The sequence below is a fragment of the Arachis stenosperma genome, chromosome 7 (assembly GCF_014773155.1).
Source record: "Arachis stenosperma cultivar V10309 chromosome 7, arast.V10309.gnm1.PFL2, whole genome shotgun sequence".
NCBI lineage: Eukaryota > Viridiplantae > Streptophyta > Magnoliopsida > Fabales > Fabaceae > Arachis > Arachis stenosperma.
In genome coordinates this window covers 75,276,683-75,348,771 of record NC_080383.1, presented here as the reverse complement: position 1 = coordinate 75,348,771, position 72,089 = coordinate 75,276,683, and the positions used below count along the sequence as shown (strand labels likewise).

General features: G+C 35.3%; 1 protein-coding gene and 1 pseudogene across 2 annotated transcripts; both read left to right on the top strand.

Moving 5' to 3' along the window:
- Positions 1 to 1,558: 1,558 nt before the first annotated feature.
- On the top strand, positions 1,559 to 2,878 carry LOC130939946 (uncharacterized; annotated as a pseudogene).
- A 20,541-nt stretch (positions 2,879 to 23,419) lies between these two features.
- Positions 23,420 to 55,281, top strand: LOC130941725 (probable rhamnogalacturonate lyase B). Of its 2 annotated transcripts, XM_057870303.1 has the most exons (15): positions 23,420 to 23,651; positions 23,752 to 23,873; positions 24,044 to 24,103; positions 24,235 to 24,354; positions 24,447 to 24,566; positions 24,644 to 24,785; positions 26,421 to 26,603; positions 27,286 to 27,441; positions 30,618 to 30,724; positions 30,815 to 30,905; positions 30,998 to 31,139; positions 41,400 to 41,556; positions 41,873 to 41,989; positions 42,065 to 42,191; positions 54,938 to 55,281. In XM_057870303.1, the coding sequence occupies exons 1-15, from the start codon at positions 23,607 to 23,609 to the stop codon at positions 55,196 to 55,198; spliced, it is 1,950 nt and encodes a 649-aa protein (XP_057726286.1). In that variant the 5' UTR covers positions 23,420 to 23,606; the 3' UTR covers positions 55,199 to 55,281. The 2 variants fall into 2 exon arrangements, with proteins under 2 accessions (XP_057726286.1, XP_057726287.1); XM_057870304.1 differs by lacking the exon at positions 26,421 to 26,603.
- The last annotated feature ends 16,808 nt before the right edge of the window (positions 55,282 to 72,089 follow it).

Genomic DNA, 72,089 nt, shown 5'->3' with positions numbered 1-72,089 from the left:
CAAAATTCACAAACACCCCATTTTCCTTTTCATCCATATTAACCCCTCTATCGGAAATGTTACTCCAACTTCCTTGCCGATTCCAACTCAATTCAGTACATCAAGACATAACGCATCTGGGTTGGTGGCTCTTCTAACCCATCCTCTCAGACTCCTATACAATCTAGTCCAAATTCGCCATATTCTGATTTGCCAACCCTCGTGGATTAGATGCTACGACCTCAATGATGATGATATTGAAGATCGGAGGCAAGATAGTATTCAACACTGGCATTGGGAAGAGGATGAGATGTTGATCAGTGCGTGGTTAAATGTTTCAATTGACCCTGTAGTGGGTACCGATCAAAAGGGGGAAACATTTTGGAGTCGAATTCATAGCTACTGTGTAGAATTTTGCACCGACATGACAAGGGGGGTAGTTGCATGTAAGAAACGATGGTATAAGATCAACAAGGCTGTTGCACAATTTGCTGGTTGCTACGATCAAGCTAGTCGAAACATAAGGAGTGGTTCGAACGCTGATGATATAAAGGAGTTGGCTTATAAACTTTATTCAATAAATTATGGTCAAAAGTTCACTTTTGAGAGGCATTGGAACATGCTTCGGTTGGAGCAAAAATGGAGAAGCCAACTACCTACGTAGAGTGGCGGCTCAAAGAGAACCAAGGTTAGTGCAACTGGAGTATACTCATCCTCATCAAACCCAGAAACACCGTTGGCTGACGAACCCGGTGTGGACTCTCCCGTTCGCCCACAAGGATCAAAGAAGAGCAAGCGAAGAGGTAAGGGAAAAGCACAGATGTCTGAAGATTGTAGCGAAAGAAAATCATCGGTTGTCAAAAAATTATCTCTCATGGAAGATATTAAGAACGTTAGAGAAAAGGAACTAATGGAAAGGGAAAAAGAAAGAGAAGAGGAGAAGGAACATAGAGCAAAGATGATGGCAATCAAAGAGAAGGAGGTACAAATTCAAGCGGCAATGAAAGAACAAGAATTACAAACTCAGAGGTATATTAAAGAAATGGAGATAAAAGCAAAAGAAAGGGAAATGGATATGCAAATTCTTAATGCTGACACATCTACAATGAGTGAGAAACGACGAGCTCTTCATGAGATTGCATGTGAGAAAATAATGGCCAAGTGGTTTACTTAATGGTTCCTTGTATTCGTAGAGTTATGTAGTATGTTCTTATTTATTTATTGCGTATTACTGGTATGTGATGTAGTTTGTTTTATTTATTTCTGATGTAAGTTTTTAAATTAGTCAATATTATTGTGTCGTTATTGTTCATGAAAGTGACCATTGCAAAACTAGCCGTTAAGTAGCCGTTAAGTAGCTGTTAAGGAAAACTAGCCGTTAAGTAGCCGTTAAGGAAAACTAGCCGTTGCAAAACTAGCCGTTGCAAAAGTAGCCGTTGCAAAACTAGCCGTTACAAAACTAGCCGTTGCAATACTTATTGCAGACACACTTATAAATATCAACTATCAATGACTCCACAACTCCACTTCAACTCTTGTTTCTCGCCTCGACAGAGAACTAAAAATTACATTTCTCCATATGGCTAGAAATTTTGATGATATGTTCAATGAGGCTTTGTATGGCAAAAGAAGACGGCAAGATAACACACTCATAGATAATTGGATCGATGAGTATTTACTCGAAGATTCAGAAGAAGAAGATATCGATAGAAGCCCTATCCCAATTACTCGTAGATGGATCAACAGAGATCGAGAAGTAGGACATGATCGCCTTTTCCTAGATTACTTTGCAGATGAACCGGTGTATAATGCTGACATTTTCCGACGGAGATTTCGAATGAGAAGAGATGTGTTCCTTCGGATAGTACACGCTCTCTCAAATGTCTATCCGTATTTCCAACAGAGGGTTGATGCAACTGGAAGAAGAGGCTTGTCGCCACTTCAGAAATGTACCGCTGCGATACGGATGTTAGCATATGGCGTAGCAGCTGATGCTATTGATGATTATGTGCGCATAGGCGAGAGCACTACAATTGAATGCTTGGAAAAATTTGTTGAAGGTGTCATTTCCGTGTTCCAGGATGAATACTTGCGAAAACCCAATCCAAATGACGTACAACGCCTGCTACAAATGGCAGAGGGTCGTGGCTTCCCTGGCATGTTGGGTAGCATTGACTGCATGCATTGGCAATGGAAAAATTGTCAAAAGGCGTGGAAAGGTATGTACATGAGTGGTTATCGTGGGGTTGCAACCATAGTACTTGAGGTTGTAGCATCTTCAGACCTTTGGATATGACATGCGTTCTTTGGAGTTTCTGGTTCAAATAATGATATCAACGTGTTAGATCGTTCTCCAGTATTTGATGATATTCTAAATGACCGTGCTCCGGAGGTAAATTATACTATTAATGGTAATAATTATACAATGGGATACTATTTAGCAGATGGTATTTATCCTGAATGGGCCACATTTGTCAAATCAATCTCAAAGCCACAAGGTGAGAAACGCAAGTTATTTGCACAATATCAAGAAGGGCAAAGAAAAGATGTGGAACGAGCATTCGGAGTGTTGCAAGCACGCTTTGCAATTATACGTGGTCCAGCTCGTTTCTGGAAAAAGAAAAAGCTTGCCAACATAATGAGAGCTTGTATTATATTGCATAATATGATTGTTGAGGATGAAAGAGACAGTTATGCAGGAAATTTTGCTCAAGGCTTAGAGTATGATGATGTTGAAAATGGCTTATCACAACCTCAACTGGGAGAGGAAGATTTTGCACCATACCATCAATTTCTCTAAAGAAATGCCCAACTTCGAAATAGGCAGCAGCATAGACAATTGAAGGAGGACTTGATTGAACACATATGGCAATTTCATAATGCTTGTCGTCAACTATAGAGTTTAATTATGTTTTTCTTTGTATTAAGTAATTTTACAAATTAGTGTAACCCCGAATTATCTATTGTGTATTGTTGTTATATATGAATTTATTTAATATTAATATCTTTTAATAGTGAATTATTTTTAAATTTAAATATTTAAATTACATTATTAAAAAAAAAATTATTATATTAATTACAAGTATTTTAATTAATTAATTAAGTGGGACCACAATAGGGACTAAAGTTAGTTCCTCCTAATGGAGAAGAGAAGCATGCTTTGAGTTCCTATTTACTGTTTATGGTGCAAAAGCTGATGTGGAATAACTTTTTGTGACAGGTGGGCCATAAACAGGAATTGGGACGAGTTCCCTATTGGAGATGGTCTAATTCAAAAAATTAATTTATGTATATATAAATTAGGATAAATAAGTAATTTCATATTTGTGTGAATTTAACTGATTTCGTGGGCAAGTATCAATGTTCCCGCTCATTTCACGTGGCCAGATCCTCACTCGTGGAATTTCACGGGTCTCCATCTAGCCCCATATCTCAAGTAACTCATTTTCAGCTGTTTTTTTTATCATCCTTATTGCTAGCATTCTTTACTTCGTGACATGAAACTATTCTAATCACTCATTAAATTTTCAGATAACCAAAATTCAAGCTATATTATTCTCATAATGTCACATTATATATATATATATATATCACATATTATATCTTGTTTGACCTCTTTCTTTTTCGTCTCTCTTTCTCTCTTGTTCGTGCTCAATGACGACGGCGGCTTCCAACCCCACCGACGCCGTCCCTCCTTCCTTCCCTTCTTCTTATCACAACTCTCCTTCTCGTTTCTTTCTTTTTTGTTTGCATGGGTGTGTGTGAGGAGAAGTGAGAGTTGCAGTTGGGTGTAGTGATAGAGTTAAGACTCGGTCAAATTAAGGTTTATTTTGGGAACTAAATTAAAAATTAGTGAGATAAATATTTTTAATAAAATTAGGGGTAATATAGTAATTGAAAATCAAATTTAATTCAACAATAACTATCTATAAAATAAAAATATTATTTATTCATCAATTTACAAATTCTTATTTTTAGATATGTATTTTTAATTAAAAAATTGGAGATAATCAAATAACTTTTCTTTTATTCACAAAATAAATTGTAAAATCTCAATATTCAAATCAAATCATATAAAATTTTTATTATTTTTCAATTACTAAAATTTTAAATTATAAATAAAAAAATACTCCATTATTATAAAAATTATATGAGTTCTAATTAATTTTAAATCTCAAAACTTCGTAACTTTGCTTTAATTATTTTTTGTAAGATAATTTTTTTGACAATAAAATTATAAATAAATATCATAAATTTTAAATAATTCATAGTTTAATTTTTAAAAATTTGGTGTTTTATAAGACTCATCTCGACAATAATAAAACAGAAACATAATAGAAATAAAAGTAATTTCTGATAGTTAAATAGTGGTTTTTGAATTATCTCTAATTAAGTATGGTCATGATGATATTTGAACTCTAATAGAATAAAATGGTGAATGCACAAATTTATTTCTTAAAAACGACCTAATTATTATTTTGTCCAAATTTTTTTGTCTAAAATAAACTATTAAATTTTTGTGAAAAAATTAGGAATCTAATTTGGAGGTTTAATTATCACGTAAGAAGAGAAATTAAGAGAATAAAAAAAGATTTAATGCTTAAGTACTGATAAACAAAAAATATCTTTCGTAACATAAGATAAATTTATTTTTTTATAAATATATTTATTAACATTTTTATCCTTTATAAATACAGATGGATGTTTCCTCTTTTTTGGGAAGAGGCATCAGTAATCTTTTCTTGAGGATGGACACCGAATCCTTTGCCTACTTTCTAAGTAACAAGAAAAAGAAAGAAAAGCAAATCTCCCTAGCCAGGTCTTGTACATAACTTGATATTTTGGCAATATATGAATCGAAATGATTTCCGTTTTTTGTTTTTCATGATGTCAGGTCTTTTTTATAATAGAAATGTGCGACACAATTAATATGCGATCGATTAAGCTTAATCCTTTAAGGTGGTATGTAACTATATATTAGGTATTATATTAATCCTTTAGACAGAAACTTTTGGGAACGAAAATAGTATTAGACAACAATTTTTATCTATTTCATAAAATTTATGTAAGATTTTTATAAAATAATATTTAAATCGATTCTCAAAGAACCTCTAATAAATTTTTATTCACTATAAAATTTTGAGAATTGCTTTCATCAATCAAAACTATAAAATATATATTAGGCCCTAATAAATTTTATTATTATAGTACAAGGGTAATGTTATGGTAAAGAATAAAGTTTTAGTAAGACGTTAATATTATTTTTTAGTAAAAAAAATTATAAAAAAATTCATGTACAATTTCTTTTCTACCAATAAAAATTTTTATTTTTCGTCTAATTCTATTCTTCACCAAAATTTATTTATAAGAAAATTAGGTCTCAAAAATATCACTACAAGACAAATGGATTTCTTTTAATAACGACAAAGAGACTAATTTGTTAAACAGGAATAATTTTAAAAATTATTGGTTAGCAATAAATTTATTAGAGGCCAAAATATGGAAATTTTTTGAATAAATAAATTAAATATTTTATTTACATATCTATGTATATAATTTGTAGCTTATTTATTAATTTATATTTTTTTAATCATCTTATTTACACTGTAAACAAGATAATTCATGTTTGTCATTGCAGTATCATGTTTGTACACGTATTGTGAAACGAGACTTATCTCGTTTATAGTGTAAACAAAATATGTAAAAACTTATTCATTTACACTTAGCAAGGAATGCGCCTATATAAGAAAGTCGTTTATAGCGTGACTGTTGTCACTTTCAAACCATTTTTTACTTTCTTTCTCCCTCCTCGAATATTTTTGTTGATATTGTTGAGGTACTCGTGCATTATGGTGCGTGCAGATGCATGAGATAATGATATCAACCGCCTGAATGCGACGTGGCATATCGCTAGAGTGATCGACTTCTAGGTTAGTGTTGTTATTTTTCTGTTTTAGTTAAATAAGCATACAGTTATAGTTAGAATACTTTTATAGATTTAGTATCTATTAGGTGGTGGAATATATTCTTAGTAAATATTAATTTAATTTAATTTAATTTAATTTATTAGTTAATTTAATTTAGTTAGTAAATATTTATTACGTTTTTTATTTCTTTAATTCGAATGTTATATTTTTAATTTAAATTTTAAATATGCTAGATAACTTGTTTTATTGAATATTTGTTGCAATGTTGTTGGATAAACTTTTTAAATGTTTGATTTTTAAAGTTAATTATTCTAAATCCAACTAAATCGAAATGTGAAATAATTGTTTATTATAATTTTTATCTTTTTATTTCAAAATATAAAATTTTACTTTTGAAATAGATTTATTATTGAAATGTTTTATTTTTTAACAAAGGTCTCGCCTACTACTCCCTAGGTGAGTGAGCCACACTCTTACACCACTGGACGCCATTCTCCCTTACTTGAGAGAGGTTGGGTTTGGCCACACGGTGCAGCTCAGGGATTATATTTGACAACCCCTGACTACTGCATTCGTGGAGCGTTAGTATCCAGAGACCCACACTTTCTACCAAACTTGGCATGAGTACACCATCACCCTGCAAGATGTTGCATATCACTTTGGGTTATGCACGCACGAAGAGTCAGTGGGTGGGTGTTTGCGAGATTTTCAAATATGGTACTAGCATTTGACCTAGGAGTGGATAAAGGAGCTCCTCGGTGCTAGGCCTCCTCATACTCAGCAGCAGGAGGCACAGAGAAATGAGTTATTTTTCATTAAACTGACATGGCTTAGGGACTGAGTACGGCATATGCCAGCTACTGCAGATGCAGTCGCCTTCCGACAGTACATGAGGTGTTACATTATGTTGCTGATTGAGGGTTACTTGATGATAGACAAGTCAAATAGTCAGGTTCATATCAAGTGGTTGCCATCATTAGAGGACTTTGAGAGGTGTCGCGGTCTCTCTTAAGGATCCGTTGTGCTTGCATAGACGTATCACTCGTTATACTCTGCAGCACATCTATCTACCCCTAACATTGCTGGATGTACTCCACTACTAGCCTCGTGGATATACCATAAATTTTCTCAGTGGTTCCCATTTGATAGACAAATTTTGACGTTTTCCCTGGCCTTGACGTAACTGCTTTTATATATAGTTTTTGTCCTTTCTATTTATGTAATTTAACTCTTTCGTGCATAAATTGAGACAACATTATTGTTACATACGTCCACAAGTTAATAGGTATTGGCCAACAGAGTAAGGATTAGTTTGACTAGAGAGTCCTCCAATAGCGTCTTTCATTGAATCAGTTGCAATTGCATGAGGTACGCGACGTTGTTTTATCTAATTGTCTCTAAACGATTTATGGTTCTATTTAATAAGGTATATTACACTTTATTTTGCAGTTCTTGTGGACACTGTATGACAACCTAGCTTTGTAGGCCATCAGCCCAGACTGGTTGAGAGAGGAGGCAGAATCAGGACATGGATGACTGTAGTTCCCCTTGTCTATTTCATCATTGTTGGGTTTCACCATATTGATCGGGTGAAATTCCAATTCGATGGCTAGTAACCAGTGCCTGATGACCCTGTCAATGTTGACTGGTTCCTCACCACCACAAGACGAGGAAAGGATGTATGGTGGCCCATTCGTCATCAGGAATGGTATGATAGATGGAGCGCTCGATTTGAGGGAGGTCACATGATCTCCATACAGCCATTCACAAACTACCTGCCTACGCAGGAGTATTGGGCCTGGTACCAAAATGCTTGCCGCATTTGACATCTGTTTGGCCAGAACATGCTTAATGAACCTAAGCTATTGACTCTCTCAAATGATGTGTGCAGCCTATTGCCAGTCATCCTAAAAATGTGCTTGACCTTTCCCGGGATGTCCCTGATCATTGTAGGCATGCGAGGGAGGTTTGACCAGACACCCGGAGGCCGCCTAAGAGGGAGAAGGGTGCAAAGGACCATGGAGGAGCTACGGGGCCCCAGAAGGAGCGGGTCAAATCTCGCAGGGAGCGGTTAGATATTGAGTCTGAGGAAGAGGCAAAATATGCCCAACAGGAGAAGCACAGTGACATACCAGCTCGTAAGGAAGACACACCACCACCATTGCCAACCCGCCTCCACCGCCACTACCACTACCACCACCGGTAGTCTCACAGACATTGTATGTTTGGGACGATCCTTTTACGGCCCTAACTGGCTGGGTGGATCTTGGTACATCGACCAGTCATCATGAGGCCTCCATGTTCGACGAAATTCTGTTCAACGAGGCATTTGAAAATTGTACCATTGACTAGCAGAACATGTAGCATATTGTGGACCAATTTCACACAGTCAGTGAGAATCTGTTCCAATTTTTTATCACTGTTGACCCTGTAGGAGTGTAAGAGTGAGGGTCTTCTCTAGTCGGAGGCAACTGAAACACGTCCCTTACTCTCTCCGGACCAAACTCCAGGACCTTTGGGTCAGGGTTCACGCCCTTGACATGCTTGTAAGTCACCCAAGCATTGGCGTAGAACTCTTGGACCATCAGACGGCCCACTGAAGTCTCTGGGTTGCACAGAATTTCCAAACCCCTCCTCTGAATCTACTCCCGTATCTCCAGATACTCATCTGGCTATAAATCAAACTTCACTTACGGGATCACTTACTTCTTGCTCACAATCTCGTGAAAGTCATCCTTATGGGTCTTAGAGCTAAACCGGTTGTTATCAAAAGGACCGGTTGCGGGAGCCTTCTCCTTCCTCTTCCTAAAGGAGGACTCGCCAGTCTTGGGTAAAAATAGCGAAGCGCCCAACACTAAACTTGGGGAAAGGAAAAGAAAAATAGAGGGGAAAAGTAAAAAGATAGTGAAGAAGAAAGCTAAAGAAAATAATAACGGAGAAGATAGGTAGAGGGGGGGGAATAAGAAAAAGAAATTTGTGGTAAGTGGGCAAGGGTTGTGTGTGAAAAGAAAAGGGGAGTTGGAGATTGAATGGTAGAAAAGGGGAAGAGCAGGTAGGCTTTGTGTTGTAGTAAAAGGATAGGGTTAAAGGAGGTATTTATAAAAGTGAGGGAGGGGGGTTATGTTTGGTTTATGGAAGGGGGGTGAATGGAATTGAATGGGAATTGGTGGGTTGATGAGAGGGGAATGGGAAATTAAAAGAAATAAATAGGGGGTGGAATGGTTAGTTAACGGTAAAAGGAAGGGGTGGGGAAAAGAGAAACTAATGGGAGAGTGTAGGAGTAAAACCTACAAAATCTCATTTTCAAATTCAATGTCCCTTCCGTGCTGACCGTTCTGATGCTACTGGCGCTAGACACCAGCGTCGGCATTTAGCACCATAGCATTTTCAAAGTTTTTTTTGGGATGAGGGTTTGGTGTTAAATGCCCAGGTTTGCGTTTAGCACTGGAAAAAAATGTTTTTTGAAAATTGTGCCATCTTGGGCGCTAAATGCCTCTCCTGGCATTTAACGCCAAGCAAACAAAAGCAACTCCACTTTTTATGCCATTTCAACGCTGAACGTCTAGGTCCGCATTTAGCGCTAATGTCGACGTAAATGCTCCTCAAAATTTGTGCTCCTCGGTGCTAAAAGCCCAGCCTGGCGTTTAGCGCCACCCAAATTGAGAGGTTTTTAAACTTTGTGCCCTTCCTGGCCGAATGCCTAGCCTGCCATTTAGCGTAGGAGCACCCGAATGACCTCCTCTCTAAGGCATTCTGTTCTTCCTTCAGATTTCTCTTGTTCCTGCTTCAAACACTTTGTATGAATAAAAATTATAATAACTGAAAATTAAAATGAACATAAAATCAAAGGATGTTAGGGCTGGGTTGCCTCCCAACAAGCGCTTCTTTAACGTCAATAGCTTGACGTTCGGATCTTGTTAGGGTGAGGGTTGGTCATAGTACTTCAACTCCTCACCTCTCACTGTGAATCGTTTCCCTGTGTTTTCATGGATTAACTCAATATGCTCAAGAGAGAGGATCCTGTTCACCGTATGAGACAATACTGGGCTTCGAGTTAACACCACTTTCATTCCTGGTGAGAACTCTTCAGTGGGGATCTTCTTGTTTCTCCATTCCTTGGGCACTTTCTTCTTGGGAACTTTCTCTTTGGTGATGATGCACACCCAACACCAGACTTATATTTGATGTCGGGAAAAATTGTATTGATTTCCATTGAAGGAAGCTTAAGCTGCGAACTCTGTTTTACCCCATTAAAGGATTCTTGGAGACTTGGATTAGTGCACTCATTCTTCATGCAAGTGCCTTCTTCAATTGAATGATCTATGGGTTTAAAATCCTTGAAAATCAACTGCTCCTCATGCACCCTCAGCACCAATTTACATTCTTCCACATCAATCAGAGCTCTTCCTATGGCTAGGAATGACCTTCCTAGGATTATGGAGGCATTTTCATCCTCCCCCATGTCAATGATCACAAAATCTGCTGGGAGAAAGAATTTTTCCAATTTGACCAAGAGATTCTCCACTGTTCCATGTGCACGTTTTAGAGATTTTCTGCCATTTATAATGCTATCCTTGTTGGTTGTGCCTCTTTGATTTGTAACTTTATCATCATAGACAAGGGCATTAAATTAATTCTTGCAATAGATCACATAAGGCTTTGTCAAAGATCGTGCTCCCAATGGTACGCAGAATCTGAAAGCTCTCTGGATCCGGCATCTTCCTTGGCAGATTGCTCTAAATTATGGCACTACATTCCTTGGTCAGGACCACTATCTCATCCCCCTTTAAAGCCTTCTTCTTGGAAAGCAAATCCTTCATGAACTTGACATAGAGAGGCATTTGCTCCAAAACCTCAACAAAAGGAATATTGATTTGTAACTTTCTGAAGACTTCCAAGAACTTTCAAAATTGCTTGTCCTTGGTCTGATCTCTTTTTGAAGCTTTTGAGGATATGGTATTTCAGACTTGTACTCAGGTGACTTAGGCAATGCTAGATATTTTTCATGATCAACTAGAAAGGGATTATCCGGATGCCTTGGAGAACGTGTGTTACAGCATCCTCAGTCTTCCCTGGAGCTACTGTTTCAACCGATCCTTCAGTATTTTGTGCTTCCTTACCATTTACTGGTTCACTTACCAATGTGACTACCTTGCGCTCCTCTCTTGGCTTTGGAATTGTGTTGCTAGGAAGGGTATTGGTGGTCCTCTGATCAATCTCAGCAACCTTTGTGGCTATTTAGCCCATCTGAACCTCTAAGTTGCTTAGCGAAGCTCTAATTTTTTGCATGAAGCTAAGAGTACTCTTGGAGAGCTCTGTAACCATATATTTCAAGTTAGAGGACTTCTGGGAATTAGATGATGGGTTATTGTTGTTGAAACCACCCTAATTGAAACTATTCGAATGGCCCTGATTGTTATTGAAATTCTAGTTCCTCTGTGGTTGATTTTTCCATCTAAAATTTGGGTGATTCCTCCACCTCGGATTGTATGTCTTAGAGAAAGGATCATTATTAGGGGGTCTGGAGGAGTTGCCAACACAGTTAACTTGTTAAGAGGAAAATTGACCATAGTCATAAGGCTCACCTTGAGGGAATCCACCACTCATGTCATAGGAAGTATCTTAGGTATTAATAGCTGAAACTTATAGTCCACCCAAGTGTTGAGTAATGGCATTATTTGTTGAGACTTGGTCTTGTTCTGAGCAAGAATTATGTCCAAAGTGTCTAATTCCATAACTCTTTTCTTCACAAAGGTCCTCTCAGAAGAATACAAGTATTGATTGTTGGCAACCATCTCAATCAACTCATTAGCCTCTTCATGAGTCTTCTTCATGTGAAGGGATCCGCTGGCAGAATTATCTAGAGACATTTTGGCAATCTCAGAGACTCCATCATAGAAGATTTGTAGCTGAATCTAATTTGAGAACATATCAGGAGGACACTTCCTAAGCATCACCTTATATCTCTCCCAAGCTTCATAGAGAGACTCACTCTCTCTCTGCCTGAAAGTCTGATCATCCGTCCTCAGCTTGGTCAGCTTCTGAGGTGGAAGGAACTTGGTCAAGAACCTATTGACCACCTTATCCCAAGTATTCAAGCTCTTCTTGGGCTGTGTGTCAAGCCACTGCTTAGCTCTGTCTCGTACAGCAAATAGGAAGAGAAGCAACTTGTAGACATCAGAATGAACTCCACTGGTCTTCACAGTGTCACAAATCTGCAGAAAATTTGATATAAACAAGTTTAGGTCTTCCTATGGGAGTTCGTAAAACTTTCAGTTTTGTTGCACCAAAAAAATCAACTAAGGCTTCAGCTCAAAGTTGTTAGCAGCCACAGGGGGTACAACGATGCTATTTCCATAGAAATCAAGGCTAGGGGCAGTGTATGAGCTAAGTGTTCTCCTAGGTTGCTCAGGCACATTGGAAGGATTAACAATATTGGGATTAACCACATTGTTGTTATTGAGCTCCATAGCAATTCTTCAACTTCCTTCTCAAAGTTCTTGAAATTCTCAACAGCTTTATGAGCTCTAGCCTGATGTAAATGCCTTCTCAAGGTTCTCTAAATCTCAGAATCAAAGTCAAGAAGAGGTTCTTTGTTCCTCTTCCTACTAAAAAACAAACAGAAAACAAGAAAATGTGAGAATCTCTATGTCAGAGTAAAGAGAAATTCTAAAGAGGTATCTTGAGTAAATGAAATAGAACAAAGTAAACTAAATAACTAACCTAGAGTTTTTGAAAACTAATAAGAAAAAAAACTAAAAATTTTGAAAATAATGAGGAAAAATAAATAGGAAGAATAAAATAAAGAAACTACGGGGACATGAGACTTAAGTTTTGAAATATAAGAGCATTTTTAAATGAAATAAAGCTAATTTTTTTGAAAACTTAACGAAGAAAACCAAACAAAATTAAAGCAAGGACGTCTAATCTAAGCGATCAAACAACAAGTAGTTGTCAATCACAGTCAATCCCTGGCAATGGCGCCAAAAACCTAGTCGCAGAATTTACAATCCATAACTTACCGGCAAATGTACTGGGTCGTACCAAGTAATACCTTAGGTGAGTGAGGGTCGATCCCATGAGGATTGTTGGACTGAGCAACAATAGTCGAATGATTCACTTAGTCAGACAAGCAGAAAATGGTGTTTTGAGATTCAAAGTGCATTAAAGTGGATTCGGTGTGAAAAGTATGTGAGAGAATAGTTAAGGTTTCAGAGATGTTTATTTTTCCGGATTTATATTTCTTACCAACTATTTTAATCATGCAAGATTCATTTCATGGCAAATTGTAATTGACTAAACCCTAGTTCCTTAGAAATTTAGTCTTCTCTAACCTAATCAATCGCTAATTCCTTGCTCACTTAATATAGATTAAAGGGTTAGGTTCAATTCTGGTTTATTAGCCACAAAAATCCTAATTACCCAAATATAAGATGATTATATGTCATGTATCCCGTTAAGACCAGACAATTAGTGATTTAAGAGGAATTTACTTTGAAGCTAATATTCAAGTGAGATAACTTTTTCAAGAATTAACAAGAATTCAAGTAGAACAAATGTTATTTTCCAAAACACTCAGATTCATAGATTGAAAAACGAAAGTAATCCTTGAATTTAAATCAATATATTAATTAAAATAGAGTGGCAATAATATTAATCCATAGAATAAACAGAGCTCCTAATCTTAACCAAGGAGGTTTAGTTGCTCATAACTTGGAGAGAAAACTTGGGTTCAAAGGTGTTTGAAAACTAGAACGAGGTAGCGGAGAAGAGAGCCGCCGAAGGGCTAAATCTTTTTCCTTTTATATCTAATCTAATTTGATCTGAAAATAAAATAAACTAATAATTACTAAAGATAAAAAAGATTGTGTTTGGGAATAGAAATAACTAAAACAAAATAAAATACAATAATTATAATCCAAATCTAACTAATGAAGCCCCTTTGTTGAAGTTGGATCCGCGCTACTGGCGCTAATCGCCAGAATCGGTGTTTAGCGCCCCAGGTGGTAGAAAGCTTCCAAACCTTGCTGTCTTTCATCGGCGTTTAGCGCCCTTCGAGGCAGAGAGCTCGCACACGTTATAAGGCATCTGGCGCTAAATGCCTAGGTCCGCGTTTAGCGCCATCTTGACTGAATGGCTGCACGCAATCCAAAGTGTTTGGGCGCTAAATGCCAGATGCAGCGTTTAGCACCAACTCAACAAAATCAAAATTCTTCTCTTTTCTTCTACACAGTCTCTGTCAAACTGATCCAAACATCACCTAAAATAATCAAAACAATAGACGGCTCAAAGTAGCATCCAAATAGGCTTCAAAACACCAAAATCTAAATAAAACTCAATAAATTCATATCTAAAATAATAAGAAAATAAAGAAAAGATGCTCGCGCATCAGCCGTCACCACCACATTATCCACCTGTACATCCTCACTACCAGACACAGCTATATCCTCATATGTAGTATCATGACATTCAGGTGTACTTACATCCTTCATCCCCTCATCGCCGCACGTAGAGGCTACTCCGGCTCCACGACCTGGTAGACCATCTCGGCAAACACAACCTCCATTCTGTGGCATTGGGAATCACTTGCATTACCCATCTAACCAGCATCGATGATGTATTTTACATACTTTTTGTATTATTTATATTGTATTCTATACTTTATTTAGTTTGTGTATCGACACTTTAATTAGCTTATTGGAATTTGAATTTATCTACTATCGTCTATTATCCAACCTATGTTAGTTTAGTAACTATTTTCAAGTTTACTTGAATAAAGAATATCGATTACTAATTCAGATTTTGCATTCAATTTGTAATAAACAAAATAAACAAAACAAATAAGATAATGAAGCCATATAAATACATGACACAACTAGAACAAATGAAATACACAACAGACATGACACAACTATTTATCCTTTGTGGGTTGATTGGGACAACCTCTTTGATTATGGTTGGTTTGCTTGTATAGCCCCCACCATTTCTTTTGGAGCTCAACCTCATCCATCTCATTATAAAACCTCGTGAAAACTGGTCTACCGGTTGCTTTCCTATGCATGGCGGGATCAGGATGCAAACGTGTCTTATACAACTTCAGTCATAGCTTCTTGTCTGGTATCGGAGAGAACTCATTCTCGTACACCTTGAACACAGCCTCTTGCATGTACACTGGATGAACATCCTTCGCCTACTCAACACTTACGGCAGCACAAGCAGCAAGTGCATGATGACACGAGAAATAAAATGACTGGAAAAGACCACAGTCACATGCCCTCGCACTCAACCGAACACAAAATGAACCTTGAATCCAACCCTTAAAAGGCTTTAACTCCTCTACCATAAATACTAAGGCCCTCCTGTCGCATTGTGTAACACGCATCTTGGGGATTCCCTTCCTGTTTTTCTCGACAGCACCTAGTAGCCACTGAGAAAACTGATTACCGGTTGTCATTTGTGCTTGTGCTTCCCAGTCTATCTTGACAAACAATTGTTGTAGCCTCTCGTAAGTGTATCAAACAATGGTTGAAATCGGTAAATACCGCGTACCCTTCAGAACTGCATTCATGTACTAGGAGAGGTTAGTTGTTATGTACCCAAACCTGCGACTACTATCACAATATTGTAACTATATTTCCTTGTTGAATCTACTGGTCCAGTCTGCCATTTCACACAATAGCCCTCTCAAAGCATCCATGTACCCCTCGTACCCAGTATTGCTTGGGCTATAAGCAACATTCATGAGATATCGCTTTCTCTCGGCAGATTTGAAACGAGACATAAAATGCACAGCCATGTGCCTGACATAGTACGCATGGAATGCTTTAGGAGGCTTCCAACCACTATCATCAACTCTAAGTGCGACCTTGATCAGTTGACATCTATCAGATATAATCAAAATCCCTTCTTGTGGTATCACATATTGTCTTAGGTTGGTAAGGAAGGACGACTAGGACTCCGTAGTCTCAGACTCGACAATTGCAAATATCATAGGAAGGTAGTACACGAAATTATGATCTCAATGGCGCCAACAACTTAGTACGCACAATTGTAATATCAGTCTTTTTCACAGCTTCGCACAACTAACCAGCAAGTGCACTGGGTCGTCCAAGTAATAAACCTTACGTGAGTAAGGATTGATCCCACGGAGATTGTCGGCTCGAAGCAAGCTATGGTCACCTTGTAAATCTCAGTCAGGCAGATTCAAATGGTTATAGGGTTTTAATAATTAAAAGATAAATAGAACGTAAAATAAAGATAGAGATACTTATGTAAAAATCATTGAGGGGAATTTCAGATAAGTGTGTGGAGATGCTTTATCCTTCTTGAATCTCTGCTTTCCTACTGCCTTCATCCAATCCTTCATGCTCCTTTCTATGGCAAGCTGTATGTAGGGTGTCACCGTTGTCAATGGCTACTTCCCATCCTCTCAGTGAAAAAGGTCCTCTACAGTTTTCCGTATGGCTAATCAGCTGTTGGTTCTCGATCGTGTAGGAATAGGATTTACTATCCTTTTACGTCTGTTACCACACCCTACAGTCGCGAGTTTGAAGCTCGTCACAGTCATCCCATCCTAGATCCTACTCGGAATACCACAGACAAGGTTTAGACTTTCCGGATCTCAAGAATGCTGCCAATAGATTCTAGCTTATACCACGAAGACTCTGATCTCACGGAATAGAAGGCTCTATTGTCAGGAGAGGCAACCATGTGTCGTGGACCAGGAATCCAAGAGATACACACTCTAGCTTTCGCAGGTAGAACAAAAGTGTTTGTCAGGCACGCGCTCATAAGTGAGAATGGTGATGAGTGTCACGGGTCATCACATTCATCAGGTTGAAGTGCGAATGAATATCTTAGAATAAGAATAAGCATGAATTGAATAGAAAACAGTAGTAATTACATTAATACTCGAGGAACAGCAGAGCTCCACACCCTTAATCTATGGTGTGTAGAAACTTCACCGTTGAAAATACATAAGAACAAGGTCTAGGCACGGCCGAATGGCCAGCCTCCCCAAATGATATGTGAATTCGAAAATAGGGAAAAAGACCCCTAGTACAATAGTAAAAAGTTCTATTTATACTAAACTAGTTACTAGGGTTACAGAAGTAAGTAAATGATGCAGAAATCCACTTCCGGGCCCACTTGGTGTGTGCTTGGGCTGAGCATTGAAGCTTTCACGTGTAGAAGTCTTCCTTGGAGTTAAACGCCAGTTTGTAACTTGTTTTTGGCGTTTAACTCTGCTTTGCAACTTGTTTTTGGCGTTTAACACCAGAATAGGGCAGAAAGCTAGCGTTAAACGCCAATTTGCGTCGTCTAAACTCAGGTAAAGTATGGACTATTATATATTGATGGAAAACCCTGGATGTCTACTTTACAACGCAGTTAAGAACGTGCCATTTGGATTTCTGTAGCTCCAAAAATTCTATTTTGAGTGCAGGAAGGTCAGAATCCAACAACATCTGCAGTCCTTTGTCAACCTCTGAATCAGATTTTTGCTCAGGTCCCTCAATTTCAACCAGAAAATACCTGAAATCGCAGAAAAGCACACAAACTCATAGTAAAGTCCAGAAATGTAAATTTTGCTTAAAAACTAATAAAAATATACTAAAATGTAACTAAATCATACTAAAAACTATGTAAAAACAATGTCAAAAAGCGTATAAATTATCCGCTCATCACAATACCAAACTTAAATTGTTGCTTGTCTCCAAGCAACTGAAAATCAAATAGGATAAAAAGAAGAGAATATACAATGAATCTCACAATATCAATGAAACTTAGTCCCAATTAGATGAGCGGGGCTAGTAGCTTTTTGCCTCTGAACAGTTTTGGCATCTCCTTTCATCCTTTGAAATTCAGAATGATTGGCATCTATAGGAACCCAGCATTTCAGATAGTGTTATTGATTCTCCTAGTTAAGTATGTTGATTCTTGAACACAGCTACTTTATAAGTCTTGCCCGTGGCCTAAGCACTTTGTTTTTCAGTATTACCACCGGATACATAAATACCACAGACACATAACTAGGTGAACCTTTTCAGATTGTGACTCAGCTTTGCTAAAGTCCCCAGTTAGAGGTGTCCAGAGTTCTTAAGCACACTCTTTTTACTTTGGATCATGACTTTAACCACTCAGTCTCAAGCTTTTCACTTGGACCTTCATGACACAAGGACATGGTTAAGGACAGCTTGATTTAGCCACTTAGGCCTGGATTTTATTTCCTTGGGCCTTCCTATCCATTAATGCTCAAAGCCTTGGATCCTTTTTACCCTTGTCTTTTGGTTTAAAGGGCTATTGACTTTTTCTGCTTGCTTTTTCTTTTTCTTTCTCTTTTTTTTGCCACTTTTTTTACTGCTTTTTCTTGCTTCAAGAATCAATTTCATGATTTTTCAGATTATCAATAACATTTCTCTTTATTCATCATTCTTTCAAGAGCCAACAATTTTAACATTCATAAACTTCACTATAAAAAATATGCACTATTCAGTCATTCATTCAGAAAACAAAAAGTATTGCCACCACATCAAAATAATTAAACTAATTTCAAGATAAAATTTGAAATCCAAGTACTTCTTGTTCTTTTGTAATTAAGCACATTTTTCATTTAAGAGAGGTGAAGGATTCATGGAATTATTCATAGTTTTAAGACATAGACACTTGACACTAATGATAATGTAATAAAGACACAAACATAGATAAACATGAAGCTCAAAAACCGAAAACAGAAAATAAATAGACAAAGAGATTAAGGAATGAGTCCACCTTAGTATGGGTGGCGTCTTCCTCTTGAAGAACCAATGGAACTCCTAAGCTCCTCTATGTCTCTTCCTTGCCTTTGTTGCTCCTCCCTCATAGCTCTTTGATCTTCTCTAATCTCATGGAAAATGATGGAGTGCTCTTGGTGCTCCACCCTTAGTTGGTCCATGTTGTAACTCAAGCCTTCCAAAGAGGTGTTGAGTTGTTCCCAATAGTTGTGTGGAGGAAATTGCATCCCTTGAGGCATCTCAGGGATTTCTTGATGAGGATTCTCCTCATGCTATTGTTGAGGTCCTTGAATGAGCTCTCTTGTTTGCTCCATCCTTTTCTTAGTGATGGGCTTGTCCTCTTCAATGAGGATGTCTCATTCTATGTCAATCCCAGCCAAATTGCATAGGTGACAAATGAGATGAGGAAAGGCTAACCTTGCCAAAGTGGATGACTTGTCAGCCACCTTGTAGAGTTCTAGAGGTATGATCTCATGAACTTTCACTTCTTCCCCAATCATAATACTATGGATCATGATGGCTCGATCCACAGTCACTTCAGATCGGTTGCTAGTAGGAATGATGGAGCGTTAGATGAACTCCAACCATCCTCTAGCCACAGGCTTAAGGTCCGGTCTTCTCAATTGAACCGGATTGCCTCTTGAGTCTCTTTTCCATTGAGCTCTTTCCACACATATGTCCATGAGGACTTGGTCCAACCTTTGATCAAAGTTGACCCTTCTAGTGTAGGGGCGTGCGTTTTCTTGCATTATTGGCAAGTGGAATGCCAACCTTACATTTTTCGGACTGAAATCTAAGTATTTCTCCCGAACCATTGTAAGCCAATTCTTTGGATTTGGGTTCATACTTTGATCATGGTTCCTAGTGATCCATGCATTGGCATAGAATTCTTGAACCATTAAGATTCTGACTTGTTGAATGGGGTTGGTCAGAACTTTCCAACCTCTTCTTCGGATCTCATGTCGGATCTCCGGATACTCATTTTTCTTGAGCATGAAAGGGACCTCAGGGATCACGTTTTTCTTGGCCACAAATTCATAGAAGTGGTCTTGATGGACCTCTGAGATGAATCTCTCCATCTCCCATGACTCGGAGGTGGAAGCTTTTTTCTTTCCTTTCCTCTTTCTAGAGGTTTCTCCGGCCTTAGGTGCCATAAATAGTTATGGAAAAACAAAAAGCAATGCTTTTACCACACCAAACTTAAAAGGTTTACTCGTCCTCGAGCAAAAGAAGAAAGAAAGAAGGAGGATAAGAAGAAAATGGAGGAGATGGAAGGAGATGTGAATTCGGCCAAGATGGTGGAAGGGTGTATGTGTTGTGTGAATATGAAAGAGTAGTGAGGGGTTTATATAGGGGTGAGGGGTGGGTTAGGTTTCGGTAATTAGGGTTGGGTTTGGGAGGAAAAAGTGTTTGAATTTGAAAGTGAGGTAGGTGGGATTTTGGAGAAGAGATATGGAGGTGATTGGGGAAGAGTGAATGAGTTGATTGGTGAGAGATATTTGGGGAAGAGTGTTGTGGGAGGGTAGGTGGAGATCCTGTGGGATCCATAGATCCTGAGGGGTCAAGGATGTACCATCCCTGCTCCTATTAGGTGCACAAAACGCCCTTGCTGTGCAATCCTGGCGTTTAACGCCAGACTGCTGCTTCTTTCTGGCGTTAAACGCCAGCTTTTATTCCTTTCCTGGCATTACACGCCAGGCTGCAACCTGTTTCTGGCGTTTAACGCCAGCTTGTTGCTTCTTTCTGGCGTTAAACGCCAGTTTGCTGCTTCTTTCTAGCATTTAACGCCCAGAATAGTGCCAGACTGGGCGTTAAACGCCCATGCTGCTACCCTTACTGGCGTTTAAACGCCAGTAAGTTTCTCCTCCAAGGTGTGCTATTTTCAATGCTATTTTTTATTTTCTTGAATTTTTGCAATTGTTTTTGTGACTTCACATAATCATCAACCTAAAAAAAGGAAAATAACATAAAAAAATAAAATTGGGTTGCCTCCCAATAAGCGCTTCTTTAATGTCAATAGCTTGACAGTGAGCTCTCATGGAGCTTTACAGATGTTCAGAGCATTGTTGGGACCTCCCAACACCAAACATAAAGTTTGAATATGGGGGTTCAACACCAAACTTAGAGTTTGGTTGTGGCCTCCCAACACCAAACTTAGAGTTTAACTGTGGGGCTTTGTTTGACTCTGCATTGAGAGAAGCTTTTCTTGCTTCCTCTCCATGGTTACAGAGGGAGATCCTTGAGTTTTAAACACAAGGTAGTCCTCATTCAATTGAAGGATCAACTCTCCTCTGTCCACTAGGCTGTGCCTAGGAAGGGTCTTTCAAGGATGATGGATTCATCCTCGTCCTTCTCAGTATCTAGGATTATGAAATCAGCAGGGATGTAAAGGCCTTTGACCTTTACTAGCACGTCCTCTACCTGTCCATAAGCCTTTTCATGGATTTGTCTGCCATCTCTAATGAGAATTTGGCAGCCTGTACCTACAAAACTCGTTGGGCTAGCTTGTCAAAATATTTTTTTGTAAAAATAAATTATTCTTAGTTTAGACTTTTGACTATTCACTTATATTGAACACAAAATAAAACAAAGAAAGAATCAATAGTCAAGACTAGTTAAGATTGTAAGTTTTTTGCTAAAAGAAAAAGTTTATGAATTGTAAATATGGTTATGATATGTGACTAACAATTAATATATAAATGAATTATGCTTTATAAATTATGAATTAAAAACTGTAGAATGCATTTATGCTAATTTAAATATTTTACGTGTATTGTTTTGAGCTCTAATTCATGAAATAAGTTTTTCAAATAGGCTCGTAGGCTTGTCAGGTTTTAAACATGCCAGGCTCAAGCCTAAAAAAAGTTTATGAAAAGTAACAGGCCCAGGCTTGGGCCATCAATTTATAATATGGGCCAGAGTCGTCAAACCCAAAACTCAACTTGACTCGACCCATTTCCATCCCTACTCAGCACATTATTATATGACTCCTCCCAATCGCCGTATATCTATGCAGTTGTATTTTGCTTCGCCATATCCAGACCTTTTTGTATGAGGGTTTGAAGTGATAGCTTTGTCTAACTGCACCTTGTAGAACATGGATAGTAACTGATGGACTATTCTATATAAGGGGCATGATGACACTTACATATTAGGTTGTTGTCCAACTATCTATGGTCTTGAGACATGGTGGAGATAAACAAGTGTGTGGACCGCCGAATTTATGCACATTCCTAACGAATTAAAATATAATTGGTAGGCATTCAAAACCAAAATAATCATGATAAATAAGAATATACATGATAATATAAAGTAAGGCTTACCAATATTCGAGATTCTAGGACATCCTACTACAAATTGCCTGCAATGCACATGGTACTTTGATCGATCCGACTCCACAACTCAGTACTCAGTACTTCTCTGAATGTTACAATTCTTCACACCTTGCATGACTACCTCTCTGCTTTTGAATCTGTGACCAATGCGAATCTCCACACCACCGTCTATGTTATAATCGTCCTCACCCATATTGAAAAATGGAGTTTTCTCATGCATCACACGTCCAGATCTAATGTATGATAGTGACTGGGTACAATTGATAACTCAAAATTGATTGTGGGGTAAATAGAAGATACTGAACTAAAGCACCAACTAGAGTTTCTGGTACAAACTCATCCTCATCATCATCCTCAGAAGAACCATTATCATTGCTATCAGCAACATACTCCTCATCAGACTTCTCACCGTCCACGTCCATGTCTACCATTAGACTAGCACAATGCAGCGGCGATGGTGCAAGAGATGGGTCATCCTAGACAAAATTCGAGTGACCAGAACCACCACCTCTAATATCACCAATTTCCGCAAAAAGTTCCATCACTTTTTCCGTCATGATTCTCCCATGGATATCAAATATGAGGCGCACATGCTCATTGTCATCGAGCCAAAAATAGACGAAAAACCGAAATACTCCATTGTCCATTGGTGTTAGCAACCTATATCCAACTCTTTCAGCCTCTTTTGTCCCGTTAGGACCGAAGTTTGTCAATATTAGACTCTTTACCTCTGACCAAAAAGTTTACTCTTCGAGTGCGTAACAAAATAAGATTATCACACTCAAATATAATCCCGGTGTCATTGTTTCTCATATGACAATTGAAAATTTGGGATACACACTTACAACAATATATTCACTACCATTAGACATTTTTACTATATTTTTTGAAGAAAAGGAGGAGAAGAAGAATTAAAATATTTGTGGAGAATACAAATGATTGTAGATCATTTTATAAGTGCTCGAAATTTGTCGTTTACAGTGCAAACATGTTATCTTTTCTTATATTTCGATTACATTATAAACGAGATACGTGTTGATCACTCTATTTCATGTATCACATTTGTATACGTGATACATGCAATGAGAATTATGTCTTATCTTGTTTACAATGTAAACGAGATAAATAAAGGAACGCAAATTCATAAATAGACTATAAATTATCTATATCCGTAAATAAAATATTTAAATTATTTATTTAAAAAAAAATCCCCAAAATATCTCATTAAAAATTCCTTGAAAATCAATATGAATGTTTATTCTTTAGACTTAATCTTATCCTAAAAAATGTGTTTGGTGATGTTTGTTGAGACATGACACATTGACAGAACGCAACTATATGGGGAGGCAAAATTCATGTGGCCGTCATATATTCTTATGCTTTAGATTGTAGTTTTGTTCCCACTATAGAAAAAACGTGCACGACTACAGTGGCGAATGAGTAAAGAATTCACTACGGAAACCAATACAAATTAAATAGAATACATGCAGCACTAGAATTTATGCTGTTTTGTTATATCACAAAAGAAAAAAGGAAACTATTATAGCAAAGCATATTGTAAGATTAGATTTAGCAAATAAATTTCCTACTAAAAAATGTCATCAGAAGAAACAATGCAGTTGCGCATCGAAGACAATCATGTAAGCCATCTTTTGTTTCTTCATTTTAATTTATGCGGATTTGTGTCAAAGTGAACTGCTTGATACGTTTTAATCAATCAACAATTTTCTTGAATTGCAGGTGGTTATGGACAATGGCATACTACAAGTTTATTTGTCGAAACCGAGTGGATTTGTCACCAGAATACAATATAATGGCATTGATAATCTGCTGGAAGCTGGAAATGAAAAATTCAACAGAGGGTTAGTGCACAATGAATCTTTAAGCTTAAGATCTTTTACTTTGATTTGGTTTATGTGTCGACTCGATATATATAGATGAAACAGAACGAATATTCAGAAAGTTTGTCATTATATTTTTTCGATATTTCATGGACATAATTTATGGTTACTTCAATGAATGAAATTTGAAGGTATTGGGACGTTGTTTGGAGTAAAGAAGGAAGTACAGGAACTACCGGGACATTTGAGCGGTAAAATAATTGACAGTTGCTAATCCAATTATAAAAATGTTTGGTTAATTTTTAGTGTACATCTAACATGGTTGATCTAGTTATGATTTAGTTCCGAGAGATATGAGTTGGGTGCACATTCATACATGCAGGATTGTAGGAACGAGTTTTAATGTTATAGTGGAAAATGAAGAACAAATTGAAATATCGTTCACAAGAATGTGGGATCCGTCTATGGAAGGAAAGCTTTCCCCTCTCAACATTGACAAAAGGTTCTTAATTAATTGTTAATTTAATTTGTGCACAAAACAAACAGTTTGGAAAAATAAAAATGAATATTATTTTCCGAATAATGGTTGTGCAGGTATGTGATGCTACGTGATTCCTCAGGATTCTATTGCTACGCAATATTTGAACACCAAAAGGAGTGGCCTGCTTTCAACATCCCCCAAATCAGGATCGTTTTCAAGCTTAGAGAAGACAAGTATGGATGTAAAATTGCATTTTATAATTATGGTAGCCAATTTGGCAATCAAGAACATTTAATTGCTGTATGTGTAGGTTTCATTATATGGCAGTGGCAGATAATAGACAAAGATTCATGCCTCTTCCAGAGGACCGATCACCCGGAAGGGGAAAAGTACTCGTTCCCCCGGAAGCAGTTTTGCTTGCTGACCCTGTGGAGCCTGAGTTCAAGGGGGAGGTACTTATATTTTCAAAGGAAGTGCTCAAATATAACAAGAGTAGAACCCAGATGAAACTACTAAAATAATATTCAAAAATTTAAAAGACTATAAATAAATATTCAAAAGAATTAAAAATTATACAAAATAAATTAGATATTAAATATATATTTTAAAAAAATTAGAAATTAAATTTTGATATAAAACTTTTGTAAGCAACATTAGAAAAAATATTTTTATTTTTAAAATTTAATTTTTTGTGAAGTATTTTAAAAAACTTTTTTATTATAAATGACTAATTTTTTTAAAAAAATAAATAAAAAAATATAAAGATCAAATTTTACTTTAAAGTTTTTTGTATATTTTTTAAATATTTATTCAAATATTACAAAACAATTTAGATTAAATAGATAACTCGTTTGTTAAATATGATTTTTTGGGTAAATTATATTAAATTGATAGATTGAAAATCAAAATTACGAAAATGTTCTAAATTAAATTTGGTACATGTCTCATTTGACTCTATGTAAATCGAATCTACACTTTTTCAATGTAAATCGATTCAATTGGATTCGATTTAGTATGTATCTGCATTATTAGTAGTAAATCGAATTAATTTTATTTGATTTACTACTGTACAACACATACATACTAATACGGATTATTGACATTTCTTACTTAACTTTAAAACATAAATATCAATAAAAAAAATTCTATTTAAATTTAAATAAAATATAAAAAATCAAAACGAATAAAAATAAAAATAAAAATTTTGTGTTTTAGTTAAAATCAAGAAAGTCTATATTTTTACCAATTTATATATTCATTACAGGGTAGTAAATGATTTTAAAATTTTTTTAAAAATTATCCTTTCACTCATTAATATCTAAAGAATCATTATCGAATTTTTAATAAAAAAATTAATATAAAGTATAATCTTCCAAAATAGCGTAAGAGTTAAAATTTAGATTTTTTTAAAGTCACAAATAATAAATAATTATACAATATAAAAAAATCAACTATATTTTTTGATATTTTATTTGAATTCAAATGAATAGTATTTTTCTTATTCACATTTATAACTGACTAACTTAAGAAATGTAAATAGTCTATATCAATACTAAATTAAATCAAACTTATTTGATTTAGTATGTATATGTTGTACAATAATAAATCGATATGCTATATTAGTAATAAATCCAATCAAGTTAATTCGATTTGTTACTGGCACAGCATATATACTAAATCAAATCCAATTGATTCGATATTAAAAAAGTGTAAATCGAATTTAATTTATTCGATTTACATAAAAGATTAAATAAAGCATGCATACAACTAAATTCAGTTTAGGACATTTGAATAATTTTGATTCTCAATTAATTTATTTATATAATTTATCTAAATTTTTTTGTCATTTATAAAAATTTAATATTTATTAATTATTTTTATTATATTTATAAATAATTTAAAAATTATTTTATTAATAGCATTATTTAAAGATCTATTTATTTGTGACTAAATCTTTCTTATATCAAATTAGTAGTCATGTAATCACACAAAAAAAAAAAAAAAATAGTAGTCATCTGGTGGAGTTTATTACAAACAATCAAATAAAAGAATAAAACTTGTATTATTAGCATGTTTGACTGATTTAGGTGGATGACAAGTACCAATATTCATGCGAAAACAAAGATCTAAAGGTTCATGGGTGGATAAGTTCAAAATCGGAAAGTGATACAGGCACAGGATTTTGGGTAATCATACCTAGCAATGAGTTTCGTTCGGGTGGCCTCACTAAACAGAATCTTACCTCCCATGTGGGTCCTATTAGCCTCGCCGTAAGTGTTCATCCGTTAATTAATAGGTGCATGTTATGGTGTCTATATATATTTATCTAACTTATTAAAATGAGATAAAATTTAATATTTAAATTAAAAAATATAAAAATAAACAATTTTTTAATATTTAAAACTTATCATAAAAAATAATTTTGACAATTTCGACATCAAAATTATAGACACCAAAAAATTGACCTAATTAATATTGGTTACTCATCAATCATGATTACTTGCTGATGTTTCACCCTCCGCACAATAATTGTTCCTTTATTTTTTAGGAAAGCAACTATCAATGGAATATGCATCAATACATAAAATCAACTACCAAAATTAATAATTAAGATATAAGATAAAATATATATTAAAATATAAAATATATATTAAAAAAATAAATTACATATATATTTTTATATATAAATATATAATAATTAATTTTAATGTACAAATAATATTTTTTAAACAATGCAAAGGAAAACAGAGAAGAAAAAGTGAAAAATTACCTCCATATATTATTCGTTTATTTGGGACACTCGAATATAATATACTAAAAAATGATGAAGACAAGATTGTTAGAGAGAAAAATAGTTGAGGACCTAGTTTATCTTGGTGCTTTATTATATCCTTGTGCTTGATTTTAATAACGTAAAATTAAAAGCTCTTTAAACATTGTTTTGTGTATCAGATGTTTCTTAGCGCTCATTACGCAGGAGAGGATCTGGTCCTGAAACTCAGTCCAAACGAACCTTGGAAGAAAGTTTTTGGCCCCACTTTTATATATCTTAATGCTTTGTTGGATGGTGAAGACCCACTTGAGCTTTGGGAGGATGCCAAAGATCAGGTTTAAATTTAATTATTATCACAAGGCCAGAAAAAAAAATTTATTTATTAACATATTTATGAAATTGAATTCTACTATTCTAGTATTTATAATAGTTATGTAAGTATATTGTTTTAAAGTTAAATTTTTTTTATTTTAGTGATATTTTTTTGGGTAATATTTTTTAAAAACATTGTTAAATATAATAATAAAAAGGTATTACTTTAATTTTAGTAATATTGCTTGTAAAAGGGAAGTTCTATAGTGATATCGGTTTTGGTGATTAAGAATGACATAAATTTGACTTATAAATAAAATATTGACATATAAAAAAAATTAAATCTAAAACTAAAATTATTCTCTCTCTTATAATTTCTTATGATTATTTTTATTCAAATAATTTTTTATAATTATAAAATATAATTTTAAAAAATAACAATAAAATAATTTTTTAATTATATTTATATTTATATTTTATTATTATTTTTATTTTTAAAAAATAATTTCTTAATTATTTTTATAATTATTTTTATTAAAATAATTTTTTTATAATTATTTTTATTTTTAATTTTTTATTATTTTTTTACTAATTTCTAAAAATAACACCAAAATTATTTTTTTAAATTATTTTTATTTTTAAATAATAATTTTTATTATTATTTTTATTGAAATAATTTTTTATAATTATTTTTTTATAACTTTGGAAAATTAACACCAAAATGATATTCTCTCTTATAATTTTTTATAATTTTTTTAACTAACACCAAGAGAGAGAATATCATTTTGGTGTTAGTTTTTCGAAATTACAAAAAAAATAATTATAAAAAAATTATTTTGATAAAAATAATATTAAAAATAATTATAAAAAATTATTTTTTAAAAACAATAATAAAAATAAAAATAATTAAAAAATAATTTTTGTATTAATTTTAGAAATTATTAAAAATAATAATATAAAAAATAATTAAAAAATAAAAAAATTATAAAAAATAATTTTAATAAAAATAATTATAAAAATTATTTTTTAAATAATAATAATAAAATAATAATTATAAATATAATTAAAAAAATATTTTGATATTATTTCTTTAAAATTATTTTTTATAATTATAAAAATAATTATAAAATTTATTTTAATAAAAATAATTATAAAAAATTATAAAAAAATATTTTAGTCTTAAATTTAATTTTTTTATAATGTGTCAATATTTTACCTATAAATTAAATTTATACTAGTCTTAATCACCAAAATATAATGCCATTATAAAACTCCCAATCATATAATACTAGAATGACACCATGTTAAGATGTATATATATATTCTTGTATGGTGGAATGTGTTGCTATATTATTCACATAGCTCCGTGTATACCTATAGTAGTCATTATTTTTCGATAGTCAATATAATTTTGAGAAGGAAAAATAGTAAATATAATTCTCTGAATTTCGGTCATTGCAATTTAGACTGTACGCTTCGGAGTATGAGAGAATGAAGGTTAAAAATGGGAGAAGAAATGAGGAGTGAATTCACGTTTATTGAACCTACTACAAAACGAATATCCTAACAAACTTCCATATCTTTATGACTTTATGTACACATCAGCTCATCATTATACAATTATGATGCTTCCCTGTATCAGAAAGGAAAATGTTCAAGTGGGTCGTTATATTGGTGTTTTAATGATTTTTAATCATTGATCTTAATTATAAAAAAATATATATATAATTAAAATCAACGGTTAAAAATGACTAAAATACTGATATGATAGCACACTTAAAAATCTTTCTATTAAAAAATATCTAAATCACAAAAAGTTAATTATTTTTTTATTTTTATTAAGACACGATAATTTGTAAATAAAACCAGTTAATGAGTTATTTTTTTTTATTTTGAAAAAATAAGTGAAATTTCTCTTGAGTAATATAGTTATTCTTTTATATGTCTGATCTATGATTGTTTTGGAGTTTAATAATTTTTTGATACGTTGATTGTATTAATTTTATACTATTATTTAGTCGCATTCTTTTTTAGAAGATCGTATATATATAGTTATATACTCTCAATAGATGTAAAAATTATATAGTTATTTTTGTTTGCATGTCAATATGCAATTTAATGTAGCAGTAAACATTTCAACATTATTAGTATATCAACATTAGATTTATTTTGTAGACCATTTCAAACTTCTTTAATTCATGGTATATATGAAATTATACATTTTAAAATTTAAGATCTATATTAAATTGTACCGAAACGAAAATTATGAGTTATTTGTGTTTTTTAATTTCTGATTTTTATATTAAAAATAAAATATGTTTTTTTGTCTTTAATGTTTGTAATTTATTTTAAAAATACCTTTAAAACGTTTAATTGTATCAATTTTGTTTTTAACATTTTTTATTTATACCAAAATTATTTTTGGTTGTTAATTCCATCTGAAATATTGTAGACAAAATTAAAAATATTTAGGGATATTTTTGAAATAAATTGAAAACATTATAAACAAAATTGAATAAATCAAAAACATTTCAGGACAAAATTAAATAAAATTAAACGTTAAAAAATATTTTTAAAAAAATTACAAATTTTAAAAATAATAAATATATTTTATCCATCTATTAATTGACTTATGAATGGTAGCTACACAATGCAAAGTCACTTTTGTCACTACAAGAAGCATTTAATTATTTCTCGTCGTATCAAGCTTTATAGAAAAGTCGAAGTTACATTTATACTGAAGAAAGAATAATAATACATCAATTAGGGACTAAAGGCTTGTTTGGGTGAGCTTCTAAAAAAAGATCTTTTTTCGAGTTATCTTTTTTAAAAAGATCTTATAGAGAAGTAAAAGTAATTTTATGTTTGGATATCTCATGTAAAAAGGTCTTTTTAGCTATCAATTATGTATGGGTATAACAATATAAAAGTACTTTTTTGTTTATTTATTACATGAAAAACATCTTTTTTTTAAGGAAAAAAGATCTTTTAAAAAAAGATGTAAATTACAACTTCTCAAAAAAGATCTTTTTTTTATTTTACTAGTGCTTTTACTTTTACTACTAGAAATTTGCCAAACACGTTAAAAAATAAAAAAAAGATCTTTTTTCATTGAAAAAAAAATTTTTTTAACAAAATAATGACGCCCAAACATGCACTAAATTAAAGTACTGACTGAGATTAAAAAAATGCTGTCCAGATGAATGAGGAAGTTGAAAACTGGCCCTATGATTTTCCAGCTTCAGAGGATTTTCAAATTTCTAGCGAAAGGGGCAGTGTAAATGGCACGTTACTAGTTAGAGAGAGGTATATATATGTGTGAATAATTTCCACTGTGAATAGCAACTGAAGCTTTTAATTCGAAGGTATCTGAAAAATAAAATTGAAATATTTCAGGATGTTAAGTGACGATTGCTTTGGAGCAAGAGGTGCATACGTAGGACTAGCACCACCTGGTGAAGCTGGATCATGGCAAAGAGAATGCAAGGTTTTATTTTGATTTAAAATAATTGTTATAATTTTCGGAAAAAGTTATTTTTGAAAAGCCAAAAGTTGAGCTTACATGAGGTGTTTGGTCAGGGATACCAATTCTGGAGTATAGCAGATGATGATGGGTACTTCTCAATTGATAATATACGTAGTGGCGATTACAATATCTATGCATGGGTTCCAGGTTTCATTGGAGACTATCGGAGCAATTATCTCCTCACCATAACTCCAGGTTCTTCGTCAATTCTTTAATTTCTCTTTTCTAAATCTTATTATAATTACATTAAATGTAAATCAAAATTAATCATTAATATATAATATATATTAAAAATAAATTAAATAATATTTTTATATACATTTTTAGTTCTCATAATATTCATTCGAATCCCGCTAGAGAGACAATGAACTATTTGTACAATATAAAAATTTCAACTGATGAAAAAATGTAACATTAATAATTATATTTCTAATATTCCATAAATCTTCATTGTATATATTGTATAAATATTTTATTAACTCCTCGTATTTTTTCTATTCAAAACAATTCTCTTATCTCCACAATTCAATTGGTCAACGAGCTCTCATCCAAATCTAAAGCATGCGTAGATGTGCTACTGATTGTTTGACTAAAATGAGTATGGATTTAAAATTTAATTTAATTTAATTTTTTGGATTCATCATCTCCCGAAATAATTAGTATGTTCTGTGAAGATAAAAAAGTAACTATCTTATTCCCGTTTAGCTTATAAAACACTTAGATAAAAACGTTTAAAATGTCTTTTTTTAAAGATATTTTTTAATAATTAAAATTTAACACATATAATCGATTAAATTATATTATTTTTGTCAAAATTAGACTAGATAAATTAATTTAACTAAAAAAATAGTGAATCAAATCTTGAACTGATCTAAATTAATATTATTTTTTATAAAAAATAACTACAATACTTTATTATAGAGAATGATTAAAATACTCTTATTATATATATATATATATATATATATATATATATATATATATATATATATATATATATATATATATATATATATATAGAAGAGAATGGAGATATTAGATTAATGAATGCAGATGCAAGAACAATAAAGTAAATATAAAGTTAGATATGGCAGTAATCCGCACGCATATGCAGGTTAGTATGATGTCATGTTAGTATGATGTTAGATGTGGCGGTAGTCCGCACACATATGCAGATGCAGAAATGTAAATATGAAAACACGAAAAAGAAGAACTGAGTAAAAGTTTTATTGAATGATTGGAAACGAAAGAAGAAGGAAGAAGAAGAGCTGGAGAATTTACAAGGGAACTCTCAAGGCTTCTCTCACTAACTTCTCTCTATGTTTTGTAAACTGAAGGGTGCCTCACAATGAGAACGAGGCATCCTTTTATAATTGAAATTTTTACTGTTTCTACAGTACAGGTTATGTTAACCGGTCCTATTTCTACAGTACAAGTTGATGCAATTTTTGTTTTCACAGATTTTGAGATGAGAATCTAATCTTCTCCTAGGTTTATTCCAAAGCAATCATCTTCATTTTGATTGTAATCACTTGATGACTCTGCTGATGAATTTAGATCTTCTTTGTGTTTTTTATCTTTTTCGATCATCTGCATGATTTGTTGTAGATGTTTTGCTAAGGTTTTTTTTATTGGGCTCCTGCAAAGGCTGCTGCAATTTGGAATTTCTGGTTGAAAAATATTGACTCTTCATGATCAAATGGTTTGGTGAACTTGGGGTGTTCGTTGAACCATTTTCAAACTTTGTTCGGGTAAGCCATGGTTGCATCGAACTGAGACCACCATTTGACATAGGCATTTCTTTGAAACATAGGTGGTGCCTTTGGGTGTTCTTGTTTGCCATACCTGTACTGCCATGAAAATACCCAGGCCATGAAAAATACAGAAAAAAATTAAAGATCTGCAGGAATACTTGTTTTCTGTTGGTCAAATTTTTTGGTGAAAATTTTGAACCCCTCATCGACAGGTGGTGGCAAGATTTCCGGTAGAGGTCCAAAGTAATCCCACTATAGGGAAAACCAGTTTGAAAAAAGATAAGTAGTATTTTTCTTGAAATAAATAAGCCAAGAATGCCTATTCTGATTGTTTTGTAATCAAAATACTCTTGTTCAGACGTCCACATAATCCCAATAAAAATATCCTATTGGGTCAAAAGGTTGAGAAAATTTCTTAGTGTTGTTTGGGTTTTTACCAAATTGGGTAGGGGTAACTACTTTTAAGATTTGAATGGTTGAATGAGTTATGTTGGCGGTATCTTTGGGGTCTTTGTAGTGTTTTATTGAGACTGAGTTTGAATCCACTAGTATGAACTCATAAAACTGTCTAGTTTTGTTTAAGGCTGTTGGTCTAAAATGGAATCATGGTGGAAAGACTTTAGGGATAACTTTGAAAGGTAATTTTTTCCAAAATTCAGGTTCCATTAAGAGGACAGATGAGAACTTGTTTTTTGAAATGTAAGTGGATTGTTGTTTTGATTGGGTGTTTAAGGGCTGGGTTTGGATTGATTGAGGTAGTTTTGCTTGGATAATTGTTTTTCTTTTTGGGTCATTACAAACGATTTTTTAAGTTACCATTTGTGAGATAAGTTTGATAAGGTCTATTTCATCTTCGTCTGAGCTGTCACATGTATCAACCCAGGATTTTTTATGGAGTTTTAAAAGGCATGCATCCTATAAGGCCAACAAGGTCTGGATTGGCAAGGTATAATCTGCCTTTGTTTGTTTGGCTGTTTGGCTACTTGAAGGTTGAGTAGATGATTCAACTATATTTTTTGTGATCTGAGTAGATGACTCAGTTGGCTCTTGGGTTATAGGGGTAGGTTGTTGGGTAGATGACCCAGTTGGGGTGCTTGACCCCGGTCTCTTAGTTGGCCCTGGTAGGGCTAGGCGAATACCTCTGCCTCTTACCGAGGCTAATGCTGCCTTTTTAGGCATCTTGAGCTTACTTGTCTCCCTGCAAATATTCACATGTGAGAAAGTCAGGGAGAGAGTTTGAGTTACCATTGATATGCTCAATGTCGAAATAAAAAACACTTAAAATTGCTTGCCATCTGGCAAAAATTTGTTTTGATGCAAGATTTTTGACATCATTTTGTAACACTTCTTTAGCCGATTTGCAATCTACACGGACTAAAAATTTTTGGTTGAGTAAGTCAGATTGAAATTTTGTGATGCATAAAACAATGGCTAAAATTTCTTTTTTGATCGTGGAATAGCTTTGTTGAGTACTATTCCAATGTTTGGATGTAAATGCAATGATACATTCTTTATCATACAATTTTTATTTTAGGATACCGCCATATCCTAAATCTGATGCATCTGTTTCCACTATCTTGAATGCATGAGGGACAGGTAGGTAAAGGCAAGGAAGATTGCGGACTTTGGTTTTAAAAAAATCTTATAATATTAGAATGTTTGTCTGTCCATGGTGGAGAATTTTTCTTAAGCCTATCATGGAGAGGCTTAATGAGATTGTTAAGATTTGGGATGAAATCCGAGACATAATTGAGACATCCTAGGAACCTCTGGAGCTGAAGTTTATCAAGGATATAATATGAAAACTTTTCTGCAAATAAAATTGATCTTTCAATTGGAGTTATCATTCCTTGGAAAATCATATGACCAAGAAAACGGATTTTTGTCTGGAAAAGAACAATTTTTTATTTAGAGACAGCAAGTCTGTTTTTTTGGATGATGTACATAAAAGTTTTAACATGCTTGAAATGTTCATCTAAAGGTTGAGAAAAGATTAAGACATCATCAATATAAACAATTGCAAAGTTTGAGTATGGATTGAAAATGTTGTTCATGATTTTTTGAAATTCAGAAGGGGCATTTTTTAGACCAAAAGGCATTATATTCCATTCATATTGATCGAATGGATCTGTAAATGCTGTTTTATATTGGTCTGATTCTGTAATTTGGATCTTCCAGAAACTGAATTTCATATCAAATTTTGAAAAAATATTTGCGAATTTAACCTATTGAGCAAATCCTTTTTGTTTGGGATAGGAAAACAAATCCATTGTAAAGCCTGGTTCAAAGGTTTGTAATTGATGACAAGTCTGGGGTTCCTCGTTCTATCTTAGGTTGCTTATTAGCGTAAAAAGCGGAGCAGGACCAAGGACTCTTGCTAGGACGAATTAATCCTTTATCCAAAAGATCTTTAATTTTCTTTTGATAATGCTGCAAAAGCTGCTCATTCATTTGAATGAGGCAGGCTTTTGTAGAGATTTTTGATTCCTTGAAATCTTTTTTATAGGGAAGATCAACAATATGTTCTTTTCTATTCCAGAAGGCATGAGGCAAATCAGAACAAATAGACTTTTCAATTTGATTTGAAAGATTTTTTATTTTATCTTGAATCTTTGGTTGAGAAAGTTGTGATTCAAGGGTTTTGAAAGAGATTTCTTCTTTCAAAAAGCAAATCTGTTTGGTTTTAGATTCAATTAGATTTAGAGATTTCTGTTTTGGCGAGTCTAGGAACTCAAAGAAAGTTATATGTCCTCCCACAAAAGAGGTAAGTCCAGGAAAATCTGCCAGGTATGAAAACAAAAGGATTATGAAAGGTGTCCCCAAGACTACATCATTTTTTATATCCTTTGCTATGATGAAATTGGTGGGAATCCTAAGATTACCTTTTTCAACAAAAGCATCGGTTAGTTTAAATTTGATATTTAGTCTTTCGCCCGTTATTGAGCTAAGACGTTCAGTAGACTTTTCAAAATATTTTATGGGGATCAGACCTTCCTTAATACAGTTTGAATCTGCACCTGAGTCAAAGAGTGCGATGGTGTCGAAAACAAAATCTTTAACGACAATTCGGACATGAACATGATGCTTCATAAAGGAGAACACATTTATTATTCTCAAAATTTCTTTTTCTTCATTGTCATTAGAAATTTCATTTTCTTGTTTCTTAGAACACTCAGTTTGGTTTAAAAGAGAATCAAGTTCTTCATCATCAGACTCTTCTTGTTGTATTATCTGCGAGAGAATGATTTGATGATTGTCTTGATTTCTTTTGATTTCCTGGATTTCCCTCTTACGGTTGTTAACCTCTGTTTGGAGATCTTGGATGGTTATAGGACGAATAACTTGTTTTTCTAATTTTTTGAAAATAGGTTTGACATCATATTTATTGCTAAGGACCAAATTTTTGGATTTTTTCTCTTTTTGCAAAGATCTTTTCAATTTCAAAAGGAAGTATTTCTTTTGTTCTAGATTGTCAATAGCTTCGATAGCATCAAATAAGAGATCTTGATCTTTGGATAAAATATTAATTTGCTTGACATCTGAATCTGAGGATGATTCAATGTCATCGACTTGGATGTTATTGATATCATCCAAAGATTCTGGGTCAGAATCATCATCAGAACTTTCTATCAAAAGATTATTAATCTGTTCCTCAATCAGAGGATCAAGGTTTAGATTATTAATCTTTTCTTTTAACCGACAGTATTTGCTAATATGTCCTGGTTTCTTACATGTATAGCAAATAATAGGGTTTATCTGTGGGTGGTTTTGGAAACTCTTTTGGAAACCTTTTTCATTTTTAGGTTTTTAAAAACTTTTTCTAGATCTTCTGAAATTCTTTTCAGGATTAGGTTTGAAAACTTTTCGATTGGATGGTCTTTTAGATTTCCTTGGATGTTAAGTAGGAAGACCAAATTGTTCATAGAAAGTTTTCAGATCGATACGATTTTGGGTTTTCTCACGAGCAAGTTGCCTTTGGATTTTGTCATCTTGACAAATCTTCAGAGAAACCTTTTGGATAAAAGAAATGAGTTCGCCATAACTTAACTCGTCATAGGGTATTATCCCGTCTGGGGTTAAGCTACGAATTTTGTCCCTTACTTTATCTTCTAGGGATTTGGGGAGTCCAGCAAGAAACTTTTCTTTCCAAAAAGGTTGTTGACTGTATTCTCTGGTATAGACCCTAGTAAGAAAGGTGTCCTTATACCATCGAAAGTTAGATAAAGTTTTGCATCTAAGCAGTTCAGCAGATCGGTCTTTCCAAAGAGATGGGTCACCTATGAAGTGGCTTGCTATGGTAAAGATTAAGGTGTTGACAGCATCAGGGATAGGTTTCCCGTATTCTCCAATGATGGATTCATTTTGATCATTGACTTTTATGGCAGAAAAGATTGAGTGTTTTTGGCTATAAGAAAGGTAGTTATCCCACCATCCTTTGAGTTGACCACTGAACCCGGAAATAATAACATTGGCTATTGCCTCTTCAGAGGTTTCATGGGCAGCTTGGTAGGCTGTACCTACCATTGTCATATGCTGAAGCATACTCATGATATTATATTCGGTTTTGCCGTCTATGTTCCATTCGTAGACATTATTGGCATTAGGAGTGGCAAACGGGCCTAAACTCGCCAGGCCGGTCCGCGTAACCCGCCAAAAAAGGCGGGTTGGGCTGGAAAATTGGGACCGCCAAATAGCAAAAGCCCGCCTAACCTGCACCGCTTAAACCGCGGGCTTTGGTGGGCTTTGGCGGGGCGGGACGGGCTTTCCTGCCGGGCTAAGGTTTTTTTAGAGAGGAGGTATTTTTGTAATTTTTTTGTCAAAATCTAACTTCTCCCAACCTAACTTACAAGAGTATGAAGATAAAAATTGAGTGTTTTGAATTATATTTATGTTATTTTGGAGACAACATTTATAATTATGTTTTGGATTATGTTTATTTTGCTTTGGAGAGAATATTTATACTTATATTTTGAATGAAAATTTGGTTTGTAATTATATTTATTAGATATTTATAATTACAAAGATTTTAATGTTTGTGAATATAAAAAATATAATTTTTTATGCCATTAGAAATTATAAATTTATTAATATGGTTGTGAAATTATATATATTACTTAGTAGTTAATAGTAAAAAAAAAGAGGAGCCCGCCAGCCCGCCAGCCCGCAGTTAAGCGGGGCGGGCTAGGATTCTAGGACCGCCTCACTAGGCGGGGCGGGGCAGGTCAGCCCGCCAAAGGGCGGGCTTCTGGCGGGGCGGGCTTCCCCGCTTGCCACTCCTAATTGGCATTGAAGCTGACAAAACCTAGTTCTCTTTCTTCGAGAGCTAGATCCGGTGCAGATACTCGATTATAACCATACGCAGAGGGTTTGGTTAAACCTTTTCACTTGGTTAAAGAGTTGGTCATAATAGGGCTGACCTTGAGAGATGACTTGCCAGAATCATCACTTTGCTCAAAAGAAGATTCATTGGAATCATGGCCAAGGGTATTAATGACTTTGGATGAGCGAGTTTGAATACGAGAGGTAGATTCACCAGAGTTTGTAGGAGTTTCAGGGACAGTAGTAAGACGATTTAGAAGTTGATCGATCTTTTGCATGACTTTTGAATTACTAGATTGTTGTTTTAGAATAGAGATTTTAAGACTTTGTTTTGCTTTGCTACTCATTTTAAATGGTTAGAAAAGGGGTTTTTCAATAGTTTTGGAAATAGAAGTTTCATGGATGTTTTTTGAAGACAAAAGAGATCGTGAAGATGAAAGATTGTCACCCAGATATTGTAAAAATCTGTTGGTGTAATTTGCTTGTTCAATAAGATTTTTGATATCTTTTGGGGCGACTGCTTAATCTACACTTTTGGTTTTGAAAGGAGAGGCCATAACTGGGTTATGCCATTCCGTATTTGAAATAACAAAAGGTCCTTTTGGAGGAAAGTCAGATTTGACTAAATTCCCGTCTTTAACTTTCCAAGTTGAAATGACCTTTGCTGAAAGCGAAGTTTGTTTGTTTTTGAAAGGATAATCGATATTATTTTTTATGGAATAAGCATGAAACCATTCAAAGAAAGGAATATGCATTTTAACATCATTTAAAAAATTGTATTACTTTTCTTTGAATGATGAAATTTGAGCAGCTGTATATGTACGTAAATACCATTCTTTGTGGAGGTCATATTCCTCAGATTCAAGGTTTTTACGTAAAGCTTCTCTATTTATAACAAATTTTGTGCTATTCATTAGCATCATTCATAGAAGAGTATGTAGGAGATTGAATAGAAGATTGTACTTCAACTTCAACATCATCATTCGAGTGCCTATCTTCGGTTCGATAAACTGCTTGAGAAATGTTTAAATTTTTTGTAATCTCGAAATATTAACTTCAGAATGTACTGGTTTTGAAATTTTTGAAAACTGAGATTGAGAAGTCACGGAAAAAGACCTTCTTGCTGAAGTAAAATCATTAGATGTTCCTGCTTCAGATCTGGAGGAAAAAGATTTTCGTCTGTCTAAGAAAATCTCTGCTTGTCTAGGTTGCGTTGGGATGGCTCGGTCAATTGACCATGACTAGGGGAGGTCAATTTCATCCGACCTTATGAGCCTTGGGATCGTGACGTTGGCCTTTGTCATGTCAGTGACAAACAAAGTGGTTTCATGATCTTGGGATTTAAGAAGGACTCTAGAGTTAAAGCGGCCAAAATGGATCCTTCCTTCATGTTGAGACCATGAATTCGGATGTTCAAAAAAAGAGAGTCAAGAATGTTAATGTCTAACAAGCTGACAGTTTTGTTTGGGAAATAGTTGAAGTAAACCGGACCGTGTTCTAGACTTGTTTCAACTGTTCCAATTAAGGAGTCTTGGAAGTCATTGTGTCTGATATCTCTAAGACACATGAGGATGGAGGCGTTCAAACCTTCTCGGATGAGAGGTTTGATGGCAACTTGGACACACCCTATGTGAAGATATCTGTAGCGACGGGCATGTTCTCTGACAGATTGGTTGGTCAAAAGATAGAATTCCTCACCGGAATCTGGTCCTAGAGGAATGTTGTTTTCAGCGATTTTGATGATATTGTCTGATTTTCTTTTGTTGTCATCAGGGACATATAACTCATCTTGAGGGATTTTGGGTATTTCCCAATTGTCAATGACTTGATTGATATCTTCGAAGCAGACTTCTTCTTCAAAAATATTGTGTTGGGGAGAAAGTTCTTCAAGACGAGCAACTTTTTCAGTTAGGGGATTGGAGGAAGAATGGATTGGAGAGGTGGAAGAGGAAGACGGAAAAAAAAAAAAAGGAAAGGCATCTGGAAAGAGAGCGGAAGAGTTTAGACATATTTTCATAAAATCTGATATCATTGTGCTCCTTTGGTTCAGAAAGAACATATATATTATCACTAAACTATCACTCAAATTTTTAATATATATATATATATATTAAAAATTCTAAATCCTAACCCTACGATAAAAACATAAAGGACTAAAATTTAAGATTCTCAAAATTAATATCTATAATAAAAGTATTTTAGTCATTTTTTATAATAGGATATTGTAGTCATTTTCTATAAAAAATAATATTAATTTAGACTAACTCAATATTTGATTCACCATTTTTCGGTTAAATCAATTTATCTAACATAATTTTAACAAAAATAACACGATTTGATTGATTATATGTGTTAAATTTTAATTATTAAAAAATATATTTATAAAAAGACGTTTTCAACGTCTTTATTTGAATAGCTCCCTTAGTTTATACTTAATTACTTAGATCTCTTTTTTTTCGGGTATTTAACTATATTTTAATACCAAAAAGAAAATACTGTACACCTGATGTATGTTCACATGAGTAATGAGTTATATGTAGTTGTCACGATTGAAAGAAGGAAGAGAATTTTGAAATAATGTTGAAATTCTAACTCACTAAGTACTATGCATATTATGTTGAGAATTAAAAAAAAAAAAGGAAAAAGCAATTTACAAATATGCACAATAAAAGTCATTCTGCCATATTTGAATACGCTATTCGTTTTAGAGAAAAATGCATAATAATATTTTTGAAATCACTCTTCGTTTCGCTTCTATAAATAACGAAAGAATTTCCTTCATTTTTATATTAGTAAAAGATTGAGAACCAACTATCAATTAAGCTATGAATAAATAAAGTATCTGCGAGAGAAAATAGAAAATGTGAGAAGAGTATAGTAATTCTCAAATAATATAAGGTATATGTCTATACATCAGGAATATTTTAGGTATAATCATTATTATTTTTTGGTATTACAATTATAATAAAATTATAGCAATTGAATAAGAAAGAAATCTCACTGAAAAACACTGCATTTATCTTTTGTGTGTGAAAATGTGAAAGAATATTGTGTAATTACTACAAAAAAAATATTTTGAGTGACAAAAATATTTTGACCATTATTTTTTTTTAGTTAAGTTACATATTTGTGATAATTATATATTTTCTAGACCATTATACCGTTTGTGCAAACTTGTTCCTAGAAATCGTGAAAAAGTTGTACAAATTGCATTTTTATATCAAAAACTAACTAATCTAACCCGAGAGGAGTTAGTTATAAATCTAGATACATGAGCTCTATTTAGAATCCTAATTCTGATCTTATATATGTCCAATTATTCTTGTAAGATTAACAAAACTGATAATATGTTTAATAAATATTATAAGCATGAAACATGCAGGTTGTGACAAAAACCTTAGTGACATTATTTTTGAGCCTCCAAGAGATGGTCCAACTTTATGGGAAATAGGAATTCCAGATCGTTCTGCTGCCGAGTTCTATGTTCCTGGTCCCAATCCAAATTACATAAACAAGCTCTATATCGATCATCCAGATAAGTTAGTCTCTCTTCAATAATTTGTCTCTTTTTTCTCTCATTCTCTTTAATTATTTCATCTCGTAAACTATTATTCTTTAATCAATGTTGTAGTGGAGTTCCACCAGAGCTTAGTTTGGAGGTAGGCCTAAATCAATTTTAAAAGTAACATTTTTAAAATGTAGCCAAACATATTTAAAATATAATAAAAGTATTCTATTTAAAAAAAATCACTAAAAAAATGCGAACAAACACCATAGATTGTGACCAGAGAAGTTTCTCCTCGACCACTTTATTAATTGTAAAGATATTTTAAATTTTGAGTGACTATTTAACAGGTTTAGGCAATACGGCCTGTGGGAAAGATATTCAGAGTTATACCCAAGGGAAGATTTAATTTATACTGTTGGTGTCAGTGATTACAGCAAAGATTGGTTCTTTGCACATGTCACCAGGTACATATATATAGAAGTGATTTCTATGAATAAATTAACCTATGGTGTTTCATGATGAAAGAAGAATGCATGTAGGAAGAAAGATGATGGCACTTACCAAGGCACTACATGGCAAATTAAGTTCGATCTTGCTCATGTGGAGGCAGGTGGAACCTATAGGCTGCGATTGGCTCTTGCAAGTGCAAATGTCTCTGAATTACAGGTTTGGAATATTTTTTTTAAAAAAACTTTAATTACTTTATCAACTTTTATAGATTCATCACATTTTCAATTAGATCTTCGTAATTTGAGTTTATAATTGAATTTTTATATTAGATAAAATATTTTAATTAGATTATTGTTAGAAAAAATTACTCTAAAAAACTGTCTAAGGATTGTTTTGCATGGGTTGATGATAGAGGTGGCAATGAGTAGAGTAGGGCAAGATTTGGAGCCAACTCTAACCTTACTCGCGAGTTGAAATTTTTATATAAATTCAGCTTTATTCTATTCATGGGTTGAGAATGTCTCAACTCTAACCTGCTCGTTCTTAACCCGCAAGTACCCGACCCTACTCGTGGGTTACAAAAAAGATGCAACATTATTATATAACATAATGATAATTTAAAATAGAACTAACTTTTACATAAAAAAAGTATTAAATTATCAATTAATGATCTTCTTTTAGTGGCTAAAGATTTTTTGCACTTAGTGAGAGGTTTTTGGTTCAACAACCACTTAAAATATATTTTTATATAAGTATATAACATATACATATGGGTTGGTCGGGTAGGTTTGAGACTCAACCCGTACCCTACCCTACCCGCACCCTACTCTATCCGCTGCGGATTGGGTTGGCAACCCTAACCAACCAGGTGGGGTCAGATTGGATACCTGCGGGTACAATATATGTTGCCACCCCTAGTTGATGAAAGGATCGGAGATTCGCCGATCTTAGTGATGATGTGATCGGAACTTTGAAGCGGCGGCAGTAGTACCTACAATGACACTCCAATGCTAAAATCAGAACGGTTTTAAGAGGTACAGGTTTAGAGTGTGTAACGTACCTGATAGAGTTTTTGGCTCCTTTATATAGTTTCTCTTATCATCTTATCTTATCTATTAGCTAAGATAAGTGAGATATTTAAATTTGAATTTTAGTTAATGATTCTCGGTCCTCTGACCTGTTGGACCGTAAGGACAGTTTGGGCTTAAGAGTCGAGTCATCGTTGGGCCGTCTGGGGTCCTAGACGTCAGGTCCGGAACTGTTGCCCCTGAAGCGTGAGAGCATGCTGGTATAGTCTCGTTGCTGATGTTGGTGAGCTCGATTCTCCGGATTCGTAGCTTCGGGAGTCCGGGAGTTCGTTGTTAGAGTGTGGGGCCATCCCTGCATCTGTTCGTTGTGTTTTTCAGTGGTAAGATTTTGTCCATTATGGTTTTCGAGGCGTCATTATAATGCTTAGTGGGAATGAGAGAGGTTTTTGTTTCTTTTTCAATTTTCTGCTTGTCCCTCTGTATTTTCATTTGAAACGTTAGGAGGTTTGATTTTCTTCTTGTAAATGCTTCCTTCTTTTCCTACATTTTCCTACTGGATTTCATTTTCCTATCCGCACGCTCTTTGCTCGTTGTTCCTTGGGTTGGTTGCTAAGGTTCTGTGGTGCTGCATTTCCTTGCGTCCATGCCACTTTGCCTTTTCCTTCGATTTCTAAAAATAGGTTGGCGCCCTTTATCTTGCTTTTGTGATTACGTGCACTGTTTTGCCTTTGTCTCTTCCTTTTTGTAAGGTTTTCTTCATGCTATAATAGTAAGAAAAGGGGGGTGCCATTATTTTTCTATTTTTGTATAACTTTATAATTTTGGTAGACTTTGGCATAAGACTTGTGTTCTCTGTTTCTAGCAAGTTAGCTGACGGTGGTGCCCCCTTTAGTTATAAGTATGGTTCGATGGAGGACAGTTTAGAAAAATCCGAGTCTGATTTTTACGGTTGGGGGCATACCGGATCGTTGCCATTGGGTGACTTCGGATGTTTCGGGTACGCTTTCTAGGCTGAGTGAGGGAGTCGTGTGTGGTGGAGGCGAGGCGAAGCGTTAGTATGAACTCGGGCTCGCTGATGAGAACAAGAGCGTATGTTACCTTAATCTGAATTCTCACCAAGTTCCTGATTGGATGTGGGTTCATGAACCTCTGTTCACTAAGTTGGGAATTCGGCTCCCCTTCTCCGAATGTCCCTTCTGAATAAGGTTTTTGCGGCGCCTTCCCAGTTGCATCCAAATAGCTAGGTGGCCATTCGAACGTTCGAGCTGGTTTGTGAGTTCTTAGAAATTCTGGCTCGGGTTAAGGTGTTCTTATTCTTCTTTCTTTGTATGATTCCTCATAAGGAAGGAAAACATCGAAAGGGCTATATCTCTCTTTGGGCTCAGCCAAATCGTTGATCCCTCGATTTGTTTGAGGATTCGTTCCACGGGTTTAAGACGGAGTATTTCAAGGTCCACCCAGCCCAGGGTCACCGTCCGTTTTGCCACTTATTGGAATTTTCGTGCGAGGGCTTCGTATCTTACCCGGATAACTTATAAAGGGTTGTCTCCCGAGAACAAAGATATTGCCGATGCTTTGTTGGAGATTTTTGGGGATAAACCATTGAATCCTTGCAAAGTTGTGGGGGATTTCGAGGCGGGTAGATCTTATGTGGGTAGGTTTTCCGCTTGCTCTGAGTTTCCGAGTTTGTGACGTCGTTTTATTTCCATGTTTATAACTTGTGATTTTTTGCTTTGTTTTCTAGTTAAGATGGCTGGTAGGCAGAAAACTTTGGTGAGGTTTGAAGGCTACTTTTATTCGCAATTCCGAGAGTGGGGGTGATGGGGGGCTTCGCCGTCAACTCCTCAACCTGCTTCTCAGTCGGGTTTGCAAATGGTGTCTCAGGAGGTGGTTGTTGCTGGGGCCACAAGTGTTGATGTCGAAAGTCGTGGAGATCTCGGTCCCTCGGTTTGGAAAGAAGCAGAAGAGGCCGGTTGAGGGGAGTAGTGGGGAAAGTTTGAAAGAGGAAGTGGGATTTACTTCCGTGATGGATAAGGGTTTTGATGCTCCGGCCTTCATTGACTAGCACCTTCTCCTCCATTCTGCAACCATTTTTTGGAAGGTGGAGCCAATGCTGTCCCAGGTGCTTCTCCTGGATGGCAAGTTCCATCATTCTTAGGTGGAGGTCGCCAAGCTGAAGAAGCAATTAGAGGATGCTAAGACCGCCCGACTGAAGACTACGAAGGATGATGAGGCCGGCTCGGAGGTTATGCGTCCCTCAGAGCCAGAGACCTCACTTGTTTCTCAGCTTGGTCAGGAACAAAAGTGGGCTACCAAAGCTGAGTTGGGAGCTGCTTCAGTTCATGTTGAGGTAGAGTCTTTGAAGGCCGAGGTTGTTTAGCTGAAGAAGGACAAAGAGGGCCTACTTGCTAATGCTAAGGATGCTATCTCAGCAACCGAGAAGGCTATGAAAACTCAGGTCTAGGTATTGGCTCCCGATGTTGATGTGTCCGTCATGGGGGCCTTCCGAACCGTAAAAGAGAGGAAGATTTTGACTTAGAGTAGTTTTTATTTTGTGCTTTTTGTAAAAAAATTTCGAAGTTTGTAAACTATTTGTTCGGCATATACATTGCTTTTGGTGGGCCTTTCCTAGGTTGTTCGTTTATGAACTATGTTTTGGGCCTCTTAGTGGGCTGAATTTAAGCTTTTTTGGATATCTATTTTGTTGGTCTCGGGGGGTGATCGGTTCCCGGAGTGGCCGTTTTGTTCGTACCATTTTGCTTTGGTAAAAATGTGAAAGATCAAGATAGTCTTAAATGAATAACTTTTTTATTAAAGGTTGGGTCTCGTTAAAATCTCCCGTTGTTTGTTTGGGTAGAAAAGAGTGCTCGAGAAAATAAATAAACATGATAATAGAAATAACAAAAACAAAAGAAATACAAAATCTGTAAATAAACCTTTTAAACGTTGCTAAAGTTATTAACTCGGTATAGTTTGCCTATGAGTAGTAGCACCATATGTTCGCAGCATTCCATGACCTTGGCATTTCGGTGCCGTTGAGTCGTTCCAGTTTGTATATATGCTCCCTTCCTAATTATAGCCTTAACTCATAGGGTCCTTCCCAGTTGGGAGTTAGCTTTTCTTCTCCCGGGGCGGGAGGACCGATATCGTTGCGCCATAAGACTAGGTTTTTTGGGTTGAAATCATGCTTTAACACGCCTCAAATATATCATAGGCTCACTCTTTGTTTTAAAGTGAGTTCTTGTAGGTGGACTATGCTTCTATCCTCATCCACGAGATCCCATTTTGTAACTTCGTTGTGTCCTCTGAAGGTCCTTCAAGGGTTGGGTTATCCCACCTCAATAGGAATAATGGCTTCTAGGTCGTATGTTAGCTTGAAGGAGGTTTCCTCGGTCGAGCTCTAGCGTGATGTTCGGTACGACCAGAGTACAGAACCAAGTTCATCAGCCCAAAGTCCCTTGGCTTTGTCTAGCTTTTTCTTGAGTCCTTTTAGGATAATCTTATTGGCCACCTCTACTTAGCCATTGGTTTGCGGGTGCTCTACCGAGCTAAATTTTTTATGAGATGCCGAGTCTTTCCAAGAACTCTCAGAAGCCCTTATCTGCAAATTGGGTCCCATTATCTGAGATTACAATCTCTGGGATCCTAAATCAGGTTATGACTTGTCTCCAAAAGAACTTTCAGCATAGAATGGCCGTGATTGTGGCCAGTACTTCAAACTCAATCCACTTGGTGTAGTAATCAATAGCCACCATGAGAAATTTGAGTTTCCCGGGAGCTGTATTTGATGTGCACTTGGCATTGTCTGCAGCTTTTGACTAGTTGAAGGGCATCTTTGATGATGATAGACCAGAAGTAACTAGCTCGGATAACTTTTTAGGCTAGGGTCTTGCCTCCGATATGGTGGCCGTAACATCTTTCATGAATTTCATGAAGTATGTAGTCTGTTTGTCCGGGATCTATGCACTTGAGGAGGGGTTGAGACAGTCCCTTCTTATATAATTGCCTTACTATTGTGGTGTATTTTGCAACCTCCCTTTCAAACATTTTTTCTATTTTGGGTCTTCGAGTAGGTCTTCGGTGGTGAGGTACTTGAGGGTTGGTAGAGTCCATGAGTGCTAGGTGGACAAGGGTAGGTTTTTCGAGTAGGTGGACACGCCGGTAGGTGTTTTTATGACTTTTTAGATTATTGTTTAGTTTCCCAAGAATGACTTGGTGCTTGCTAGCTTTAAGAGCAGGTTGGCTTTCACATTCCTTTCTCTGGGAATGTGCCGGATAGACACTCCACCAAATTCGGCAATCGGCTCCTTAACCTTGGATAAGTACTATTGTAGCAGGGGATCACATATTTGGTAGTCCCTGTTTATTTGGGAACTAACTATCTGGGAGTGACTGCAAACCTCAAGTCTCTTTGCAACGACATCGTTAGCCATCGTTAATCTAGCTAAGATAGTTTTGTACTCTGATTAATTGTTGGATATTGGGAATTCTTAACAAATTGACTGTTCAATAGTAATTCTATTCTCATTTTCTAATATTATTCCTACTCGTTGGAGCTGTTGTTCGACGAGCCATCGATGTGGAGTTTCCACAGTTTGGGAGCTTCGCTTCCCGGAATCATCTCAGCGATGAAATTTGCCATGGCCTGAGCCTTGATCACATTTCTAGTTTCAAACAAGATTTCAAACTAGGATAGTTTAGTCGACTAAGAAAGCATTCACCCTGCCAAGTCTGGCTTCTGAAGTACTTGCTTAATGACCTGGTCTATTCGGGCCACGATAGGGTGGCTTTGGAAGTATTGTCGAAGTCGTTAGGATACCGTGAGTAGGGCATAGGCAAGCTTCTCAAGCTGGGAATAACGCATCTTAGAATTCTGGAATACTTTACTTATGAAGTATATTGACTCTTGTGTTTCTTGTTCGTCTTCCCAGATCAGTGCCGATGCTAAAGCTTCTTCTGTTATGGAAAGGTAAAGGTATAATGTTTCTCCCACTTTGGGCTTCCAGAGTACGAGAGCTTCCACTAACATTTTTTTGAAATGTTGGAAGGCCTCTACACATTCGGGTTCCCACTTAAAACTTTTACCCTTTGTCATAAGTCTAAAGAAGGGGAGAGCCTTCTAAGCCGAGGCTCTGAGAAAACAGGAGAGGGTGTCTAGTCATCCAGTCAGCCTTTGGATGTCCTTGAGATTTGCAGAACTGCTCATCTTGAAGATGGCCCGACAGTTTTTCGGGTTGGCCTCCACTCCCCGTTGTGTGATCATGAAGGCCAGAAATTTTCCTGCTTTTATTTCGACTGCACACTTTGCCGGGTTGAGACGTATCCGGTGTTTCCTCAGAATTCCCAATATGAGTTTGAGATCGCCAATAAGCTCTTCGCTTGTTTCCATTTTAGCTAGCATGTCATCAATGTTAACCTCCAGTTTTATTTCTGGGAGGTCTCTGAAGATCTTCATGACGAGTGTTTGGTATGTGGTACCCGCATTTTTTAGTACGAAGGGCATGACTATGTAATAGTATGTACCTTCGGGGGGTTACAAACGCCATTTTTTCCTCACCCGGCTTGTGCATTGGTATATGGTTGTAACCTAAGCATGCATCCATAAAATTGAGGTACTGTTGTCTGGAAGTGGCATCCACCAAGTCGTCGATATTTGGTAAGGGAAAGGTGTCATTTGGACAAGCTTTGTTCAAGTTCATGTAGTCAACGCACATTCGCCACTTGCCATTTACTTTCCTTACCAACACGGCGTTTGCCAGCCAAGTCGCATATGTAGTTCCCGGATGAAGCTAGCTTCAAGTAAGCTCTTAACTAGCTTTTTAACTTCGTTTGCCTGGTCAGAGGACAACTTCCTTATCCTCTGGGCTACCGACTTGGCTTTGGGGTCTACGGCTAGGGATGTTTAAATCCAAATTGATACAAATCAAACTGCTCATCCAATCTAATCCAAACTAAAAATTGATTAAAATCACACTAATTTGGATTTGATTGGATTCTAATTTTGCAAACTGCATGGATCGAATCAGATTTTAGATATACTATTCAAAACCGATCCAATCCAATCCAAACTACACAATGTGCTATAATATTTTCAATTTATTATACACTTTTATATTATTCATATATTATTATTATTTATAAATATTTTATGTTCAAAATGAGATTTATTTATTTATTTTAGCTTTCCTATAATTTTATTTCTATTGTTATTCTATTGTTGGTTTTTCAAGATATTATTGAGACTTGTTGTGTCATTGTTGTTTATTTAAAATTTAATGTTTAGAATTGTTATGTATATTTAATTTTTTTAATTTACAAAATTTCAAATCCAATCCTTTCCAAACCGCTTAAAATTGGATCAAATGGAATTAGATTCTTTTTAAAAAATCATCTAATCAAAACCGCACCACAAGTAAAATTAGTGTTTGGATCGGATGAGTTTTTTACTCAAAACTGATTTAAACCGCACTGCAAACATCCCTATCTACGGCTAGTTGGTGAGACATCAAGTTTGGGTCTATTCCCGGCATGTCGGCGGGAGTGAAGGCGAATAGGTCTCTGTTTTCCTTTAGCAGTTTAAGGAGTTCCCCTTTTAGGTTGAAGGTAAGATTCATGTTGATGAAGGTGAACTCGCCCTTGATCTGCTCTATTTATAGTTTCTCCATGTCTTCCTCCAGTTCTAGTCGAGGCTGGTCATCTTGTCAAGCATCCAAGTCGGCTAGAAAAATTTCCGCCGCATTGCGAGACCGTTTTCGGAGGGCTAGGCTTGTGTTGTCGCATTCCACTGTGACTTCCCTGTTGCCATGTATGGTTCCTATGGTTCCGTCATATACCTGGAACCTCATGATAAGCAATTTGGTGAATATGGTGATAGAGAGGACATTGATTGTCTTCCTCCCTAGGATGATGTTGTAAGTCGTGGAGTCCTTCAGAACCACGAACTCGAAAAGTATGGTTCTCTTCTGGCTGCCAGTTCCATTGGTGATTGGTTGCACTATGGAACCGTCTGGTTTGAGAAAATTATCTCAAAGTCTGGTTACTTCATTGCGGTGACTTTATAGGTTTTCGTTTTGAAATTCTAACTTATCAAAGGCTCCCCTGAAGAGGATGTTGGAATCGGCTCCCATGTCCACCAATATGCGCTTTACTAACTCAGTTTCGACTCTAGCTGAAATAATGAAGGGGGCATCTTCTACTGAGGTGCCATTCTGGCAATTCTTGGAGGAGAATGTTATTGTCAGTGGGAAGGAGGAGGCTTTTTTCCGTCTTTTACAGCTAGCACTTGGAGATTTTTTTTAATGCGGATTTGGATTTTTCAGATGCATATTTCCCCGTGATGTCATTTAATATTATGGTTGGGTCAATCTCCAGGCTTTCATGATGTGCCGGTCACACCGTTCTAGGATTTCGTCCTTCCTACCCTGGTGACTTCTCCTTTTCGACCCTCTTGGCCTCTCGAATAATTTTGGCGAACTCAAGGAGTTTTCCATCTCGAATGGCATGTATGAGAGCATCTTTGAGGTCGAAGCAATCTTGGATTTTGTGTTCATATCCTCGATGATAGTCGCAGTATAGGTTTTTATTGCCTTTTGTGCACTCATTCAGTTGTCTGGCCTTTGGGAGGATGTCTCCCTCTACTCTTTGGTGGTAGATTTTGGTGATTGGGGCCAACATAGGGGTATAGTTTGTGAACTTTCCCACTTTAGGCGCCCGATTGAGGGCGGTGGTTTTGAGATATTCTTTTGGGACTTCTTTGGACGATGGATTATTCAGTGAGGCCGTGTGCCCATGGTTTCGTTTATTGGCTGCCATAACTTGGCACACTTCTTTGTCATTTATATATTCCGTTGCTACATTCTGGATTTCGTGCATGGTCTAGACCGGTTTGATTGTGAGGTGCTTTAAAACATTTTCGTTCATCAGCCCATTGGTCAAGCACAATTTGGCTATCGAGTCTACCTGTCGACCTCCAAACACTTATCGTTAAACTTGTCTAGGTATTTCCTTGTGGGTTTATCCAATCGTTGAGTGACTCTGAGTAGGATAATGTCACCTTCGCAATCTATGTAGTAAATTGTGCCATGAATTTTTTGGAGATGTTGTCGAAGCAAGATATTGATCCGTTCGGGAGGGCATTGAACCACTTGGTTACTGGGCCAGCTACTATCACTGGGAAGGACTTGCATCAAACTACATCGACTACTCTCTCTAGGTTCATCCTGGCCTCAAAGGTCATTAGGTGCTCCTTAGGGTCCATGGTGTCATCATACTTCATGTCTGTTGGTTTGTCAAAACCTTTTGCTAGCTTGGCCTTCAGGACTTTCTCGATGAATGGGGTAGCTCCCGTTATTACGTGTTCGCTCTTTCTTCTCTTGGAATCTATCCGGTGTCTCCTTTCATCATCTTCATGGTGGAATTTGGTTTTTCGAGATCTGCTGCGGTTCTAGCGCTTGCCGTGATGTCGTTTTGGCGATGTCTCGTTCCTTTTCTCTCGTTGTGACACGGTTCAAGAGATCGCTTCACTCGTGCATTCTTGCTGGTATCATTCTTTAGAGGCGACCTGGCCTTCTAGGTCTATACCCGTTGGTGTAGCTCTTGAATTATTCGGTTTGCATGTTCTCCCAGACCATCAATTGATCTGGCCTCGCCAGATCGGCAGTCATCTTCTTGTGGCTATTGCTTGCTACGGGTTGGCTGGGCATGACGACACTGGTTACCCTCCCGTGGGTCGGGGGTAATCATTGTTCTGTGGTTCATGCGCTGAGGGGATGTTTGTGGGTTTGGTTTGCGGTGGTGGTTTGAAAACTACTCTTTGTGATATTCGTCATGCTACCAAGGTTTCGCAAGTCCCCACAGACGGTGTCAGTGTACAAGAATTGCTTTGGACGGGTTGATGGAAGGATCGGGGATCCGCTGATCTTGGTGATGACATGATTGGACCTTTGGAGCGGCGGTGGGTAGTACCTGCAAAGACACTTTGACGCTCAAGTCAGAATGGGTCTAAGAGGTATAGCTTAAGGGTTTGTAACGTACCTGAGGGAGCTTTTGACTCCCTATATATAATTTGTTTTGTTATCTTATCTTATCTGTTAGCTAAGATAAGGGAGATATTTAAATTTAAATATTAATTAGTGATTTCCGGTCCTTTAGCCTATTTAAACCGTAAGGACGGTTTGGACTCAAGAGTCGGGTTATCGTTAGACCGTTTCAGAACAAAAACTATTACAAAGATTTAATTATTCAAAATGACTTTTATTACTTAAATTGTTAAGAAAGATTAATGTTATTTAAAATAAGAACTAAATTTTCTTATAAAGATATATCCTTAATTATTATATTTATTTATTTTTCATAATTTTTATAGCAATGATTTTTATTTTTTATAAAATTTTAGTTATTTTTATAATTATTTATTTTTCTCATTTAGGTCTTCCATCCTTTTTTCCTGTTTCTTTCGATTTCTTCTTTTCTTCACCTCATGGAATAGACTGAATAACAAATTCAAAATTTACATTAAGAGAACATATTATTTCATTGTTCACTTTTTTCCAAATTAATAGTTAATTGTTGGCAAAATATAATTAGAACCAACAGGCTGATTAGTAATTTCGTGACATACAACACAAATAGAATAGGATACACTCTTCAAGGCAACATGATCAAGAATATTGGTTATATATCAAAATGCGGACTGCCTAAATGTTGAACTGAACACCAATGGAGACAAAATTTATGCAGTAACTACTTAGGTAAATTAATCAAGCATGAACTATAATAAAAATGTTTATATTTAAACCGTATGATGTTCAGAATTTATGGAAAATTAAGCAAAGTATTCCCTCCAGATCACTGAACACTGACAATACTAAAAAACCTCATTTAACATTTTGACTCTACAATAAATAAATAAAGTAGAGTTTAAAATTATTCAATACAATATTTGAATAATAATTATATTTCGATCCTAAGGTGAAAGAGAAACAATTCTTTTCCCACCAAACATATCCAGTTTCTTTCTTTCTAGTCTCTGTATCTCTCTCTGCACCCTTGTCTATTTATTTATTTATTAAATAGTAATAACTAAATGATAAAGTAAGAAACCTATTCAACTTTTTTTCTTTAGAATTGATATAATTTTTTTTACTTCCTTTCGACTTTAGCTAGCCAGCTAAATCTTTTTTCTTTTATTTATCACACATATTTAACTAAGCTAGCGAAATTTTCTGCATAATTATTTTTTAAAATATAATCATAAAAAATTATTTTTGTAAATTCAAATAATTGAATCTATAATCTTTGGATTTAATATAATATTTTTATTATCTTATCTGAATTTAAATTTGTTATAATTATTTATATTTAATTTGTAAAAAATAAATTAATAGACATATTAATACTTATTAATAAACTTTTAAAAAAAAGCTATAACCTTTCTTATTCTACTTTAAGCTAATTGAATTCTAATAAATTCTACTTTAATTTAGAATCTTACATTTTTTAAATATTTTTAAATTTTTCTAATATTGAGATTTTAATATTTAAATTGTTTTGTATAAAACTAGGAATATAATATAACTCTTTGCAAATATATAAACTCTTAAATGTATCAAGAAATAGATTTTAGAGTTTAATTTTGATACACTGATATTGTAAAGTTTTTTACATAGTCGTGTATCATATCCGTTCTTTTGGATAACTATTCACGTGGTCAATATGAAAGGTAGTTATTTTTACTAATATGTCATTACGTAATAAAATTTACGTATAAAACTACTTTACACTGACAGTGTATCAAAACTAAATTTATAATTTTTAAGTTTACATTAATTATAAGGAATTATATTGTTATTAAATTTGAACTTCAAAAAAAATTTATAATTAATGTTCATCAATAGACAATAAACACTACAAATACATCATATGTACCAACTACTATATATAAAAAAATTTATTCTCCTAGTCAACTCATCATGCATGTCAATTTGTACAAAATATAATGTAAAATTAATATAATTTTAGATAAAAATAAATTTTAATATTAAATTTAAACTTTAAAAAATTGCACATATATATTTATTTTTTTAAAGCACATAATAATATTTATTTCTTAAATTTTTGTACATAAATCACATATATAACTTTTTAAGCCAATATGAATCAATTGTGTGAAAAAAAATTGGTATTATTTATACTTTAATTTTATACATTATATTTTTAAAATTTAAATAGATTTTTCTAATATTTAGATTTTAATATGTAAAATTATTTATCTAATTTACATATACATTTAATACATATGGATATAAAACTAAATATTTTTGTAAACGTTGCAGTCTGTTGCAATTTACATGTTGAAGTTATTTTTTCATAAATTGTTATTGTCTCTAGCGGTTTATATAATTTTAGCTAATTTTCACATAAATCTCTATATTTTATAGTAGTTTATGTATAAATTTTGAAACATCTACACTCTGGAGAAATTTATATAGAGTAAGTAAAGGATCGAAATGAAAATTATTTAAAAAATATTGAATGAAATTGAATAATTTTAGCCTGCACTTTATTTATTTATATAATTTACCCTTCTTATATATGTACCATTTTGTACAAAATATGAAGGATAGATTTATAACTTTAAATTCTAAACAATGAATTTTTTTCTTTATATATACTTTAATTAAAAATGATCCTTAAAGTTTATTGTATGGGGAAAAAGGAGAATGCTAATCTTCACTTTTTTTAGAGTGAAGAGTGAAAGTTATTAGTGCTACAACCTACAAATTTAACTCTTAGAGAGCGAAGATTGAATGCTGCTAGGTTTATTATTAGAGAAAAAAAAAATTATAAAATACTGAATGCTTTCGACTTCCATTCTATATGTTTGTCTCATCCCTTATTATAAGTATTAATGTATTATTCTTTTGGCATTTAAAGGTTAGAGTGAATGATGAAAAGCAAGATCCTCCACTATTTACAACCGGGGTCATTGGAAACGACAATGCAATAGCTAGACATGGAATTCATGGACTATACTGGCTATTCACCATTGATGTGCTTGCCCATCAATTATTGGAAGGAAACAATACCATTTATCTAACTCAGGCCATCGCTACAGGCCCCTTTCAGGGAATAATGTATGACTATATTCGTTTTGAGTGTCCCAATTCTTCTTCTGTAAAAGAAATTCAGGTTTAGTTGCCGTTCAGGTTCAAATGATTTAATCTATATCTTGACATTTCTAATATGTATACATTAGTGACAATAATTACTATTCACAATTTCACACCCTCAATGACTTACTGTATTTTAAGTTAACATACAAGTCATCACAGTTAATGAACACATCGAGAATGGGTTAAGACTTACAAGAGTATTTTTTTTAATGTATTTCTCTAAAAATTAATTTTTCCATACTCTATATTCAATAATATTAAAAATACATTCACCAATTTAATGTATAATATAGAAATATATATATATATATAAAACACATTTCCTCTTTTTATTATGTATATGGTTTCCTTTTACATTACAAAAAAACGCCGAATATTTAGATTTATCGTCGAAAAATAAATAAAATCTTATGATAATTAAGTTACCGTCAAAAGAAATCGGATGGTATAAACCTCGTCGGTAAATAGTTATCGTCGGATTTTTTGTCCAACGGTAATTATCGTCGGAGTCTGCGACAGATTACCTATCCAAAAAACCTTTTGGTTCCCGTTGAATTTTTCCGATGATAATGTTGGCGCCACAATATGTTGTTTCCTGCACTATGACCATCGAATAATTTTCTTGATAAATTCGACGGTAATGGCAATTTTAAAAAAATATGACCCAATTTTTAAAATTTTTTATTTAAATTTATTTTTCACACAATTAATGGTCAATTTATCAATAATAGAAACCAATTATGTAATATTAAATATCAAATGTTCAAATAAGTTAAAAGTTAAATAAATCAAATAAATACAATGAAACAATAAAACGAAATTAAAGTCATAATCACTAAAGATTCATGTAGTCTTCGTCATTGTTCCCGTGGTCTTGTTGAGGCGTGCAAAAGGTGGTAATGTCTGTGCATCACCAGCAGCACTGCTACCACCAGCAAGGATGATGTCAGCGGTGCGTATCTGAGCCTAGTACACCTCCATCTAAGCCTCTATCCACTGAGCCGCTCCAGCTGCTCCCTCCACTCCAACCTGTGGTCATTTGTGTCCACCGTGTGTGAGGATCTCCTGATACCTCTCCCGATAATCGGTTAGCTCCTGCACCTGCTTGTGAAGGCTGCAGATGAGTTCCTACGCCTGCAGCCTCAAATCAATGCCTTCCTCGGGGTCGACAGCTCAACTGATGATAGAGGCGGATGATGGCCTCAACGTGGAGGTGTGGAGGTGCAGAGGCTGCTGGCGAAGAATGACCTTAGTCCGCATACGCAGTTCTTGTACAGCATTGAGGCCGGATTGATGACTGAAGCAGCAAAGCCATCGATATCCTCCCCATTTTGCTGAGATTGCTGAGTCGCAGCCTCTAGTCTCTGTGTGTAAGACTTCTGTGTAACACATGTTATTATGATTAGTACAACAATTATAAATTTAATCTCTAATTTTATATCACAATATCAGATGTTTACTCATGTAAGGATCCTAAGACCGCTGATCAGCAAATCTCTTTTTGTTCAAAGTGTGGGTGTACTTCAACGTCTCTGCCAATGTCGTATCGTGATCCAACGACTTCGACTACACATGTTGCATTATGTCAAAGAATATAACTAAACTAATAACAAAATTAAAGAAGCTACATACCAGCCTGGCCTTAGTCTTCATGAAGGCCGCTGAGCCGTAGGTATACCTAGACGACCTGGTCGATGCCCATGTTAGCTCTATTTGTGAGATGTTGATGCCTAATCCCCTCATCGGTCTCCCAGTTAACTAACAAAGCCTTCTTGATTTTCGGCCAAAACCAGGTCGTGAGGTGCTTGTGCCCCTCATGAACATCTTCCAGCATCTGTTGCAGTTGCTGACCCATTTGATGGTCATATATCTTTCTGATGAGGGCATCGTGTTCAACATCCCATATAAAGTTCAGTTGTACAAAGAAATTTTAAAATTAGTTAATCAAAATAGAAGATATAAGCTAGTTAAGAAGATTTGAAACTAAAAAATATTAATTACCGCCCATTTCTAAAACCATCACTCTCTGGTCTCAGATGGGATATTCTTGTAGCTCGGCCATGGATGGTGGTATATCAACTTGATGATGTTGGTCATCTCCTGAGTACATGTGTTATTTGACGCAAATTATCAACAATTCACAAACAAACTAATATGGCAATATAAATTAAAACTTCAGAAGTAAATAACCATAATATATAGAGATTTTTTCAGAAATTTCGGTAGAGTTTCATCTATAACTAAAATACGCTACAAACTCTATCCATAAACAATTAACTTTGTACGCACGCACGCACGCACTCTCACAGACACACACATAAATAATAACCAGAGTTCTTTATACATTAACTTATAAACATTACAATAACGATTCCTATCCCTCTTATAAAAATATAATGATAATGGTAAGGGAAAATAATCACTAAGCTAATATAATGATATCACATAACCAAACACACTAAAATCCCTTCACAAGCTTCTTCGTCCATCTTCTGAAAAGAGAAGTCTGTATGGGGTGAGAATCTAACCATACGGTCTCATTAGAGAAGTTTGAAATTGTTATAAGAGGATACGTATAAAAAGAGTATGGATTTCAGCCACAGCGACTATCATTCGTCTTATGAATATATTCAAACATCGACATATAAACAATTCAAAAATCCAAAAGTGTATCCTTATTTATATAAAGCTCCAATCTCGATAAATCACATATCATTTCAATACATACAACAGGACCAATCAATCCAAACTTACCAATCACGGCCTCCGACCCAAGCATAACTAATCACAGCCTTCGGCCCAAAATATAATTAAATCTCGGCCTCCAGCCCAATATATCCATCCAACACTCAATCTCAAAACATAATCAATCACAAGCACAAACAATGCAAGGCAGATACAATTAGAGAGCAGTTACAGCAAGTAACATAATTAACAATTAGACGAAATTTATCAGATAGAAAAACCAAAACACTTAAGCACACCTAAACAATAGCAAAAAAATGTAGTATGACGCATGCCTGTCCTATTAGTTGTGAGCTCACGCATCGGTTTTATTGCTAGAACCCGACACGAGTAAGCGGGAGTAACCAACCGTCATTACCCGTAGGTTCCACAAGCAAGCAGAATTCACCAACCATCCTTGCCCAGAAGGCCAGAACATGTAAGCGGAATTAACCACTGTCCTTGCCTATCATATTAGTCCACAATAAGCGGGATTAATGATACATGAGCATCTTTAGTTGTTTTTAGTCATTCTTTATTTAAATAAAGTTAGTGATTTCCATAGTTTTATTAATACTCTTATGCTTTCAATCAATACTTCTTAGAGTTACTTTGAGTTTTGATTTATGTAGGAAAGTGTTGAAAACTTAAAGAAAACAACAACGAGGAACTAAGAATTGTAGACAAGTGCAAAAATAATTCGTGGATGCTGTCAATCCTGATCTCTTCACACTTTAACGAGCATAACATGATTTATAGAGGTCCAAATGATGTGATTCCTGTGGAATTAGAAAGCCAACTTCCAGATCTTTCAAACGATATATAATAGTATATGCTTACTCTCTAGACTCACTGTGCTAAACGTCGTGACATTGGTGCTAAACGCCAGTCCGCGACCCAGCTTCACAACCTTTCAGGAGCCTTGGCGCAAAACACCAAGAAACTAGCGCTAAACGTCAGACGGGAAGCAAGGAGTCATGAATTGCATCATACCTGGTGCCAAACGCCACCCAAGTGGCGCTAAACACCAGTAATATGACCCAGAGCCCAATCTCACGCTGATATAAAAAAGAAGCGTCGTTCCTCTGATCTCTCACCTCTCCTCTTCATTCCTTTTTCTCTTTACACACAAAATTAGGATTTCTATTTTTTTCACCATGAGCAACAACCTCCATTGTTAAGGTTAGGAGCTCTATTTATTTTGATGGATTAATACTTTGGTTTTTCTATTTTGATTAATGCACTAATTTTTATTCAAGAATTGAGTTTCGTTCTTCATCTTAAGGATTAGAGTATACTAGAAAATAACTCTAATCTAAATTGAATTCTACTGGATCTTGGAAAAGTTAATCTTTGGAATTAAGCTAGAAACCCTTTCTCATAATTCTTCAATTGTCTGAAACGAATTTGATAAGTGATATAAAATCAATTAAGATTGGTTCTTGAGAATCGTGTGTCCTTTAAACTGGAAATTGTATTTAATCTCTTAAAATATTTAATTGTTCAAGGAATTAACGGTTGATTTGCTTAGGAGAAATTGAATTGTCAAGGGATTGGGGTTCAATTACTTAGGGTTTGCCATGAATTATATCTCTGCATAATCAAAGTAGATAATAATAATCATTAATCCAAAAATTTAAATATTTCGGACACCTTAACTTTTCTCTCATATTATTTTTCACACGCTTATAATTGATCTTGTTTAATTCTTTGTTTTTATGCTATTTGCTCTTGAATCCCTAAATTTTGATTGTCTGACTAGAATAATCAATTGACAGTTTCTTGCTTAATTTGTTAATTCTCGTGGAAACAATAACCCACTTCCGTGGTATTATTTGATATGATCCGGTGCATTTGCCGAGAGTTTGTAGTTTGTAAAATCCGCATCAAGTTTTTTGTGCCATTGTCGGGGATTAATAGTGATTAACAACTACCAATTGATTGATTACCTAGATTAGACTTTTTATTTTATTTAATTTTTGTTAGTTACTTCACTAGAAATTCTCTTCACTATGACGTAGAGAATCACAATTGTCCTTATTTTTTGAGTGTTTATGCTGGAAAACAGAGATAAAGAACCTCTTTACTACGATCTCGAGATTGAAAGAACTCTTAGGAGAAAAAGGCAACAAGTTGGAGCTCAGAGAGTTGAAGAAGACCTTGGGGATGAAACTAAAGAGAAAACTGAAGTCAGTATGGCAGAGAATAATGATCATATTGTTGTCAATAATCCCAACAATATCCCACCAGTAAGAAGAACTTTGGGGTCGTACACTAACCCTAATCTTGGGAATGATGGGAGTAGTATTGTTTTTCCTCTGGTGAATGCTAATAACTTCGAGTTGAAGCCTCAACTCATCATTTTAGTTCCACAAAACTGTCAGTTTAATGGGAATTCTCAAGAAGACCCCAACTTGTTCATCTCTAACTTCCTACGAATCTGTGATACAGTCAAGACTAATGGGGTTCTTGCTAATATTTACTGGTGGTTGTTGTTCCCGTTTGTCATGAGGAACCGGGTCAGTCAGTGGCTCGAGACACAACTCAAGGAAAGTATAGCAACCTAGGAGAATTTGGTCAGTAAGCTCTTAACCAAATTCTTCTTGCCTTAAAGGTTGATAAAGCTGAAAACAGACAATCAAAGTTTCAACCAACTAGATGGCGAGTCTATCTATGAAGCTTGGGAGAGGTACAAGGGTATGAAGAGAAAGTGCCCTCCAGATATATTCTTAGATTGGATGCAATTGCAAATCTTTTATGATGGATCACTCTGGCTTCAAAGAAACTCATTGGATAACTCTGTAGGAGAATCTCTGCACATGGCGAAGACCACTTATGAGGCCTTTGGAATTGATAGATATGGTGGCCAATAATTAGTATCTATACTCTTTAGAAAGAACAATGAGGAAGGGATTTATGGAATTGAATGTCTTGGATACTATTCTAGCTCAAAACAAAAGCATGTCACAGCAAATCAATGCCATCACTCAACAATTAGAAAACATGCAAGTCTCAGTTGTGAATGCACATGATGGCTCCTATGATTTTAGTGGAGGAATCTCTTAGGTGAATGTTTTGATTATGGCCAATCCTCTGTTGAGCAAGTAAGTTATATGGAAAATTCTTCCCCGAACCTGGGCCTTCATATTTTCATACATGTGAGTCATACTGCTCACCATATGGCCTTGAAGTTCGGCATAATCATCCTGGGCAGATTGAAGCCTCTCCCTGGTCTCCAAGAGCTTGCCATATGTGCGGGTATAGCTCTCCTTGTATTTTTTAGCCGTCTCCTCGGCCAGATTTGTAGCCGCCTCTGCAGCAGTAGCCCGAGTCTTCTCCCTCTCTACATCAATCTCCAATTTAGCAACCTTGGTATCCAGCTCGTCCTTCAGACCTTTCACCCTGTTGTACTTAGCCTTAGCCTCCTCTATAAAGGCCTTGGTAGCACGGACCGGGGACTCCCGGATAACTCAAGATAACGACGCACTAATAGTGGCCATCCGAATGTTGTTGCTCGATATAAAATCAAGATGGTGGAGGATTGACATGTCATCCAGCGGAACCTTTCCATAAGGAGCAATCAACTCCGAGGCAAAGGCCACACCATCGAACTCTTTATCATTCAGATTATAAGTCCCAACAATCTTTTGCTTCTTCGGAGGAGGACCAGCCGCAGTAGGAGAGGATGTCGCACCAGAGGTCATCACGGGTGGATCCGAAGAAACCGTCCGAACTCGAGGGGTCGGGATGATCTTTCTCGGCCCCTGGGGATCAGATTCCATCTTCTTCAGAGGCAGTTGTGAAGACCCCTCCCCCGAAGTCTTCTTTGACAAGTTCTGGGTAGCCACTGCCTTCTTCGCCTTGTGAAACATTTTCATCGAATCTGAAGAGGACACCATATCTGAAAAGAAGCCAAGAAAACAATTACACAGCAAAAAAGGACAAGATCAAAAACAATGAAAGAAAACCTTCTCTATGAAAAAAGAAGACGGATACTACCTAGTTCGGTACGGAGGAGGGAAGGATCTCTTAGAAACCTCTTAGTATCCAAATGAGGAGGCTCCTCCCAGTGCTCCTCTAAAACACCCATGAAAGCCTGTTCTACTTCATTTAAACTCTCCCAAGGATACATAAGAACTACTGTATCTTTCTGCCACTATAAGGGAAAGGTCGGCTCATCATTCTCATCCAAAAAGAAAGAGTGAACACCCTCAACAGCTCAGACTTTAAAATAAAAGTTCTTAAAGTCAAGAAAAGAGCCATCAAACATGGAAAAAACCTTTCTCCCCTAGGTAGCTTGAAAGGAGATCCAAGAAGCCTTTTTCTTGGCCACTCTCGGTTTGGTCAGTACAAACAGGTAAAGGAAAAGGGACTGGGAAGGATGGACACCTAGTTCTTGGCACAACAACGGGAAGATCTTTATAAAGGCACAAGAAGCTGTGAAGGGGCCACATTACAGTTCCACAAGAGTTCAGTTTCAAAGGCAGTAAAAGGGAAGGTAATACCTAATTGGCTAAAGAAATAGTCATAGGCATAAAAGAAAGGACACTCTGTCCGATCTAAGGGAGGGAAGCTAACTCTCTCCTCAGGGTGGGTGACACCAGTTCATAATTTTTCTCATCTTTCCTACACTCACAAATCCTATGAAGCCTCCTAAGCTTCTCACAGTATTCCGGGTCAGCTACGGTAACACACATCAGGACTATGGAATCTAACCAATCGGCCATACCAGCAGGGACCTTTGTGGACATCTCGACAATGTTCTTACGAGAAGCCATAGAGAAACTACACCTACAGCAAGAAAATAAAAAGGGTCACTACTAAACAACTTGGACAGAAAAAAAAAAGGAAGAAAATAACCGACAAGCAAGAGGTATAGCAACAAAGGGCTCCCCAAGATTCACCAAAAGGAAAAATCAAACACCAAAAGCTCAGGGCACCCTTTAGAGGCAACAGAACAGAATGCAGAAAAAGAAATGACGCAAAAGCCAAATCCCTAACCCTCTCAAATAAAAGAAAACACAAGGAGGCAAACAAAAATCCAGACACCAACATTTCTTCACGAAAAACAGCAAAACAAAAAGCTTGCGACTTCAAAGAAATAAAGGCATCCAATAATCACCAAGAAAGCTTCGACCTTTTCAAAATAAGGCTCAGCAAGATCAAAATTTTGTGCAAAAAAGGAAGTATGCAGCAGTAAAGCACAAAGAATGATGACAATTAAAAGATGTAAAAACAAGAAAGGATATAAAGCAAAGCACCAACCTACAAAGGAGAACGAGAAACAGCAACGGATGCGTAGCGAAAGCACAAACGGTCCAAATGAAAGCTTCAAAAATTCAAAGAAAGAAGAAAAGTTTGGGGCAAAGTTTTGGCAAGAGGGCGTTCTTTTCAGAAGAATAATGGAAACAAAATAGATGAAGGTAGAAGAAAGAACTGAAAAATCCAAATCTCTTTGATTTTAAATGAAGGAGGGAACGAAACGGCAAAAAGGAATTAAAACCCTATTAAAAGGCTTTAAAAGCGCTCACGTAAATCCAAAACTAATGTGCTAGGGAACAACGCCGCATTTAAAGAAAAAAAACGCATCACATTTTTTGAAAGACATTTTGAAGAAGGAACAAGATCAGACGCAATGCTTGAACACGACTTCCTCAAAGGGGTCGAAGTTTAAAAACACGACCTCAAGGGGAAGATCGAATCTCAAGCAGGGAAACTGTTCATACCCTGGACCGAGCTATACGGTCCGGGTTGGACGAAGACGAAACGATCGACCTTTTGTAAGGTTGGCTCGTCACCGATCGCTTCCCAAGGAGCTCGGCCAAATCGCCATAGAGGCCCAAAACAGGCCCAAAGCAAAGAAACACAGCCCACCTGAAGGCGGCTGGCCAAAAGATAAGTGATCTCGCCCACAAAAGATAAGATAAGATAATATACGTATCTCAAGGACGGTCACTCCACACTACTATAAATACACTGGAGCACCCAGGTATAATGGATACTCCAATTCTACAAAAAACCTACTTAAACCCCGTGCTAACTTAAGCTTCGGAGTCTCTTGCAGGTACCACCACCCTCCGGTGAATCAAGGACCAGCAGCACCTCAAGCTCCAACAAGTCGGACACGGCAGCTCTGATCATGCCAAAAGATCTCGTTCGAGATCGACCTCATAGTTTTAGGTAACCCTTGGAACAATATTCTTCAAAATCGGCTAAGATTTCCTTGACTCTATATGCTTTGTTCTTTCTATCAAGGGTTCTTGAATTGCACTCTTTTCTTGAGATGCACCTTAGTTCTTCTTCTTGTACATTCCATTATTTTGGTACAACTCTGTTTGATTGTACACAAGACTTTCTTTCAGATTTCTCACGAACACTATTCGTATTGTTCATTCGTCTTTCGAGCTTAATGTCTTTTTGAAAATTAACTCTAGCCTAAATTAGTATCACATATTAATCCTAGTTGTAACCATCGAGATGTTGATTCCTTAGAGCAAGACGTTTGAACACGAAAAATGAAGCAGGTAAGTGTGCAACATCAAGAGGAGTTTTGGAGCTTTAAATTCTTGCTAATCGTAATGCCTATGATTAAGTTAACGTGCTAGAATGCACCATTTGTATGGATGCCTGAATGCGAAGAAAGCTTTTGAATCTCGAGAGAAAGATTAACCTTAGTGCCAATACTTGTATCACTTGAACCTAACGAACCATTTCGGAAATTATTGTGATGCGTTATTGGAGGACTTAGAATGCGTGCTAATGCAATATCGTGAGGTAGTAGCGAACGCCCTGAGCAAGAAGTTACTGAGGGATGCTTGGATGTAAATTCCAAAGGAAGGAATGCTAGGTAAGTTGGAGCCCTAAGTTGGATATTGAGGGTGTAGCTAGAGGTGTCGGAGTAAATCCATTACAACTATGAAACATGGTAAAGATGAGATACAGAAAGCATAACAAGACGATAGAGAGCTACCAAGGATGTTGAATCCTGGTAAACAAAAGGGGATCAAGAAGAGATCAAGGAAAACAAAGAATGAAACTGGGAGGAATGAAGAAACGGATTTGAAAGTACAAGAAGAGATTAGTATGCTTAATGCAGAAAATGGGAACGTAAACCATTGTCCAAAGCCATTAAGAACGGATTTGATTCAACCAAGGATTTCTAAGATGTATCACAATCTTGATCAAATAGGGTTGAGTGGCCCGAAATGATGAATAACGTGGCAGCACGTGTGACTGAATACTTGACATGTTAGAAGATGAAGAGCGAGTACCAAAAGTCATTCGAGATGTTACAACTATTGAAGACTCCACAATGAAAGTGGAAAAAGATAGCCATTATTTTCATAATATATTATCGTGGATCAAATGACTAAGTCCATTCCGTCTATCGGAGCGAATTATTTATCAAAGATATTGATGAGATTATACATCAGGAAAAAGGTGAGGTTTCACAGTGCGCTAAAAGCCTCTATGTTGATCTGAAACTGGAGCATCAAACATCTTAACATTAGTTCTCGAATTTAATAAGCCGATACCAATGACATATTTCATGTCTCACAATTTCAGGAGTACATTTCTGATGCCAATCACGTATTAGAACTTGAGCAATGTAACTAAAGGGGGATCTAACGCTTCAAATAACCTCAGTTAAAATTTATAATATGATACCATTGCCAAACAACTACGCAGATAAGGAATTACGTTAACAGAGGATGCCGAGAGTGGAGCTAGAATTGGAAAACATACCTGAGAACTCAAGTCAGATATGCGGGAGGACTACCCACGCCTCTTTTCACGTGACTAAATATGAATTTTGAGGGCAAAATTCTTAATTAGGTGGGTAGGTTGTAAACCTCATAAAATTAACGAATAATTAGCTAATAAATTAAAATTTAATAAAATAAATTAAAAATGTGAATTTTATAGTTTAATAAGGTAGAGCTAATTAAAATGAGAATTTTAACACTAATTTTAAAGGATTTGACCCAAGATTAGGCCAAACGGGCCAAACCGGACTCGAACTGGGCTCGTCAGCCCAACCAATTCACTAACTTAAGTAAGCTTCAGCTCATCCTCTCTCTTCTTCATGCAAAGAACGCTGAAGTTTAGCAAGAGAGGGTGGAAGAACACTCCAAAGCACCAAACCCTTGGATTTCATTCAAATTCACACAATTTTTCCCTCTAAGTTCCGATCACTGCACCGTTTACGACCACGCGTCTGCAGTGACGAGCACTACAAAGTCCAGTACGTTGTATGGTAAGAAAACTACTTTCTCAATTTCAATTTTCTCTTCTAAAATCCAAAAATGGTATGGTCTTGGGTGTTGAGATTTGTGGTTAATATGATGTTTTAGGATCAAATTGACTTGAGGAATTAGTGGGTCTTGGCTTAATTAAGGCACATACAGGGTAAGGATCCTCAGCCCTAGTAAATCCCTTAGTTAATTGTAGCTTTGGTATTAAAGTTTGGTATACATATGTGATATTATGTATTAGGTGTGTAAATATGTAAAGTGGAGCTTATTTAAGGAAATTGGAGGCTTGGAATTGGTCTTGGTTGCTAAATTTTAGCGTTGGAGTCTTGTGAGTTTGCTTAATTATGTTGCCTTGGGTTATATGAGGAAATCGGCCAAGGTATGATTTTGGTTTCTCGTATTTAATATACAATGTCTTGTGAAAACTTAGGCTAGATGACCATAGGATAGGTTGGAACGCATGGGTATGTTGAATGCTTAGTGCCTTTGATGATATTGTTGTTATTGATGGAGTATTTGTTCGATGACTATTGTTTATGATGATAATAAGTTGATAGATGATGAGTTAATGATGATGATATGAATGGATAAGATTGGGTGGTGGTATATTGATGATTTCGTTAACATTATTGAGAAATTTACACATATGGTTGTTTAAAATTGAGGAATGGTTGTGTATAGTAGCATATGGAGGTGGTGATGCTATAATTGGTATGTTGTGGTGCTGATTATATATATGGAATGTTGAGGTTTGAGTTTGATTTTATATGAAAATAGAGGTTGAGTGTTTTTGTGTAAAAATTGATTTTTGGCCGAACTTCGGCGAGCTATAACACGGCTTCTGGACTCTCAAATTGTTTCAAACTTTTTTATATATAAATTGGCTCCGTGAAGTTTACGCCGTTTGAAGAACGGATGAAAAACGTTTTAAAACGAGAAAGTTATGTGCGTCGAAAGTTTGGTATGTAAAGTTGAAATTCTGTAGACTTAACCATTTTTGACTGATCTACAATGCATGCATACACGGACGAGGTAATGCGTACGCGTGGTGGGCAAATTGCACTCCCATGTGTACGCGTAGCCCACGCGTACACGTGACCCCTGTTTTCAGCAAATGGGATTTTAGTGTTTTAAACATGATTTTAAACCTTTAAACCTCTATTTTCACTATTTTAACCCTAGATCTTAGTAATAGGCCTAGGGATGAGATGAAGTTAGGAAAAAGGAGGTATCTTGGGGATAAAGTAAGGTTGGAAAAGTGATGAATTATGTATGAGAAGATAGGTGGCATAAATATATGTATATATACTTCTGAAATTATAAATCTGATTAAAGAAAAGAATGAATATTTTATCTGAGCACTCTTTCTTGAAAGTGCAACCCCAGGAGATGGTGGAAGGTGAGGATCCCTTTTTTGTTCCTACTGGTATTGTAAAATTGCCCCCAGCGAAATGGTGGGAGGTTAGGATTCCGTCCTTTGTTCTTCCTGGGCATATGAGAACGTACCTCCTAGGTAGACGCAAGAGTTGTGGTTTCACCCCACTTGCTCTAGGTTGGTTAGTATAGAGGCTCTCCAGGTAAATACAAGGGTATGGTTCACTCTACTTTCTCCGAGTTATGATGAACTATGTTTGAAAGTACAAATATATGATATATAAGTAATGTTATGGCTATAATGAATGATTATTTATAAATATGAATGAAATGAGGCTTATGCACTTATGTTATCTGAGATACGCTATCTTTAGTTAAAGTACCGTGACTTGTCACCTCGTATTCTAGGTTGAGACTCAATACTCAGTTGAACCTATGACGTAAGAGGTGACCGGGCACTTATAAATTCCCAGGAAGGATACCCCATGGAGCAATTGTATATATGAAAAAAGCTATGCATAGACTCTTGGGGATACACGTCGAGGGACAGTCCAAGGTTTAGCAGCCGAACTTGTCAGGTTGGCTTTATAACCGACAAATGAGACTCATCAGCCATAGGACAAGCATACATCATATGCATATTATTTGAATTGCTTGCTTGTGCATTAATTGGTTTTGCCTAAATGATTATAATATGCTATTTGTTATATTTGCTATCTGTATTACTTGTATTCTACCTGTGTTTGCCATATGTATGCAACACTATTACCGTGCTGAGAACCTCCGATTCTCATTCCATATGGATATTTGTGTTTTTCAAATGCAGATCGAGAGGCATCTCGCTAGGCGTCTGAAGCTCTGCAGTGAAGTGGATCATTTTGAGGACTTTATTTTGGTGTATAGCTTATATATATGATTATATGTATAGGACTCTCCTGATAACTTGTTTTACTTTTGTACCTCTTAGAGGTGTATGGAGAACTAGGATTTTATATATGTATTTTGGCTTATGGGTTATATGTATATGTATGTAAATATTCTCCGGCCAGCCTTAGTTTCGCAGGCTAAGTTAGGAGCTTGTTATTTTGTACTCTTGACCCTCTACTCTTGTTTCCTATATATATGTTATGAACCTTGGCTTTCTTCGTACGCAAGTAATCCTTTTTCCTGAGCATTGTGCTTTTAATTTTGCAATTATGTTTTAGCTATTCCTTCAAGTCTCCTCGTATATTATATTCCTTCAATTATTATACGTATATATATATATATATATATATATATATATATATATATATATATATATATATATATATATATTATTTTAGAGATCGTAATACCATACCACTTCTACTTTACGACTTAAGCATAAAGCTCTGTGTGGTAGTGTGTTACACTACATAAGACCAGGCATGCATCATCTACAAGAAAAAGACGCATTTGTAACAAAAAATATTGTTACAAAACGTCGAAATTTGAAACAAAAGTTTTTTGTAACAAAAAAATGGTCCATTGCAGTAAGTCCCGTTACAAAAAGTTTTTGTAACGAAAAATGGAACTGTTACAATTCAATACCATATTTTGTAACAATTTTTTCTAATACAAAAAACCAGAAGCCGTTACAAAAGTGGTAACAAATTTTGATCTTGAAGGTATTTTTCGTGACAGTCAATTTTTTTCCTATCAAAAAATTTTGTTACAAAATGTAACATGATTTTGTAATATTTTTTTCTTTAGTTACGAAAGCAAATTAATTATTTTGTAACAACTTTTTTTATTACAAATTACATGCATAATTTACTAAATTATTTTTTAAATTAACTAATATATTAACGATTTTAATAAGCAAGTTTACATGTATATAATATGCAAAAACATACATAAGTCAAACAAGATCCTTTTAGCTAAAATTGTCTTGAAACAAAATAACATTAGCTAGTAAGTACATTGATTAGTCCAACCAAAACATAAAAGTTTAACCAAAACATAAAAATTCTAATATAGATTAGTGTCTCTATGCATCAAAACATTCTTGAGCCCTCAAGATAGCATATGGTCACCATTTCAGCACTCCTGTAAATAAGAGAAACTAAAACAAAAAAGTTAGACACAAGATATAACACTAATTATAATTTTTCCACTAAAGAAACATAATCATACTATAAAGTTTCATAAGACAGATTTGACTTGTGATGACAACAAAATCGATCATCTCACAATTATAACAATATATAATATATACTGATTATTTATCCAGTAACTTAATAATAAATTTGAAGTTTAAGATCATCTATCTTTAGAATTAGGACAGAAGAAAAAGAGAAACTCTGAACATAATGGGCCTTGAGAATCTGAACACAACGCATTATTGGTATAAGGTACCTTAATGTTCTTGAGGTCAAGGTTCAACTTACTCCTCACTAACATAAAGAGCTTTTGAAGAGGTTTGTCATCAGTCCTACAAACTGGAATTTTCATATATTCAGTAGCCTTTATGAAAACATCCATGACTTTGCTGTATCACACAGTAGCCGCAGATATTAAAAATACAAAAACACATAAACAAAAAGAGAAGTTTCAACTTCAAGGAAACAAGATAACAAATAATTTACAAGGAAAGGAAAGAAAAGGAAGGCATGATATTATCAAATACCATTATCCTTATATATAACTAATATCATGCAAATTGATCAACTAAAAGAACTTATTGCTTCACTATTTTCTCCTGTGTTTGACAATTGTTTCAATTAATTTTTTCATCAACATTACAGTGCAATTCAGTCTGGTAAGTCAGCATCGAAAGGGATTTAAATTTTAAAATATAATCTAGTTTTACACAAGTAGTCATTTACTAATTAACATGATCTTTCTCATTGAAACTTCAAGCTAACTTAAAAAATATAATAAATATCCATGAAAAGAAAAAGATAATAAATTGAGCAGCCAATATCTTACAGCATATAATAGTGTGCAGTCTTACACACCAACACAGGATAAGCTACAGATCGAAAGCCAGATGGAGCTTAACTAGCACAAAATGAGTTTACCTGGGAGCCAAAGAAGGCTTCATAAGGTAATAGATTAATAGTAAGTGGACAGTGTTTGATGCATCATATAGTTGCCGGTATACTTCAATGATCTGGAGAGATAAATTACAGCAATAACCAATGGCAAGAGAAACTTGAAATTAAAATGGGGAAGGAAGGAAAGATACAATACAACAAACTGGAGAACGGGTACCCATGATGGACTAGCAAGTATGGCCTTCCACCAGTAATAGAGATTACCCAACTCTTGAATAACAACAAAAACTAAGACAGAATTAAAATATTATATATTCACATTTGTGCATGCTCCAATTAAAACTTCTTGATACACTGATGCAATAAAAAGGAGAAAAATATTTGAATTAAACATAAAACAAATAAAAAATGATTGTCATTATCCCTTTTTAATTAAAAGAGCCGGAGAGGCACCACAGAACTCGCAAGAAAGAAAAATAAAATATATACAGAATTGAAAAAGAACATTATTATGTATATGTTCAGCAATATAATAATTAGTTTCTTGAACTTCTTACATTTCTAGCATCAATTCAAAACCTAGTAATACGAGTCATTTTGAGTTTATAAAACTTCCATGAATATAACCATACTTAAAAAACTAAATAGACTCGTTACACTAGACCAAAAAAAATTATATTTAAGACATTCAAAATTAAGTGATAAAACTAAATAAACCATATGGAGCCATATTCAACAGCCATAAAAGACCAAATTTATCTTAGCCACAACATGATTGTATAATCTTGGAAGAATATTGACAACAAAAGAACAAATTTGTCTTAGCCACAACCTGACAGTGCATTATATAAAATTTCGCATATAGTGTTTTTCACCAATGACATACGAGAGTTGGATCAATTACTTACTAACAAATAAATTCACTAACCCAAGGTAACTACCCAGATTCAATTGTATAGATATATGCACAATTTTTCTTTCTATTTTTTTAAAGAGGAAAAAAGTGGAAAGTGAATTTTGGTTATTTTATCAAACCCTAATTAACTCCAAGAAAAACATAATTCATCAACCAGTTGAAAAAAAAACATATGGATACAAGAGTGATAACTTGAAATTACCAGAGGCTTTCATGCGAAAACGCTTACCGTACTCAAGGAGTAATTATTGGACCAAGCAGCGGCAGCACCGGTGGTGGTTCCGACAGCGACGTCGACTTTCCCGGCAGCCAGAAACGTACACGAGACTTCATCCTCCTCCAGCAGCGACAGTGACGCAACGGCAGCTCCAATGACGGCGTCGGAACAGCGACGGGCTTCTCTTCACAGCGAACCAGCTGCGGCGGCTACGAAGAAACGGCGACGCGACGGTCTTCCTCTCCTCTAACGTCTCCTCTCTCTCCTCCTCGATTCTGAGCTCCTGGCGCGACACGACGGCGGCGGCATGAGCACCACGGCGCACTCCCTCTCCTCTCCTCGCGTGACCCACTTCTCCCTCGGTTCTCTCTTCCTCTCCGCCCTCCCTTTCTTTCTTTCCTTCTTTC

What these genes read in the sequence shown, in the direction of transcription:
- LOC130941725 (XM_057870303.1), top strand. Translation starts at nt 23,607, where the DNA reads ATGTCATCAGAAGAAACAATGCAGTTGCGCATCGAAGACAATCAT. An exon ending in TGCGCATCGAAGACAATCAT is followed by an intron (nt 23,652 to 23,751) that starts GTAAGCCATCTT and finishes CTTGAATTGCAG; the next exon opens with GTGGTTATGGACAATGGCAT. An exon ending in TATATCGATCATCCAGATAA is followed by an intron (nt 41,557 to 41,872) that starts GTTAGTCTCTCT and finishes ACTATTTAACAG; the next exon opens with GTTTAGGCAATACGGCCTGT.